Source organism: Macrotis lagotis, chromosome X, assembly GCF_037893015.1.
Source record: "Macrotis lagotis isolate mMagLag1 chromosome X, bilby.v1.9.chrom.fasta, whole genome shotgun sequence".
Taxonomy (NCBI): Eukaryota; Metazoa; Chordata; class Mammalia; order Peramelemorphia; family Peramelidae; genus Macrotis; species Macrotis lagotis.
The window spans coordinates 700336577-700408156 of NC_133666.1; the positions used below are offsets into that span (position 1 = coordinate 700336577).

Here is a 71580-nt window from a genome sequence, read left to right on the forward strand (position 1 = left end):
GTGAACACCCTTGGTGGGTACTCCAAGCGTACAGATGTCACATTTCCTTTGAGTTGTTTCAATTCTGCCTTACTTATAGAATGCAGCAACCTCCCAGATGAAGGGACACCGTGCTGGACAGTCCTGTGCCAGTGTCTTCCAAACTATACAGTTAGATGGGGCAGGGCCTCCCCCTCCACCAGTCATGTCCCAAAACCTGAAGGCTCAGCTGGAGCTCTCCCTGGTGGGAGACTCCTCAGAAGCCCCATAGAAAGGGGGAGATATGCTGGTCAGGGGACATAGGAACTGGGGTCCCAGGCCATTCTGTCACTCTGTTTGTCCTCAAGCTCATCAAGTAATTTTATGTGCAGAGACAGACAGACAGACTCAGTGAAGAAACAGAGTCAGGGAGATGAGGATAGAGACAGAAACCGAGAAAGACTTGACCCAGGGCTGGCGGCCTGGGAAGGGTGGTGTCAGGAGCCTGGGCCCAGATGGGAAGCTGGGGTTGGGCTGGCAAGGGAGGCTTTTGTGCAGCTTCCCCATTGAACGCATGACTATGCTAAGCATAGACACTGCCACTGCTAGATGTTTGACAGTAGGAACTGGCTTCATCCTCGCTGGATGTTGCTGATGGACAAGCAGCGATCAGTCCCAGAGCTGGAGCCAGAGAAGCGAGCAGGGGTCCCATCGGGCTTGTCTACGCTTCCATCACTACTAACCCACATGGCATACCGAGGGTGCTATCCAGGGCTCTGCTGGTACCAACGAATGTGATAACTGCTGTGCTGACTGCTGAGGGTGCAGGTGAGTCTGGCGGTGGCTCCCAGGGACACAGACAAGGATGGAGACTGAGGCAGCACAGACTGAAAAAGGCACCTAGAAACACAGACACACATTAACGTCCTGGAATGAGAAGAGAAGGAAGTGGTGCTTGGAGATCCTCACCGGAGTAGAGAGGGATGGAGGAAGAGGGACCAGGAGGGGTCTGAGGCAACCCTGACCTGATAGTGAGGAGGAGGAGGCAGACAAGAGGCCAGGCCATGGTGCGGGGCCCAAGATCTCTGCTCCCCAAAGAGCACACAGCTGGGCCTGGTCTCTTCCAGGTCTCTCTTACCCTCTCTTGAAGCCCCTTGATGTGGGTGGAGGATGAATGCAAATCTGTCTGATCCTGGGTTTTCCTAACTATACCTAGGTTATATCCCCAGCATTTTCAATTAATCATGAAGAAATCAGCACTGTGCTAGGTTGGCCAGGTTTACTTCTCCCTTTCCTCATGTTCCTACAGAGTTGTTTGACTTGATGTCATCAGCAAAGGCACAGAGATCCTCTCTCCATCATTCTGTGAAGTTGAGTGTCCTCTAAGTGACTCAGGGAGTATGTGTTAAAAAAAAAAAAAGGAAAATTCAGTTGGCCATATTCTGGGTATTTTTTTGTAATAGAAATTTTGTACTTTTTAACAAATTATTTATTATTTTGAATTTTATAATTTTCCCCCAAATCTCCCATTCCTTGCCCCACCCCCTACAGAAGGCAGTCTCTTAGTCTTTCCATTGGTTCCATGGTATATAGTGATCTCACTGGAATGTGATGACAGAGAAATCCTATCCTTCAGGAAGAAACATAAACTATAAGAGAGAGCAAAGGTACATAAAAAGGTAACGATTTTTTTAGTTTTACAAAGCAAATGGGGTTCAGTGACTTGCCCAAGGCCACAAAGCTATGTAATTATTAAGTGTCTGAGGCCAGATTTGAACTCAGAGACTCCTGGCTCCAGGGCTGGTGCTCTATTCACTGCAACACCCAGCCACAGCAATATCAATTTTTTTAAAAAAAAATTAAAGGCAATAGTCTTTGGTCTTTGTTTAAACTCTCAAATTCTTTCTCTGGATTCAGATAGTATTCTCCATTGCAGATAGCCCAGAATTGTGCCTGACTACTGCACTGATGGATTGAGTCACTTTGAAGACACCCATCACCTGCGAAGTTTGATGGAGAGAGGATCTCTGTGTCTTTGCTGATGATGTCATGTCATTAAAAAAAAAACTCTGTAGGAACCAGAGGAAAGATAGAAGTGACCCTGGCACACCCACATCCAAAGACCCTTTCAGACCTGAGGACGGCTCCAATTGCTTCACCAATCATTCAAAGTGCTGAGGATATAGCCAAACCAGCAGATATCGTCAGTGGAGCATAAGTGCTGAAAGAGGAATGAGACAGAGGAACAAAAAGCCAAGTCATTGCATAACTATTGGAATCAAAGACAAAATCAAGCTTTGAAGACTTGGGCCCTTTTACATACGTGCACTAAGCCTGTCCTCTCTGGAGTCAGTACCTCCTTTTGTCCCATGGGTAGATGCCAGCCTGGACGACTGGTGGGCAGTAAGCAGGAGCCTTCTTCTAGCTGTGGGATGGCCGAGGGTTGTTTATAAGGCTTGGGGGAGGGGGGAGAATCAGGAACCTAGGGCCAGGTGGGAAGCTGGGCCTGGGCTGGCAGGGATGTTTCTGTCTCACTTCCCCACTGAATCTGTCGCTGTGCTGAGCATAGCCACTACCACTGAGGTAAGATGATTGATAATAGCAATTGGCTTCATCCTCAGTCTGGATGTTGCTGATGGACAAATAGCGATCGGCCCCAGAGAAGCGAGCTGGGATCCCATCACCCTCACTGCCACCTCCACTTCTGTGGACATACAGCAGATACTGTGGGGCCTTTCCTGGGCTCTGCTGGTGCCAACCAGCATCATAACCAGTGTGCTGACTGCTGAGGGAGCAGGTGAGTCTGGCTGTGGCTCCCAGGGACACAGACATGTCGGGAGACTGACTGAGCACAGGCTGGGAGAAGGAACCTAGGAACAAAGACACTCATGCATGTCCTGGGATAAGAAGACATAGAGAAAGTGCTTGGAGATCCTCCCCACAGAAGGTTTGGGCAGGAATGGAGGAGGAGGAGGGAGGAGAAGGGGCCTGCGGCAGCCCTGACCTGAGCAGACAGTGAGCAGGAGGAGGCAGACAAGAGGCCAGGCCATGGTGCAGGGGCCCAAGAGCTCTGCTCCCCGAAAAGCACACAGCACCGCCTGGGCTCTGCCAAGACCCTCTTATGCTCTCCGTGAAGCCCCTTGCTGTGGGTGGGGGCTGAATGCAAATTTGTGTTTGAACCTGGGTTTTCTTAACCACACCTTGCTCCTCCCTCGGGGGTCAGAGGTCCCATGGAGAAGGTCCATATTTCATAATACTAAGGTGGGATGTTGGTACACAAACCCAGGTGAGATGCCCCCATGAGTGATCACAGGGTTCAGAGCAACCACGGACAGAGCTGTGCTGAGCCCCCTGAGAACAACAGGCTATCCATACCTTTAGTGCCTGCTCTCGACCAGTCCTACACCACAACCTACCGACCAAAGGCCTCACATAAATCCCAGGCTTGTCAGCAACCCTCAGCTGACCCAAAGTCAGACAAGACCCCTGTATACTGCCCACCAGTCCCACAGGCTGGCATCTGTGCATGGGACAAAAGAATGGATTGTCTCCTGAGGGCACAGTCTTAGTGCATGTGTGTAAAGGGTCCAAGCCCTGAAAGTTTCTTTGAGTCTCATCACCCAATAGTTATCCACAGACTTGGGTTATTTTCAGCCAAAGGTCAGATTTTCTTCTGCTGCTTCATTACTCTGTACTCACGTATGCTCATAGTGACTCGACTGTCATCCCCCGAGGGGAGGGGAGTAGGAAGGGAGGGGGAAGAAAATCATGTAAATAAGTAATATGTATGTGGATGAATGGGGGACACCCTCCTGTTACCATATAACCCAACCCTTCAGTCAGCTTTTGTTTGAGCAGGGGACCCCCTGCCTTATAAATCTCAGTTGTCAGAATGCCTGACTTCCTCTTACCCAAAACAGTATTTTATGGGGAACTCGCACAGGACAAATGCTCAAAGTGGGTCAGAAGCTGCGATAGCAGGGCACCCTGAGAAATTTAGGACTGACTGTATAGCATGGGAGACACTAGCACAGGATGGCCCAATGCATTATGCCCTTCAGTGAAGGCACTACACTCTATTTTTTATATATTTTATTTATTTTCCAATTATATAAAATTGTAGTTTCTACCTTTCATTTTTTGTAAAGTTTTGAATTTTACACTTTTCCCCCTCCCCTCTCTTTTTTTAAAAAAAAATTGAACGCAATAGACTTTGGTCTTTGTTTAAACTCCCCAGTTCATTCTTTGTATACAGCTGGTATTCTCCATCACAGGCACCCTAACATTGTCCCTGATTGTGGCACTGATGGAATGAGCAAGTCCATCAAGGTTGATCATTGCCCCCCTGTTGCTGTTAGGGTGTCCAGTGTTGTTCTGGTTCTGCTCATCTCACTCACTATCAGTTCATTCGAGTCTTTCTAGGCTTCTCTGAAATCCCATCCCTCTTGGATTCTAATAGAACAATAGAGTTCCATCACATACAGAAACCAATTTGTTTAGCCATTCTCCAATTGAAGGTCATTCTCTCTATTTCCAATTCTTTGCCACCACAAACAGGACTGCTATGAATGTTTTTGTTTTTACTGCTTTATACAATTTCTTTGGGTATAGACCCAGTAGTGGTATTGCTGGATCAAAGGGTTTGCACATTTTTCTTCCCCTTTGGCCATAATTCCAAATTGCTCTGCAGAAAGGCTGGATCAGTTCACAGGGGAGCGCACTTCATGAGTCAGGCAGAACTGAAGCATCTCAAAAGAAATGTGACACAGAACGTATCCCAGGTGTTCACATGGGCTTTTTGTGCCTGACCTGTGGTAGAGCATTCCAAGCTCGTGTTGGTCTGAGCTGACCCTGTGGTGCTGACACTGAAGACACTGAGTTGAAGAACCTTGAATGCCAAGGCATCTGGGCCTGGGGGTGCTGTGTTGTCTCTCTGCCTGGTTGGCAAGGCCTGGCACAGATCTGGTCTCCTTTTCAATCTGTGGGTTAGTGGTTCCATCTGTGAGGTTCAGGCTGACCTAAGGAGACACTAATCAGGGCTAGTGGAGGAGCCTGCCCTGTACAAGGAGGGTCTGCATCTTCTTGGTTCACACTTCCTTCCTAATGTCTCTGTTTCTGCTTTAGAGTGTTTCTGGTCCTGCCCTCATGAGCCCTGGCCAGTGTCCGCAGGGTCGCCTTAGGCCAACATGACTGATTCTCATGAGAAGCAGCAGAATCTCCACCTGGGCAGCCAGATGGGAGCAGGGTCTCCTTCTCCACCAGGCACGTCCCAAAGTGTGAAGGCTCAGCTGAAGCTCTCCCTGATGGGAGTCTCCTCACAAGCCCCTTGGGAAGGGGGAGATGTGCTGGGTCAGGGGGCATAAGAACTGGGATCCTGGACCATTCACTCTAAGTATGAGCTGAAGCTCATCAAGGAATTTTCTGTACAGAGACAGACAGACAGACAGACACAGAGAAGAAACAGAGTCAGGCTGAAGACAGAGACAGAAACAGAGAAAGCCTTGACACTGCCCTGGAAGCTTGGGGAGGGCAGGAGCCCGGGGCCAGATTGGGAGCTAGGCTTGGGTTGGCAAGGGAGGTTTTTGTCCAACTTCCTCACTGAATGCATCACTGTGCTACCAGTACTGCTACCACCTGCCTCACAGTAATAATCGGCTTCATCCTCAGGCTGGACGTTGCTGATGGACAAGTAGCGACTGGCACCAGAGCCGGAGCCAGAGAAGCGGTCAGGGATCCCATCGCCCTTGCCTACACCTCCACTGCTGGTGACATACATGATATACCGAGGGGCCTTTCCTGGGCTCTGCTGGTACCAACCAACATCATAACCACTGTGCTGACTGCTGAGGGTGCACGAGAGTTTGGCTGTGGCTCCCAGGGACACAGACATGTCAGGAGACTGAGTCAGCACAAGTTGGGAGAAGGAACCTAGAAACACAGACACTCATGAATGTCCTGGAATGAGAAGAGAAGGAGAAGGTGCTTGGAGAGAGGAGAGGGGGCAGGGAGGTAGCAGGAGGAGTGATGAGGAGGGGTCTGAGCAGCCCTGACCTGAGCAGACAGCGAGCAGGAGGAGGCAGACAAGAGGCCAGGCCATGGTGCAGGGGCCCAAGAACTCTGCTCCCCAAAGAGCATACAGCTGGGCCTGGGCTCTGCCAGGTCCCTCTTATCCTGTCCCTGAAACCCCTTGCTGTGGGAGGGGGCTGAATGCAAATCTGTGTCTGAACCTGGGTTTTCTTAACCACACCTTGCTCCTCCCTCTGGGGTCAGAGGTCCCATGGAGAAGGGACATATTTCATGGTAGGAAGGTGGGATGTTGTATATCAACATCTGTGTCTGTCTGTGTGTCTGTCTCTAAACAGAAAATTGCTTCATGAACTTGAGGTCAAACTTAGAGTGACAGAATGGCCCGGGATCCCAGTTCTTATGCCCCCTGACCCAGCACATCTCCCCCTTCCCAAGGGGCTTCTGAAGAGACTCCCATCAGGGAGAGCTTCAGCTGAGCCTTCAGACTTCCGGATGGGACTGATGCAGGAGACCCTGCTCCCATCTGCCTGCCCCAGGGGGGCTATGTTGGTTCTCATGAGGAGCAGTCATGTTGGCCTAAGGAGACCCTGTGGACACTGGCCAGGGCTCATGAGGCCAGGACCAGGAACAGGGGAGATGTCCCCCATGAGTGATCACAGGGCTCAGAGCCTCTATGGACACAGCTGTGCTGAGCCCCCCTGAGACCAACAGGCTGCCCATACCCTCTCTGCCTCCTCTCCACCAGTCCTACACCTCCCCGTACTGACCAAAGGCCTCACGTACACTCCAGCTTTGTAAGCAACCCTCAGCTGACCCAAAGTCAGACAAGACCCCTGCTTGCTGCCCACCCGTCCTCCAGGCTGGCATCTGCCCATGGGACAAAGGGAGATACTGACTCTAGAGAGGACAGACTTAGTGCACGTATGTAAAAGGGATCAAGTCATCTAAGCTTGATTTTGTCTTTCCTCCCAATAGTTTATCCAAAGCCTTGACTTTTTTGTTCCTCTGTCTCATTCCTCCTTAATCACTTATGCCCCCCTGAGGACATCTGCTGGTTTGGTTATGTCCCCAGCACGTTGAATAATTCGTGAAGAAACTGGAGCTGTCTTCTGTTCTGAAGGGGTCTTTGGATACAGCCATCCCAGAGGTACTTCTATGTTTCCTCTGGTTCCTTCAGAGTTTTTCAAATGACATGATATCATCAGTGCAGAAATAGAGGTCATGTCTCCATCAGTGTTTTTTCGGGGTTTTTTAGTTTTTGCAAGGCAATGGGGTCCAGTGACTTGTCCAAGGCCACACAGCTAGGCAATTATTAAGTGTTTGAGGCCAGATTTGAACTCAGGAACTCCTGACTCCAGGGTCGGTGCTCTATCCACTGCACCACCTGGTCGACCCTCCATCAGTCTTTGCAGGTAAGGGGGCCTTCAAAGTGACTGAAGGAATATGTGTAATGAAAAGAGAATTCGGCTGTCAGATTCTGATAAAGACGTCTTTGCCTTTCCCACCTCTGTCACTGCAAAATGGATCAAGCACAGGAAATGAATGCACAAATTTCCATTTCCAAGGGATCTCTCTGGTAGAACTAGGGTGAGGACTGGCCATCCAGATGAAAAGCTGGCCTCTGTTCTCAAGGAGCTCCTATTCTGGAAGCTCTCAGTTCCGGGTCAAAGGGAAAGGTCCTGTGTACCTCAGGCAGCAAAGGAGTTGCTCATTCTTCTTCTTCACCAAAAGATGTGCTCATGAAATTATATCACTTTGGGGTGAGAGTCATTTAACAGAGCTAAAGACTCTTGGAACAAGACTTTTCTTTTCTGGGTTTTCCAAAGTACCGAGTGCAGGCCTTGTAGTTGCCAAGCTTCATCTCCAAAAAGTGATCGCTCAGTTCCATGACTAGGGACACTGGCCTGGGAGCATCAGGATCCCTCTACGTTTCCGGTTCAAGATGTTGGACCATGGTCCTCTTCATCTGAGGGAAGAGGGTGGTGCAGGTGGTGTTAATGACCTTGTTAAGGTCCAAGAAAAATCCCCAACTATGGAACAGAGGCACTTGACACGATGGAGATGCAATAGCAAGGGTTTGTTAAACTAGCTCGAGATAGGGTTCTGTCCAAGGACAGGGCTAGGATCCTGGAACCCTAAGTGAAGTGGGGAGACCTTATATATGGTTTGATAGGGGAGTTTCAAGCATCTGCCTGCCGACTGTCTTGAGATGATGTAGCATATTCGTATTGGATGCAGGTACTCGGAGAAGCCCCCCTGCTGCATGGTACAAGAGCTGCCCAGGCAGATTCTCCAGAAGCTGATCAGACAGAAACTAAGCAAGCTGCCCAAGCAGAGACTAAGGGGCATAAATTAGGCAAAAGTTCATAGGTTTCGACATTCAGGGTCTTACAGGCATTCAGGCAAAAGTTCCAAGGTTTCAAAACTCAGGGTCTTAGAATCTGACTGGGGTGGCACCTGCTGCCTCCTCTTTCCCCCCAGGGTCGTCAGCATCTTCAAATAGGTTGTCTCATCTGAGCAGCGGATGGCAGTTCCTGAGGATGGTTAACCCTCCTTCCCGAGAGTGACTTCCAGGGATGATGGCTGTGAGGACTGAGGCAGATCCAGGACTCCTGGTGTGGGAGAGGCTGTTGCTCCTTGGGGCTGTCTTCTGGTGATAGTTGGTAACTGGCTCCTGCTGTTGTGCTGGGGAAGCTGAGTCATTTCTCCAAAAATATCTCTCCCCTTAAGAATGTTTGTGGGGTCTTTTGCAGTGGCAAAGTATTGGAAATTGAGGGAATGGGGTGGCTAGGTGGTGCAGTGGATAGAGGACTGGCCTTGGAGTCAGGAGTAGCTGAGTTCAAATCTGGCCTCAGACACTTAATAATGACCTAGCTGTGTGGACTTGGGCAAGTCACGTTACCCCATTGCCTTTAAAAATCTAAAAAATACCCCAGGAAATTGTGGGAATGCCTGTCAACTGAGGAGTGACTGAGCTCGTTATGGTATCTGAATGTTCTGGAGCCTTTGTGAGATGATCAGCTGTGATGGATGCAGGTCCTATTAGAAGTTCAATGATCCTGGAAACTCATGAGAGTGTTGTCAAGGAAGATACCATTCTCATTCAGGGAAATGACTGGATCCTGAGTAGAGGGAGTGAGATGCGGATCTAGGCCTAGGTTTTGCCATACTAGTTTTCCGTTTTTCCCAACAATTTTGGTCAAATTGTGAGTACTTACCCCAGAGGCTGATGGCTTTGGGTTTTTCAGATAGAACATTGCTGTAGGCATTTCCCGCAGGTAATTTTGATCCTATTTTGATCCACTGTTTCATGACTCTATTTCTTAATGAGGACCAGGCAGTTTTGGTGTCCCCGGCTTTTTGGTACATTTTGAGATCTGGTAGAGCTGGGCCACCTTCCTTTATATTTTTTTCCCATCAGTTTCCCTTGCTGTTCTTGCCCTTTTCCTGCTCCAGATGAATTTTGTGACTATTTTCCTACCTCAGTAAGAGTGGCGTCATCTTGTACATTTTATGTGTATATGTGTGTTTGTGTTTCTTCAGAATCATTCTTTGCCATGGTTAGCAGGCCAGGCTTAGGGTGGTGAAGCAGACCATTAATAGAGCATCTTTTCGAGCCCCTTCCTCATGCCCAGTGATGACCAGGGTAGTCCATCCAAACAACTGCTCAGGTGTCTTAGAGGCTCCTGAATCCACTGCTGTTTCATTCTAGTGACCAGATGACCTTGTAGTGTGGTTGGCTGACCTGTAGGGATCTCAGAGGCCAAAAAGGCTCAACCCCACAATTTCAGGGCAGAGAATTGTTTTCCAGAGAGGAACCCAAGGTCAGGCAGGGAGTGAGTGTGGATAAGGATGATGATTTCATGTCCGCAGTCAGGGAGGTGATCTGAAATTCACCTCTAGAATGTGGATAGACTGATGACTGGAGCACAGAGGAGGAGAGGTTACTGAGTAAGGGAGGCAGAGAGAGGGCCTGGGGGTACCAATGGGGCCAAGGAGGATCCCCCCTTCCCCACCAGCATCAGAGAGTGAAGAAGTGAGAGGGCCAATGCAGCTGATGCTGAAAAGGGTGGAGCGAGGCTGGGTCACAAGAGGTACAAATTGGGAGAGAATGGTCCAGAGGGGATTGAGGTGGGACAGGCCTAGAGAGCTTGGGGGGATGGCCTGGCAGAGAGCCTGCTCCCACTATACTCTCCATCTCCTTCCTCGGAGCATGTCCAGGACTCTCCTCATTCCTTCCCTTCTGCCTCCCTCTGGAAGGAGCAGATGTGCTGGGGCGGGGAACAGAAGAACTGGGTGATGGTCCGTTTCTCTTCCTCTAACTTTGACCTGAAGCTCATCATGTAGTTCTCTGTACAGAGACAGACAGACACAAAGAAACTGAGGTAGAAACAGAACCAGGGAGATGAAGGCAGAGAAAGAACCTAAGACTCGCCCAGCTTTGGTGACGTCAGAATCCTAAGGCCAGGACGGACGCTTGGCCTGGCCTGACAGGGGAGGTTTTTGTGCAGCTTCCTCTATGAATGGATCACTGTTCTAAGCTTCGACACCAATATTAGTATAATAGCACCCACAGGAATAATCGGCTTCACCCTCAGACTAGATGTTGTGGATGGACAAGTATCGATCGGCCCCAGATGAGTAGCCAGAGAAGTAAGCAGGGATCCCATTGACGTCACTACCACCTCGACTGCTGTTGACACACAGCAAATACCAAGGGACTTTTCCTGGGTCCCACTGGTGCCAACCAGCAGTGTGCCAGCTTTGCTGACTCCTGAGCGTGTAGTTGTGTCTGGTTGTGACTCCAGGGACACAGACATGGAGGGAGACTGAGTCAGCACAGGCTGGGAGAAGGAACCTAGAAATATAGACACTCATCAATGTCCTGGAATGAGAAGACAAGGAGAACGTGCTTGGAGATCCTCCCTAGAGAAGAGAGGACAGGAGGGAAGAGGAGGTTCAAGGAGGGGTCTGAGGCAGTCCTGACCTGAGCAGACAGTGAGCAGGAGGAGGCAGACAAGAGACCAGGCCATGGTGCAGGGGCCCAAGAGCTCTGCTCCCCAAAGAACACGCAGCTGCTCTGGCTCTGCCAAGGCCCTATTATCTTCTACCTGAAATTCGATGATTGAGTTGGGGGCTGAATGCCAATCTTTATATGTGCCTGATCTTCTATAACCATCCCTGGGTCCTCCGTCTGGGGTCACATGTCCCATGAGGAGGGAGCATATATCAGGGCATGTCAGTGGGATGTTGGTTTACCGAAGCATCTGAGATGTCCCTCATGAGTGATTACAGGGCTTAGAGTAGCTACATTCACAGCCACCGGGACTGATGCCCACCTGAGACCACCAGGCTCTGCCCATCACTGTCTGCCTTGGGTTAGTGCTTCACTGCCACCTACCAAGCAGGAGCCTCCTATACTCCCAAGCCTTGTCAGCAGCCCTCAGTGGTCCCAGAACCAGAACTAGAACCCTGTTTGCTGCCCAACTGTTCTCAAGGCTAGCATCTACCCAAGGAACAAATGGAAGTACTTACTTGTTGAGTCCGGAGGAGGGAACTCAGGCCCACATCAATATGATTCCTAAGCTGGTTCGTTTATTGATCACAGGATACATACTTTTATACTCTATATTTAAGTAACCAATTGCATAAGAGTTTTAGCAAGCATTTTTTCACATGTATATCTTTGTGTATGTCTTAGGTGATTGTTTTGAGAACCAAACAGTGTTTTGATAAACAGAATGCAGATTGTTTTGAGAACCAAACAGTGATTTGTTAAACAAAGTGCAGAAGGTAATTATCTCAGAATGCGCTATCTGTGTGAGCCTGGGAATACACCTTGTTAGCTCAGACATGCAGCTACTCCCTTATCTAAGCTCTGAAGTACATCTTGCTTGTTAAAGCACATCACTATTTCTGTGTTAACCCTTCATAGCTCTTAGCCTGGAATATATATGACACAACACTTACTACCGACTGGACTGACTTCGTAAAAGAGATCAAGTCCTCATAGCTTGATTTTTGTCTTTCCTCTCAATAGTTTACGCAAACACTTGACTTTTTTCCTTTTTTTCTTACACTTTCATCATGCATGCTCCACTGAGAACATCTTTTGTTTTGGTTATATCCCCAGCACTTTAAATGAATGGCAAAGAAATTGTCCTCAGTTCTGAAAGGGTCTTGTTTCCAGGTGTGTCAGGGGTACTTCTATCTTTCCTCATGTTCCTACAGAGGTTTTTCAAATGCCCTGATGTCATCAGCATAGACATGGTGGTCATGTCTCCATCAGGCTTTGAAGGTGATGGTGGCCTTCAGGGTGACTCTGGAACTGTGTGTAAATAGAATCCAGTTGGACAGATTCTGACAAAGAAGTCTGTCCCTTCACCCTCACTCCTGCCATTGGAGTCTGGCAATAGCCTCAAGGCACAAAAATCTTTATAAGTGCTTCCTGCAGTAGAGCCATGCTAAGGACTGGCCTTCCAAATGGAAACTGAAGCCAGCCTCTGTTTTCAAGCACTTCACCTTCTGGAAGGTTTCAGCTGGGATCAAAGGGAAAGGTCCCATGGAGATCAGGGGGCAACAGCAAAGCAGGCGGTCTTTCCTCTTCTTTATTCGAAGTCAACCCGATAAAATTATGTAATTTGTGACCGGAACCATTTTCAGAGCTAAAGACACTTGGTGGTTAGAACTTTCTTTTCTGGGTCTTCCAAAATTTTGACTTCAGGACTTGTAGTTTCCAGGCTGGATCTCCACAAAATTATATCTCAGGCTTATGACTATGGACACTGGGTTGGGAGCATCAGGATCCATAAAAACTTGGTGTTCAAGATACTGGACAGTAGTCCACCTGACTGAGATAAAAGGTTGGTCAAGGTGCTGGTGGTAACCTGACTTGGTTGGAATCTGCTGTCTCCTGTCTTTCCCCCAGGGGAGTCAGCAGCTTCCACCAGGTTGTCTCATGTGAACTGTGGGTGGCAGGGGGCAGACTTTGCTGAGGATGGCTAGTGCGCCTCCAGGAGAGTGACTTCTAGGGATGATGCCTGTGAGGACTGAGGGAGAACCGGGACTCCTGCTGTGGGGGAGGCTGCTGTTCCTTGGGGTTGTTTCTCTTTTGGTGGTAGTTATTAAGTAGTTGTTGCTGGTAGTGCTGGGGGAAACTGGGTCATTTCTTCAAAGTGATCTTTCCCCTTAAGCATGGTTGTGAGGTCTCTATGCAGTGTCAAAGTATGGGAATCTGAGGGAATGCCCATCAACTGAGGATTGACTGAACACGTTATGGTTTGTGGATGTTATGGAGCCTTGTTGTTCTATAAGAAAATATGAATATTTGAACCCTTGAGAAGCCCAGAAAAAATTACAGGAAAGAATGATGAGTGAAGTGAACAGAGTCAGGGGAACATTGTCCGCATTAACAGCAACATTGTGAGAAGATCAGCTGTGATGGACGCTGTTCCTCTCCTTAAGTCAGTGATCAAGGACAGTCCTGAGAGAGCTGTTAAGGTAAATGTCGTCCGTGTCAGAGAAAAAACTCGATTCTGAATGCAAGATGAAGGAGAATACACTCACTTTTTAAAAATACCAACTTCTGCTACATTTTCACTTTCCCATGGAACCCCCCCCCTTTAATTGTAATTCCTCTTTTGTACATGTTCAGTGAGGAATGATGTTCAACACATGTAGCATCAGGGACAAGAAAGAAAGCCATGAGATAGGAAGGGAAACCATGAGAGAGTTTTATAACAAGTGAACCAAGGGTTCATTCAGATTGTGTTGTTTTTTTTCTTTGGTTTTGTTGGATATGCTTTGTTTTGTATTTCGTAGCCCAGATGGGGTTAGCATTGTCCATAGTCAGTCTCCTTGGGTGCCCCAGCTCTCTGAACTGCCGAGAGGACCTGCATCAATCAAAGTTGATTAAGCCTGGCACAGTTCTGACCTCCTTTTCAATATCTTGGTGAGGGTTTCCATGTGTGGGGATCAGGCTGACATCAGCAGGCCCTAGTTAGGGTCTCATGTAGGTGCTCACCCTGCACAAGGAGGGTCTGCATCTGGCTCCAACGTCTCTGTTCACACTTCCTTCCTGATTTCTCTGCTTCCCCTTTAAAGTGATTCTGATCATGGGCTTGTGAGCCCTGGCCAGTCTCCAAGGGGTCACCTTAGGCCAATAATTCTGCTATTTGTGAGAGACAAGAGTCTCTGCTGGGGCAGCCAGATGGGGGCAGGGGCTCCCTCTCCACCAGTCACATTCCAAAACCTGGAGGTTCAGCTGAACTTCTCCCTTAGTATGAGTCTTCTCAGAGGACCCCATGGGAAGGGGTACTTGCGCTGCGTCAGGTGTCAGATGCACTGCGTTCCTGATCCATTGATGTCACCCTAAGTTTGACATCCAACTCCCCATGCAATTTTCTCTATACAGACACTCAGAGAGATAGAGAGAAAGAAAGAAATAGAAGTCAGGGAGATGAACATAGAAACTGAGAAAGACTCGCCTGAGCCCTGGATGGCTGGGGGGGGGGTATCATGAAGCTGGGTCTGGGGGGAAGCTGGGCCTGGGCTGGCACAGGAGGTTTTTGTCCAACTTCCTCATTGAATCTACCACTGTGCTGAGTATAGCCACTGCTATATGCTTGACAGTAGTAATCGGCTTCATCCTCAGGCTGGACGTTGCTGATGGACAAGTAGCGACTGGTGCCAGAGCCGGAGCCAGAGAAGCGGTCAGGGATCCCATCGCCCTTGCCTACGCTTCCACTGCTGGTGACATACATGATAAACCGAGGAGCCTTTCCTGGGCTCTGCTGGTGCCAAGCAATAGTATAACCACTGTGCTGACTGCTGAGGGTGCAGGTGAGTTTGGCTGTGGCTCCCAGGGACACAGACATGTCAGGAGACTGAGTCACTGCAGATTGGGAGAAGGAACCTAGAAACACAGACACTCATGAATGTCCTGGAATGAGAAGAGGAGAAAGGTGCTTGGAGAGAGGGAAGGGGGCAGGTAGGGAGGAGGAGTGATGAGGAGGGGTCCGAGGCAGCCCTGACCTGAGCAGACAGAGAGCAGGAGGAGGCAGACAAGAGGCCAGGCCATGGTGCAGGGGCCCAAGAACTCTGCTCCCCAAAGACCATACAGCTGGGCCTGGGCTCTGCCAGGTCCCTCTTATCCTGTCCCTGAAGCCCCTTGCTGTGGGTGGGGGCTGAATGCAAATCTTTCTCTGAACCTGGGTTTTCTTAATCACACCTTGCTCCTCCCTCCGGGGTCAGAGGTCCCATGGAGAAGGGACATATTACATGGTAGTAAGGTGGGATGTTGGTATACAAACCCAGGTGGGATGTCCCCGTGAGTGATCACAGGGCTCAGAGCTCCTAAGGACACCGCTGTGCTGAGCCCCCTGAGCCAACAAGATCCCCGCACCCTCCCTGCCTGCTCTCCACCAGTCCTGCACCTCCCCCTACTGACCAAAGGCCTCACATTAGCTCCAGGTTTGTAAGCAATCCTCAGCTGACCCAAAGTCAGACAAGACCCCTGCTTGCTGCCCACCAGTCCTCCAGGCTGGCATCTGCCCATGGGACAAAAGGAGGTCCTGACTCCAGGGAGGACAGAACTAGTGTATATATCTAAATGGGATCAAGTCCTCACAGCTTGATTCTGTCTTTCCTCCCAATTGTTTGTCTAAAGACTTGGCTTTTTGGTGTTCTTTCTCATTCCTCCTGATTCACTTATGCCCCACTGAGGACATCTGCTGGTTTGGTTATATCCCCAGGACTTTGAATTATTCGTGAAGAAATTGGAGCTGTCCTCCATTCTGAAGGGCTCTTTGGATACAGCCGTGTCAGCGGCACTTCTACCGTTGCTCTGGTTCCTTCAGAAATTTTTCAAATGCCATAATGTCAGCAGCAGACATAGAGGTCATATCTCCATCATTGTTTTCTTTTTTAGTTTTTAAAAGGCAATGGGGTTCAGTGACTTGTCCAAGGCCACACAGCTAGATAATTATTAAGTGCCTAAGGCCGGGTATGATATCAGGTCCTCCTGACTCCAAGGCTAGTGTTCTATCCACTGCACCCCCTGGCCGGCCCTCCATCAGTCCTTGCAGGTGATGGGCCCTTCAAAGTGATTCAGGGAATCTGTGTAAAAAGAGAGAATTCAGCTGTCAGATTCTGATAGACAAATCTTCACCTTTCCCATCTCTGTCATTGCAAAATAGATTGGCCACAGAAAATGACTGCACAGATTTCTGTTTCGAAGTGCTCTCTGTAGTAGGACCAGGCTAAGGCCCAGCCATCCAAATGAAAACCCGCCCTCTGTTCTCAAGGAGTTCCCATTCTGGAAGGTTTCAGCTTTGGGTCAAAGGGACAGGTCCAATGTCGCTCAGGGGGTAGCAGCAAAGCACATGCTCATTCTTCTTATTCACCATAAGCTGTGCTGAAGAAATTAGGTCAGTTTGGGGTGAGAGTCATTTTACTGAGCTAAAGACCCTTGGGGCAACAATTTTCTTTTTTGGGGTCTTCCAAAGTAGTGCGTACAGGCCTTGTAGTTGCCAAAGTTCATCTTCACCAAGTGATCGCTCAGCTTCATGACTATGGACACTGGCCTGGGAGCATCAGGATCCCTCTAGGTTTCCGGATCAAAATGCTGGACCATGGTCTCTTGACCTGAGGGAAGGGGGTCCAGGTGGTGATGGGGATCAGACTTGGCACCTGCTGCCTCCTCCTTTTCCCCACAGTTGTCAGCAACTTCAACTAGTTTGTCTCATCTTAGCTGTGGGTGGCCGTTGCTGAGGATGGCTAATAGTGCTTCCAGTGAATTCCAGGGATGATGATTGTGAAGGCTGAGGTAGAACCAGGACTCCTGGTGTGGGAGAGGCTGTAGCTCCTTGGGGTTGTCTTTTGCTGGTAGTTGGTAAGTGGCTCCTGCTGCTGTACTGGTGAAGGTATGCCATTTCTCCAAAACGATCTCTCTCCGCTCTAGAATGTTTGTGGGTTCTTTATGTCGTGGCAAAGTATTGGAAATTGAGGGAATTCCCATGAACTGAGGAGTGACTGAGCACATTATGGTATCTGAATATTCTGGAGCCTTTGTGAGATGATCAGCTGTGATGGATGCAGGTCCTATTGGCAGTTCAATGATCTTGGAAACTCTTGAGAGTGTTGTCAAAGAAAATCTCATCCTCATTCAGGGAAATGACTGCATCCTGAATGCATGGCAAAGGACACCATGTTCACTTAAAAAAACCACCTTCTATTACATTTTCCCTTTCTTTCTCATGGTTTTTTCCCCCTTTATCCTAATTTCTCTTTTATATCATACTTAATAAGGAATTATATCAGACACCATTAGAGTAGGAGAAAAGGTGAAAAACACCTATGAGACTGGAAGGGAAGGTACAAGAGAAATTTTTAAAGAGTGAAAATATTGTTTATTGAGATCCTGGCCTTTTGGCTTGTTTTCTTTTGGTTTCTTTGTTTCTTCTGCCAGTTTCCACTTATCCTCTCCCTGAAGCCCCTTGTTGTGGGTGGGGGCTGAATGCAGATCTGTGTCTGAACCACACCATGCCCCTCACTCTGGGGTCACAGGTCCCATGAGGAGGGGTCCTACTTCAGGAAATGGAGGTGGGGCATCGCTATGCAAGTCCAGCTGAGATGTCCCCCATGAGTGACCACATGACACAGAGCTGCCACAGACACAGCTGTGCCAAGCCCCCTCTGCAAACCCCAGGCTGCCCATGCCATCACTGTCTGCTCTGGGCCATTCCTGCATCACCACCTTCCAACATCCAGCCTCGCATACACTGCAGCCTCTGAGAAAACATCAGGACCCTATAGTAAGAGCAGGACTCCATTGCCTATGGGACTTCCTTCCTTAACACTTTTAAAGAAAATTTTTTTTTTATATTTTTCCAAATGCACATGTATAATTTTAAGTTACAAAATTTCCTTCCTCCTTCCATTTCCCCCCATTTCCCTCAGTGGCAAACACTGTACATGCACATTTCGATAAAAATGTTTAAAGGTTGTTATTGTACAAAAAAGACAAATTAGGATTAAGGGAAAGAGATGTATAACATGTAATTTTTACAAGGTCTTCATCACATTCTGAAGGGTTGTTTGTGTTTGTTTGTTTCTGTGTTTGTGTGTGTGTGTTTCTTTTGTTTTGTGTTGTTTTCTTTTTCTTCCTCTGGATAGGGATGATATAGTCCATGGTCTAGTCAGTTTAATTCCTTTGTCCTAGCTCTCTGGACTGCTGGGAGGAGCTGCGTCCATCAACATTGCTCGTCTCACATTCTTCTTGTTGGTGTGCACATTGCTCTCTTGGTTCTACTCCCTTCTCTCAGCATCAGATCCTGCCAGTCATTCTCTACTGCGACCATTTATGATTTCTTATAGAGCTATAGTATTTCATAGCAGTCCATAACCTGTTTAGCCATTCCCCAATGAATGGGCAACCCCTCATTTTCCAATTTTTTGCCACTACAACAGGGGCTGCTATGAATGTTTTGGAACATGTATTTTTTAACAGTTTTTTTTTTTGCTATAGACCTGGAATTGGAATTGCTGGATCAAAGGATATCACCAGTTTTATGGCTCTTTGGACAAGGTTCTGTATGGCTCTCCAGAAAGGTTGGGCCAATTCACAACTCCACCAGCAATGCATCAGTGTCCCAATCTTCCCACAGACTCTGCAACATTGATCATCCTCCCTTTTTCTCTTCTTGGGTAATCTAATAGGTGAGAGGCGATATCTCACTGTGGAAATTTGCATTCATGTGATCCATAGTGATGTGGAGCATTTTTCCTATGATTGTATATAAATTTAATTTCTTCATTTGAAACTGTTCATATCCTTTGATCATTTATCAAGGGGGGAATGACTTGTGACTCATAAATTTGATGCAGTTCTCTCTATATTTAGAAATGAGACCTTTATCTGAACTCCTGTTTGTCAGGACTGTTTCCCAGCTTTCTTCTTTACTTCTAATGTTGGCAGCACTGATTTTATTAGTGCAAAAACTTTTGCATTTAATATAGTTGAAATCATTCATTTTGTGGTTTATAATATGATCCAATTTTTGTTTGGTTATAAATTCATCCCCTTTCTATAGATGTGATAGAGTATTTCTTTGTCGATTGATGCATCTATAGTGTCAGTCTTAATTTCTAAACGCTGTTCCATTTTAACCGTATTTTTAGTACAGGGCGTGAGATGAGGATCTAGGCCCAGCTTTTGCCCCGCTAGTTTCCCTTTTTTCCCCACAATTTTGGTCAAATAGTTAGTTCTTACCCCAGAGGCTGATGTCTTTGGGTTTGTCAGATAGAACATTGCTGGGGTCCTTCCCTGCATGTAATTTTGAACCTTTCCTGATCCAGTTATCCATGAACTATTTCTTAACCAGGACCAGGCAGTTTTGGTGACCCCAGCTTTTTAGTATAGTTTGAGATCTGGTAGAGCTGGGCCACCTTCCTTTACATTTCTTTCCATCAGTTTCCCTTTTTATTCTTGCACTTTTCTTGCACCAGATGAATTTTGTGACTATTTTTCAAGGTTAGTAAGAGAGGCATCATCTTGTTCATTGTCTGTGTATGTGTGTGTGTTTGTGTTTCTTCAGAATCACTCTTTGCCATGGTTAGCAGGCCAGGCTTAGGGTGGTGAAGAAGATCATTATTAGGGCTGTTAAGGAAATGTCGTCCATGTCAGAGAAAAAACTCGATTCTGACTACACGATGAAGGATAATACACTCACTTTAAAAAAAAAAAACAACTTCTGCTACATTTTACCTTTCCCATGGTTCCCCCCCTTCAATTGTAATTCCTTTTTTATACATGCTCAATGAGGAATGATGTTCAACACATGTAGCATCAGGGACAAGAAAGAAAGCCATGAGATAGGAAGGGATACCATGAGAGAGATTTATAAACAGTGAACCAAGGGTTCATTCAGATTGTGCTGTTTTGTTTTCTTTGGTTTTGTTGGGATTTGCTTTGTTTTGTTTTTCGTAGCCTGGATGGGGTTAGCCTTGTCCATAGTCAGTCTCCTTGGGTGTCCCAGCTCTCTGAACTGCCGAGAGGAGCTGCATCCATCTAAGTTGGTTAAGCTTGGCACAGTTCTGAGGTCCTTTTCAATATGTGGGGGAGGGTTTCCATGTGTGGGGTTCAGGCTGACATCAGGAGGCCCTAGTTAGGGTCTCATGTAGGTGCTCACCCTGCACAAGGAGGGTCTGCTTCTGGCTCCAATGTCTCTATTCACACTTCCTTCCTGATTTCTCTGCTTCCCCTTTAAAGTGATTCTGATCATGGGCTTATGAGCCCTGGCCAGTCTCCAAGGGGTCACCTTAGGCCAATAATGCTGCTATTTGTGGGAGAAAAGAGTGTCACCTGGGGCAGCCAGATGGGGGCAGGGGCTCCCTCTCCACCAGTCACATCCCAAAAGCTGGAGGTTCAGCTGAACTTCTCCCCTAGAATGAGTCTTCTCAGAGGACCCCATTGGAAGGGGGACTTGCGCTGCGTCAGGTGTCAGATGCACTGCGTTCCCGATCCATTTATGTCACCCTACGTTTGACATCCAACTCCCCATGTAATTTTCTTTATAAAGACACTCAGAGAGACAGAGAGAAAGAAAGAAACAGAAGTCAGGGAGATGAAGACAGAAACTGAGAAAGACTCGACTGAGCCCTGGCTGCCTGTGGGGGGGGGTATCAAGAACCAGGGTCCGGGGGGAAGCTGGGCCTGGGCTGGCACAGGAGGTTTTTGTCCAACTTCCTCATTAAATCTACCACTGTGCTGAGCATAGCCACTGGCATATGTTTGACAGTAGTAATCGGCTTCATCCTCAGGCTGGACGTTGCTGATGGACAAGTAGCGACTGGTGCCAGAGCCAGAGCCAGAGAAGCGGTCAGGGATCCCATCGCCCTTGCCTACGCTTCCACCGCTGGTGACATACATGATATACCGAGGGGCCTTTCCTGGGCTCTGCTGGTGCCAAGCAGCATAATAACCACTGTGCTGACTGCTGAGGGTGCAGGTGAGTTTGGCTGTGGCTCCCAGGGACACAGACATGTCAGGAGACTGAGTCACTCCAGATTGGGAGAAGGAACCTAGAAACACAGACACTCATGAATATCCTGGAATGAGAAGAGGAGAAGGTGCTTGGAGAGAGGAGAGGGGGCAGGGAGGGAGGAGGAGGAGAGATGAGGAGGGGTCCGAGGCAGCCCTGACCTGAACAGATAGTGAGGAGGAGGAGGCAGACAAGAGACCAGGCCATGGTGCAGGGGTCCAAGATCTCTGCTCCCCAAAGTGCATACAGCTGGGCCTGGGCTCTGCCAGGTCCCTCTTATCCTGTCTCTGCAGCCCCTTGCTGTGGGTGGGGGCTGAATGCAAATCTGTGTCTGAACCTGGGTTTTCTTAATCACACCTTGCTCCTCCCTCCGGGGTCAGAGGTCCTATGGAGAAGGGACATATTTCATGGTACTAAGGTGGGATGTTGGTATACAAACCCAGGTGGGATGTCCCCATGAGTGAGCACAGGGCTCAGAGCTCCTAAGGACACAGCTGTGCTGAGCCCCCTGAACCAACAAGATCCCCGCACCCTCCCTGCCTGCTCTCCACCAGTCCTGCACCTCCCCCTACTGACCAAAGGCCTCACATTTGCTCCAGCTTTGTAAGCAACCCTCAGCTGACCCAAAGTCAGACAAGACCCCTGCTTGCTGCCCCCCAGTCCTCCAGGCTGGCATCTGCCCATGGGACAAAAGGAGGTACAGACTCCAGGGAGGACAGAACTAGTGTATATATCTAAATGGGATCAAGTCCTCACAGCTTGATTCTGTCTTTCCTCCCAATTGTTTATCCAAAGACTTGGCTTTTTGTTGTTCTTTCTCATTCCTCCTGATTCACTTATGCCCCACTGAGGACATCTGCTGGTTTGGTTATATCCCCAGGACTTTGAATTATTCGTGAAGAAATCGGAGCTCTCCTCCATTCTGAAGGGGTCTTTGGATACAGCCGTGTCAGGGGCACTTCTGTCTTTGCTCTGGTTCCTTCAAAATTTTTTCAAATGCCATAATGTCAGCAGCAAAGACATAGAGGTCATGTCTCCATCATTGTTTTTTTTAGTTTTTGCAAGGCAAGGGGTTCAGTGACTTGTCCAAGACCACACAGCTAGGTAATTATTAAGTGCCTAAGGCCCAGTTTGTTCTCAGATTCTCCTGACTCCAAGGCTAATGTTCTATGCACTGGACCACCTGGCCGCCCCTCCATCAGTCCTTGCAGGTGATGGGGGCCTTCAAAGTGATTCAGGGAATATGTTTAAAAACAGAGAATTCAGCTGTCAGATTCTGATAGAGAATTCTTCACCTTTCCCATCTCTGTCACTGCAAAATAGATCAGCCACTGGAAATGACTGCACAGAATTCTGTTTCGAAGTGCTCTCTGTGGTAGGACCGGGCTAAGGCCCAGCCATCCAAATGAAAACCCGCCCTCTGTTCTCAAGGAGCTCGCATTCTACAAGGTTTCAGCTTTGGGTCAAAGGGAGAGGTCCAATGTGGCTCAGGGGGTAGCAGCAAAGCACATGCTCATTCTTCTTATTCACCATTAGCTGTGCTGATGAAATTAGGTCACTTTAGGGTGAGAGTCATTTTACTGAGCTAAAGACCCTTGGGGCAAGAATTTTCTTTTTTGGGTCTTCCAGAGTAGCGCATACAGGCCTTGTAGTTGCCAAGCTTCATCTCCACAAAGTGATCGATCAGCTTCATGACTATGGACATTGACCTGGGAGCATCAGGATCCCTCTAGGTTTCTGGATCGAGAAGCTGGACCACGGTCCTCTTGACCTGAGGGAAGGGGGTCCAGGTGGTGATGGGGATCAGACTTGGCACCTGCTGCCTCCTCTTTTCCCCCACGGTTGTCAGCAACTTCAACTAGTTTGTCTCATCTGAGCTGTGGGTGGCCGTTGCTGAGGATGGCTAATAGTGCTTCCAGTGAATTCCAGGGATGATGATTGTGAAGACTGAGGTAGAACCAGGACTCCTGGTGTGGGAGAGGCTGTAGCTCCTTGGGGTTGTCTTTTGCTGGTAGTTGGTAAGTGGCTCCTGCTGTTGTACTGGTGAAGGTATGCCATTTCTCCAAAACGATCTCTCCCCTCTAGAATGTTTGTGGGTTCTTTATGTAGTGGCAAAGTATTGGAAATTGAGGGAATTCCCATCAGCTGAGGAGTGACTGAGCACATTATGGTATCTGAATATTCTGGAGCCTTTGTGAGATGATCAGCTGTGATGGATGCAGGTCCTATTGGCAGTTCAATGATCCTGGAAACTCTTGAAAGTGTTGTCAAAGAAAATACCATCCTCATTCAGGGAAATGACTGGATCCTGAAAGCACGGCAAAGGACACCATGTTCACTTTAAAAAACCACCTTCTATCACATTTTCCCTTTCTTTCTCATGGTTTTTTCCCTCTTTATCCTAATTCCTCTTTTATATCCTACTTAATAAGGAATTATGTCAGACACAATTAGGATAGGAGAAACAGGGGAAAAAACCCATGAGACTGGAAGGGAAGCTAAAAGAGAAATTTTTAGAGTGAAAATATTATTCATTGAGATCCTGGCCTTTTGTTTTGTTTTCTTTTGATTTCTTTATTGGTTCTGCCAGGTCCCTCTTATCCTCTCCCTGAAGCCCCTTGTTGTGGGTGGGGGCTGAATGCAAATGTGTGTCTGAACCACACCATGCCCCTCACTCTGGGGTCACAGGTCCCATGAGGAGGGGTCCTATTTCAGGAGATGGAGGTGGGGCATCGGTATACAAGACTAGCATAGATGTCCCCCATGAGTGACCACAGGACACAGAGCTGCCACAGACACAGCTGGGCTGTGCCCCCTCTCTGAACACCTGGCTGCCCATGCCAACACTGCCTACTCTGGGCCCGTGCTACATCTCCTCCTTCAGACATCAAGGCTCACATACACTGCAGCCTCTAAGAAAGCATCATGGACCCTATAGTCAGAGCAGGACCCCATCGCCTATGGGGCTTCTTAAGAAGATTTAATTTCCTTCCTAATCACTTTTTTTTTTACGAATTACTGCTAAGTTTATTGTATTGTGTGAACCATTTACTAAGGGAGAAAAAACTAAATACTTGAAAGTAAAACAAAATCAATTCCTGGTTGACAAGTTCAAAAGTCAATACAATAAAACACTGCTTTATACACAACATAAATGGCTTTAGAAAGCAAATATGCCAACCCACATAGCCCTTGTCCTTTTGTAACATTTAGGAAGACAATAATGATAAAAATGTACATGTAATATAAATACAGTACACATATGACTAGTAAACCAGTAGGCCATTAAGACCAAACAGAGAATTATTCACATTACACCATTTAATACTGTCTGTGGGTCAAGCTTAAAATTTTCAGGAATGGTCAGTTAATGTAAGAATATCTCTGCATTTTCATAATTTTTAAAAATCTTATATTTTTCTCTTATCTCCAGTGCCAGTGCTCTATCTACTGTACCACCTAGCTGCTCCCCAATCTTATCTTTTTCAAAAGAATTATTGGTACAACCTAACAACTTTTATCAGATCATTTTTCATATTAAATTTAAAGCATTTAAAACTTTTGGAGTTTTCCCGGTTTTTATTTTAAGTTGAAATACAGAAAATGTCTTCATTTTTATAAAGTTCAACAGTCATTCAGTAAAATAAAATGAATTATCCCAAAATCCGTAAATAATTTTGCCTTGAGTGACTGATTCAACCCTTGACTAATTTGAACTTTACGTTTTTAAGTTTCCAAACTTTACTGGTATTCAACGGGCATGATTGGTCACCAAACCCCCACCACAGGGATAGAGCTGAAGCGCTGCCAAAAAGAGGTGCCTGGAATGTTGTCTATGGTTTATGAAGAAATATGAAGGATGGGGTGGGTGGGGGAGGATAAAGCAAAGTAATCGAGACTGATTACACACCTGGCCTCTTAAAGCACTAGTCTGTGAAATGCAATGACTTATTTCTTACACTGCCTACTTTCAAAAGTCTCCATAAGGAGACAAGAAAGCATCAGCTGGCTCTGTTTGTATGATTTACAACGATGTGATCACTGGTCACTGGAAGGAATAGCAGATGTGGGACAGTGTCAGGAATACTGTATTGAGAGAGCGCTAGGACACCTGGTTCTGGTTCCAACACACTTACCGACTAGCTGCCAGATGATGGACAAGTCACTTAACTTTGGGGGACTTCAGTTTCTGTGCTTCTCAAATGAGAGTATTTGACAGGATAATCTCCAAGACCCTTCTGATATCAGATGCTATGAATCGACACAGAAATACTCTCTTTTTTTATCTGGTTACACTACACTTAGTTCTGCTTGCAGAATTTATTAAGTGTCTCTTTCCTTACAGTTTCCCTTCTGCCCCAACCTCTTCATTTTTAATGGATTCTAATAAGAATTATGCCATAAGTCTTTCAGCTGGTTACATTTTGTTTCTAATCACATTTTGTGGGTGTAGGAAGATGGAATGAAAGGTAACCATACAAGGACATCTTACTTGAAAAGTGAGTTCTCCATGTTTCTCTGAAGGCCAAGTGATCTGAACCCTACTGAACTACGAGAAAAAGTTTTTAAAAAGTGCCTCTTGTTTGCCTACCTTAACATAAGGAAAGCAGAGAATGAACAAAATGAAGGACCCACTATGGAAATAAACTTCCACGGCACATAAAAGCTGGCTTATTTGGTTTAATATTGATACGTGACACTGTAGAACTTGGCTTCAAAAAATGACTCAGGTTTCTCCAACAAATCAGAGTTTGGGGAATGAGGTTTTAAAGTATTTGGCAAACTTAGCCTTTTACAAGGATTTGGATCAATATTTTCACTATGTCACTTAGTCTACATTAATTCTATTTACTGCTTGCCTCTTTAATCAGTCCCTTCCACCATGTATAGGAGATTTTAGGGAGCACACTTTCCCCTACTCTTCCCTCCCCCGATCTCTTATCTCTGTAGACTCCAATTGTGTAACTTGAAGTGAATAAATAGGCTCAGAGATTGCTGTTGGGAAGAGAATAAATTGAACTGTTTCTGACTAATGATTTCAATTCACTTTAAGGTTTAATGAGAAAGACAGTGAAAAGTCTTCAACTGAGTGTTAAGTAAAGCAACAATTTCCCTCCCATCTTCTCCTGAATAGTCTGCATGGCCAAATTCCTCTGGCCTGGTTCAGTATGCAAACATGGAAAAACTTTTAAACAAAATAAAACTTTACACACATTTAAAGTTCTTAGAAAAGCAAAAGGCGAGCAGTGAGAATAGAGGAAAAAGTAAGGTTTGTCAGAGAAAAGTGCTTCCAATGGTCTCACTAAGTTTAGCTAACTTTTTTGGGGGGCGGGGGGAGACAAAAACCAAAAAACCTGAGCTCATCATTCCTTCAAATGCTATTCTACATTTAATGGAATTCAGTATTTCTACTAAGGCAGCCCAAAGACTTGTTTAAAAGTAAAACAAAAAATATTCTACTTTCAAACATGAAAAATGTAAGGAAATAATACAAAGTATTTCAAGAGTGGAGTTGAAGTACATAAAAGAATTAAAAGTATTCACATTACACTTCTGAAAAACAGTGGAGTGCATTTTAACAATAGTGTTTTTAAAAAGTTCCCAAGAGCATCTTCAGCTTCTGATTACCATCCCAGGGTAAAATAGTAATTAAAAAAATGAGGGGTACTGAGTAGAAGACATGTAAAAGGAAAAAAATGGGGTTTTTTTTGAAACTATCTTTGTAATGACATAGAGATACAGTTAGAAAATGAATGAGAGGCAAAAAATTATGCAAGGAAATCTTTTAACAGTAAAAGATAAGTTCAAAGCTCTAGTCAGTTTTTTCAGCACAGCTCCCTGGGATAATAGGCCTGGAAGGAGAAGGCAACAGTACCATGAAGTAGGGGTAATTTCAGACTAGATCCACCCTCAGATTGTTGTCTTAATCCTCACGTGGGATTTGGTGTATTTTTCTTCCAGGTATGATTTTTAAAAAGCAAGAAAATTTTAAAGAAAAAATAAAATTAAACTATTTATAAGTTTAAGGCTTTATGAGGTCTAGAGACAAACATTTAAGGCACATAAGTATTTTCAAGTCACTATTAAAATCAAATATGTAAAAATGAGTTCCTTCCTCATCTTTATTCCCGTTGAAAATATGGCTAGTTTGTAATGATATTACGTACAAAAGGGAAAAACTCAAAAATGAAAAATTTCATGAACACCTGGTACAATTTTGCACAGAAATCCCCTTTTCTGCATTAAGCACCACTGGTCAGCCAGGAGACCCTTTTGAGCTTTCCTTTCTATCTCCCCACCTCTCAATGCCTCAGTCTTAAATAGGATTTTCTTCTTCTTTAGGGTATTCTTGGAGTTCTTGCTGGGCTGACTCCTCATTCTTATTGGTTTCTTTTCCCCTCTCAATATTATCTATGTTGGTTTTTTTTCTCTTTCTTCCTATTTTTAATTCCTCCTTTGCTTTCTGTTCTTTTCCCAAAACACAATAACCACAGTGCTGACTGCTGGGGGTGCAGATGAGTCTGGCTGTGGCTCCCAGGAACACAGTCATGTCAGAAGATTGAGTCCTCCTCACAAGTGTTTTAATTTGCTTTTCTCTCATCAGTAATGATTTGGAGTATTTTTTCCACATGATTATATAGTGTTTTAATTTCTTCATTTCTTCATGTCTGTTGATATCCTTTGACCATTTATTCATTGGAGAATCACTTCTATCTTTAAAATTTGATGCAGTTCTCTATATATTTTAGAAATGAGGGGGATGGCTAGGTGGCATAGTGGATAAAGCACTGGCCTTGGAGTCAGGAGTACCAGGGTTCAAATCCGGTCTCAGACCCTTAATAATTACCTAGCCTTGTGGCCTTGGGCAAGCCGATAAACTCATTGCCTTGCAAAATCTGAAAAACAAAAAGGAATTAAAAAAAGAAATGAGATGTTTATCAGATCATCTAGTGTGAAAATTGTTTCCCAACATTGTTTTCCTTCTAATCTTGCTAGTATTTGTTTTATTACTACAAAACTTTCAAATTTAATATTATTAAAATCATCCATTTTGAAATTTATAATGTACTCTATTTCTTGTTTGGTCATCAGTTTCTCCCCTTTGCATAGATCTCACTGAGTATTTCTTGATTTGTTAATTGGTCCATGGTATCCTCTATGTGTCTAAGTCCTATACCCATTTTGAGCATATTTTAGTAAAGGGTGTGAGATGTGCATTTCTTACTAATTTTGCCATATTTTTTCACATTTTCCCAAGAATTTTTGTAGAATGAGGAATTCTTATCCCAGTACCCAATGTCTTAAGTTTGTCAAATAATAGATTACTATCATCGTTTACCACCATCTCTTACTCTGTACTGTAATCCATTGGGCCATTACTCTATCTCTACCCAATACCAGGCAGTTTTGATCACTGACCCTTTATAGCGTAGTTTTAGATCTGATAGAGCAAGAGCACTTCTCTTTTCATTTTTTTTCAGCAATTCCATTGATATTCTTGGCCTTTTGGTCCCCCAGAAGAATTTTGTTCCTATTTTTTTTCTAGCTCAGGAAAACAGTTGTTTGTAGGTTTGTAGGTACAGCCCCAATTTAGTACTTTAATGTTGGTAGAATTACAGTTTTTAGTATATTAGCTTGCTCTAACCATTAGCGATTGACAGCTTTCCAATTGTTTAGATCTGCCTTTATTTGTGTGAAATGTTTTGTAATTGTGTCCATGCCATTTGGGGTCTTGTCTTTGGAGGTAGAATCTCAGGTATTTGATGTTTTTTGCAATTACTTTAAATGGAATTTCACTTTCTATCTCTTTCCCTTGGACTTGTTGTTCATATATAGAAATGCTGATGATTCATGTGGGTTTCTTTTATATCCCACTACTTTGCTGTTTCTTAATAGTTCCAAGAAGATTTTTAGATGAATTTCGAGGTTTCCCATCCAATCATCTGCAAAGAATAAAAGTTTTGCTTCCTCCTTCCCATTTCTACTTCCTTCAGTTATATTTTCTTCTCTTATTGATAAAGGTAATATATATATATATATGTATATCTAGTACTATATTGAATTCTAATGATAATACTGGACATCTTTGCTTCACACCTCATCTTAATGAAAATGCTTCCAGTTTATCCCCATTATATACAGTATTTCTTGATGGTTTAGATAGATCCTGCTTTTTAATTAAGGAAAACTCCATTTATTCTTACTTTTCCTAGAGTTTCTAATAGGAATGGATGTAGTATTTTGTGAAAGAATTCTTCAGCATTTATTGAGGAAATCATATGATTTCTGTTGGTTTTTATTATCGATATATCTTCCTAATTCAATTCAGCCTCTATTCTGCTCGTGATATTTGGTTTGGAATTGTCAGAAAGCAAGTGTTCTTTCAACTGTTCCTTCTTTTCTGCGGCTACACTGGCTCTTGGCCACCATCTTTAGGTAGAGGGTCAGCCTATTTATTGCTCGGGCAAAAGTCTTGCCAGCCATGGCTAAAATGGAGACAGCTTCTCTCCCCCTCCCCGATGGTCACAGGATAAGCTATTTTTTTCTTTTATGGGAATGGACATTGGAGGCACCCTTGAACTCCTGGGGAACAACCTCCTCTTGCCATAGATCCCAGAACATTTTAGTCAGCTTTTGTTTGAGCAGTGAACCCCTGCCTTGTAAATCTTAGAATAGAATCATCAGCAGGTTCTTCGCCACACAATAGCAGTATAATGTCATTCAAAATCACCTCTTTCTTTAGAAGTTTCATGAGAAAGGGATTGAGTTCAACCTGAGGCCAACCATCTGTGACATCAGCATTCATTGTTGATATTCTCTTAATTTAACCAAGAAAAGTATAGGTGGCCACCATTAAGGAAATGACCACGCTGAGTAAAGGGAAGCAAGAATATTTATGCATCAACAAAGATAAGAATATCATTAAACTTCCTTTGAGGTCAGTCCATTAAGTTACAAGTGAAACCAGGTGGTACAGTGGGCAGACAGGGTGATGCGTCAGGACAGGAGTTTGAATTCATCCTCAACCACTTGACCCTTATTATCTCTGTGACCTTGGGTAAGTCACCTATTTCTGACTGTCTTACATCCAGGGCTATCTCCGGTCAATCTGAATCCTATTAGGCCATGGGACGGAGTTTGCTCTGGAGAAGTATGACTGGTTATAGTGCACAACCTCCTCTCAGTCAAAGCCTGTTCATGTGCTTGTCATGGCATCACCTCCATGTTGTCATGGTCTTTTTGTGAATGCAGGACAAACATCCTGTTTAGGTTTCACTATTGCCAAATGATCCTCATATAATCCTATGTCATCTAAAGGAGGATGCAGAGATATCTCTTTCCTGTATTACAATATAACAAAGGCAGGATAAGTTTCTGACTTTCCAGTCATTTGTTTTCCTTGTATTGTCATTAATATATGGAGAGAAATGAGTTCATTTCCCCCAATAACAAGAGACCAGACTTTTTAACAGAAAGATTGATGGGAAATCCTTGTGAACTTTGACTCTGTATGGCTGAGAAGAGCTAAGGCTCTCATAGTCGACCATCACACATTGTTGCTGATCATGTGGACAATGTTCTTCTGGTCTAACCAATACTAAGTGCTTCCCAGGCTCAGCTTCAGCCTCCTTGACTGTTGGAACAAACTGTTTCCATCTGCTGATTCTCCCAGTGTAAGTCTTCATGTGCAAGTGCACACCCCAAGGGGAGAGAGTCAGCTGAGTCTACAGGAAACTGGGGCTGAGGGATGGGGAGAACACTAAGCAGAACCCTGGTCAGGCATTTCCTATCATTCCCTGGAAGCAGTCAGAACCAGGGGCAGCCTGGCCTGGGGGAGCTTCCTAATGGACCTAGTCTTGGAAGAGATAAGCTGGTCAATCTGTCAGGAAATCCCAGAAGAAATTCATGTTTGTGTCCTGCTGAAAGGGCACTGATGATCATGATCCTGACAGAGGCCAGAGAGGGAACCTGAACTAAGCAGTCGTGGTCTGCCAGTTTGGCAGGATCTCAGAGGCCATGGATGCTGACTCTCACAATTCCACTGCACAGAGCTAGTACCAAGAGATCACCCCAAGGTGATCTGGGGAGCGAGTGAGGGACCCAGGCTGGATTCACTGTCCGCAGACCAGGAGGTCAATATGAAGTAGCCAGCAGAGAGGGGACTGAATAATCAATAGAGTTCAGAGGAGGAGAGGATACTGAGTGGTGGTGGCAGAAGGAGGTCCTGACAGTGCCAATGCAGCCAAGGAGATACTGCTTGCCCCAATACTGTCAGTGAATAAGAAGTGAGAGGGATAACGCAGCCAGGGATGAAAAGGGTGGCCGGAGAGTCTGTGTCACAAGAGGAGCAAGAAGATGGAGAAGTGAGTATGGTCCAGAGAGGAATGAAGTTGGGGAGAGGGACCAGAGAGTTTGGGGCCAGGATTGCCCAACAGAGAGGCTGCTCCCTCAGTAGACTCTCCAATCTCCTTCCTCAGAGCATTTCCAGGGATTCCTCCATTCTGGAATGCTCATTCCTACCCCTTCTGCCTCCTTGGTTTCTTTCAATTCCCATCTGTAATCTCTGTCTACAAGCAGGCATTCCCTAAACCTTCTTGGGCCTAGTGCCTTCCCTCCATGGATCATCTCCACTGGTCCTGTCCTCAGTGTGTCCACACATGGGTGTTTGTATGTTGTCTCTCCATTAGAGTGTAAACTTCTGAAATTGGGGGTTGTCATTTCCCTTTCTTTGTATCCCCAGAGCTCAGCCCAGGCCCCCTCACACAGTAGGAGCTTTCTGAAGGCTTGGAGCCTGACTGGATGACAGTGACCAGTGCTGGGGGAGGAGACGATCCCTGCGATTCTGCACTGTCCCAGGAAAAGGTTGTCTGGGTCAGTGAGGTCCTTCCTATGGCTCTGTGTGGGGGTATTGCCAATGTGTACCCATTCTTCTCTTGGGCTCAACATACTTGTGGAAGAGGTCTCCCCAGTACTTGGTCATTGTTGTGCCACAGATTTGCTGCTTCAATAAATATCCATTTTGAGCTGCTTGTCATATTTGATTGTTAAAGGGACTTAGGGACTCATTGTTCATGGTGTGTGGACCCACCCAGACCCGTGCCCTAGTGGCTGTATGCTACAATGGAGCCACCCTGTGAGCAGGAGCTGGGGGTGGACTGGGTAATGATCTTCTTATAGAACTTTCTTCATGAACACTGTTCAATTTCTCCTCAGAACACCTGGAGGAAGGAGCCATGGTGATGCTTCTTTAACAGAGGAGGAAACTGAGGCTGACAAAGGTGCGCCAATGCAGCCAGTGCTGAAAAGGGTGGAGCGAGGCTGGGTCACATGAGGTACAAAATGGGGGAGAATGGTCCAGAGGGGAGTGAGCAGGGACAGGCCTAGAGAGCTTGGGGGATGGCCTGGCAGAGTTCTTGCTCCCCACTACACTCTCCATCTCGTTCCTCAGAGCATATCCTGTACTCTAATCAATCCTTCCCTTCTGCCTCCCTCTGGAAGGAGAAGATGTGCTGAGGCAGGAAACAGAAGAACTGGGTGATGGTCCATTTCTCTTTGTCTAACTTTGACCTGAAGCTCATCATTTAGTTTTCTGTACAGAGACAGACAGACAGACACAAAGAAACAGAGGTAGAAACAGAATCAGGGTGATGAAGGCAGAGAAAGAACCAAAGACTCGCCCAGGTGTGGTGACGTCAGAATCCTGAGGCCAGGTCGGATGTTTGGCCTGGCCTGATGGGAGGATTTTGGGCTGCTTCCGCTATGAATGGATACCTGTGCTAAAATTCGACACCAACACTATTATAATAGCACCCACAGAAGTAATCACTTTCACCCTCAGACTAGATGTTGCCGATGGACAAGTAGCGATAGGCCCCCAAGGTCGAGCCAGAGAAGTGAGCAGGGATCCCATTGCCCTCACTGCCACCTCGACTGCTGTTGACACACAGGAAATACCAAGGAGCTTTTCCTGGGCTCTGCTGGGGCCAACCAACAGTGTGCCAGCTTTGCTGACTCCTGAGCGTGTAGTTGTGTCTGGTTGTGACTCCAGGGACACAGACATGGAGGGAGACTGAGTCAGCACAGGCTGGGAGAAGGAACCTAGAAATACAGACACTCATCAATGTCCTGGAATGAGAAGACAAGGAGAACGTGCTTGGAGATCCTCCCTAGAGAAGAGAGGACAGGAGGGAGGAGGAGGTACAAGGAGGGGTCTGAGGCAGTCCTGACTTAAGCAGACAGTGAGCAGGAGGAGGCAGACAAGATACCAAGTCATGGTGCAGTGGTCCAAGAGCTCTGCTCCCCAAAGGACACACAGCTGGCCTGGGCTCTGCCAAGGCCCTCTTATCTTCTCCCTGAAATTCGATGATTGAGTTGGGGGCTGAATGCCAATCTTTATATGTGCCTGAGCTTCCATAACCATCCCTGGGTCCTCCCTCTGGGGTCACATGTCCTATGAGGAGGGAGCATATTTCAGGGTATGTCAGTGGGATGTTGGTTTACAAAATCATCTGAGATGTTCCCCATGAGTGACCACAGGTCTCAGAGTAGCTACATTCACAGCCACCTGGACGGAACCCCACCTGAGACCACCAGGCTCTGCCCATCACTGCCTGCCTTGGATTAGTGTTTGTCTGCCACCTACCAAGCAGAAGCCACCTATACTCCCAAGCCTTGTCAGCAGCCCTCTGTGGTCCCACAACCAGAACTAGAGCCCTATTTGCTGCCCACCTCTTCTCAAGGCTAGCGTGTACCCATGGAACAAATGAAAGTACTTACTACCGATTGGACTGACTTAGTAAAAGAGATCAAGGCTTCATAGCTTGATTTTTATCTTTCCTCCCAATAGTTTATCTAAAGACTTGACTTTTTTGCTTTTTTTGTTATTCTTTGAAGGTGATGGCAGACTTCAGGGTGACTCTGGAACTGTGAGTAAACAGAGAGAATCCAGTTGGTCAGATTCTGATAAAGAAGTCTGTCCCTTCACAACCCCATCCTGCCATTGGAGTCTGGCAATAGCCTCAAGGCACAAAAACCTTTATAAGTGCTTCCTGCAGTAGAGCCATGCTAAGGACTGGCCTTCCAAATGAAAACTGAAGCCGGCCTTGGTTCTTAAGGAGCATCCCTTCTGGAAGGTTTCAGCTGCGGATCAAAGGGAAAGGTCCCATGGAGCTCAGGGGGAAACAGGAAAGCAGACGGTCCTTCCTCTTCTTTAACCGAAGTCCACCTGATAAAATTATGTAATTTGTGGCCAGAACCATTTTCAGAGTTAAAGACGCTTGGTGGTTAGAACTTTGTTTTCTGGGTCTTCCAAAGTTTTGACTTCAGGAATTGTATTTACAAGGCTGGATCTCCACAAAGTTATATCTCAGCCTTATGACTATGGACACTGGGTTGGGAGTATCAGGCTCCATAAAAACTTGGTGATCAAGATAGTGGACCATGGACCACCTGACTGAGGAAAAAGGTTGGTCAAGGTGCTGGTGGTAACCTGACTTGGTTGGAATCTGCTGTCTCCTTTCTTTCCCCCAGGGGAGTCAGCAGCTTCCACCAGGTTGTCTCATCAGAACTGTGGGTGGCAGGGGGCAGACTTTGCTGAGGATGGCTAGTGCGCCTCCAGGAGAGTGACTTCTAGGGATGATGGCAGTGAGGACTGAGGGGGAACCGGGACTCCTGCTGTGGGGGAGGCTGCTGTTCCTTGGGGTTGTTTCTCTTTTGGTGGTAGTTATTAAGTAGTTGTTGCTGGTAGTGCTGGGGGAAACTGGGTCATTTCTTCAAAGTGATCTTTCCCCTTAAGCATGGTTGTGAGGTCTCTATGCAGTGTCAAAGTATTGGAAGCTGAGGGAATGCCCATCAACTGAGGACTGACTGAACACGTTATGGTTTGTGGATGTTATGGAGCCTTGTTGTTCTGTAAGAAAATATGAATATTTGAACCCTTGAGAAGCCCAGAAAAAATTACAGGAAAGAATGATGAGTGAAGTGAACAGAGTCAGGGGAACATTGTCCGCATTAACAGCAACATTGTGAGAAGATCAGCTGTGATAGACGCAGTTCCTCTCCTCAAGTCAGTGATCAAGGACAGTCCTGAGAGAGCTGTTAAGGAAAGTGTCGTCCGTGTCAGAGAAAATACTCGATTCTGAATGCAAGATGAAGGATAATACACTCACTTTTTTAAAAAACCAACTTCTGTTACATTTTCCCTTTCCCACGGAACCCCCCCCCCCCATTAATTGTAATTCCTCTTTTGTACATGTTCAGTGAGGAATGATGTTCAACACATGTAGCATCAGGGACAAGAAAGAAAGCCATGAGATAGGAAGGGAAACCATGAGAGAGCTTTATAAAAAGTGAACCAAGCGTTCATTCAGATTGTGTTGTTTTGTTTTCTTTGGTTTTGTTGGGATTTGCTTTGTTTTGTTTTTCGTAGTCCGGATGGGGTTAGCCTTGTCCATAGTCAGTCTCCTTGGGTGTCCCAGCTCTCTGAACTGCCGAGAGGAGCTGCATCCATAAAAGTTGATTAAGCCTGGCACAGTTCTGACCTCCTTTTGAAGATTTGGGGGAGGGTTTCCATGTGTGGGGTTCAGGCTGACATCAGGAGGCCCTAGTTAGGGTCTCATGTAGGTGCTCACCCTGCACAAGGAGGGTCTGCATCTGGCTCCAACGTCTCTATTCACACTTCCTTCCTGATTTCTCTGCTTCCCCTTTAAAGTGATTCTGATCATGGCCTTATGAGCCCTGGCCAGTCTCCAAGGGGTCACCTTAGGCCAATAATTCTGCTATTTGTGGGAGACAAGAGTGTCAGGTGGGGCAGCCAGATGGGGGCAGGGGCTCCCTCTCCACCAGTCCCATCCCAAAACCTGGAGGTTCAGCTGAAATTCTCCCTAGTATGAGTCTTCTCAGAGGACCCCATGGGAAGGGGGACTTGCGCTGCGTCAGGTGTCAGATGCACTGCGTTCCCGATCCATTTATGTCACCCTAAGTTTGACATCCAACTCCCCATGTAATTTTCTCTATAGAAACACTCAGAGAGATAGAGAGAAAGAAAGAAATAGAAGTCAGGGAGATGAAGACAGAAACTGAGAAAGACTCGACTGAGCCCTGGCTGGCTGTGGGGAGGGGGGTAGCAAGAAGCTGGGTCCGGGGGGAAGCTGGGCCTGGGCTGGCACAGGAGGTTTTTGTCCAACTTCCTCATTGAATCTACCACTGTGCTGAGCATAGCCACTGCTATATGCTAGACAGTAGTAATCGGCTTCATCCTCAGGCTGGACGTTGCTGATGGACAAGTAGCAACTGGTGGCAGAGCCGGAGCCAGAGAAGCGGTCAGGAATCCCATTGCCCTTGCCTACGCTTCCACTGCTGCTGACATACATGATATACCGAGGGGCCTTTCCTGGGCTCTGCTGGTGCCAAGCAATAGCATTACTACTGTACTGACTGCTGAGGGTGCAGGTGAGTTTGGCTGTGGCTCCCAGGGACACAGACATGTCAGGAGACTGAGTAACTGCAGATTGGGAGAAGGAACCTAGAAACACAGACACTCATGAATGTCCTGGAATGAGAAGAGGAGAAGGTGCTTGGAGAGAGGAGAGGGGGCAGGGAGGGAGTAGGATTGATGAGGAGGGGTCCGAGGCAGCCCTGACCTGAGCAGACAGCGAGCAGGAGGAGGCAGACAAGAGACCAGGCCATGGTGAGGGGTCCAAGAACTCTGCTCCCCAAAGTGCATACAGCTGGGCCTGGGCTCTGCCAGGTCCCTCTTATCCTGACCCTGAAACCCCTTGCTGTGGCTGGGGGCTGAATGCAAATCTGTCCTGAAACACATCATGCCCCTCACTCTGGAGTCACAGGTCCCATGAGGAGGGGTCCTACTTCAGGAGATGGAGGTGGGGCATTGGTAGACAAGACCAGCTGAGATGTCCCCCATGAGTGACCACATGAAACAGAGCTGCCACAGACTCAGCTGGGCTGTGCCCCCTCTGCGAACACCTGGCTACCCATGCCATCACTGCCTGCTCTCGCCCAGTCCTACGTCACCACCTTCCAACAGCAAACCTTGGGTACACTGGCAGACTCTAAGAAAGCATCAGGGACCCTATAGTTAGAGCAGGACCCCATTGCCTATGGGACTTCTTAAGAAGATTTAATTCCTTCATAATCACTTTTAAAAAAATAATTTTATTTATTTTCATCCATATGCACATGTATATTTTTAAATTACAAAATTTCCCTTCCACCCTCCATTCCCACCCCACCTTCCCCTCAGTGACAAGCATTTTACATACACTTTTTGATAAAAAATACTTACAGATTGGTATTTTTCGAAAAAGAGAAATTAGGATTAAGTGAGATACATAAGTTATTTTTATAAAGTGTTCCTCAGATTCAGAAGGGTTTTTTGTGTCTCTCTGCGGGTGATCATGTGTTTCTTTTGTTCTGTTTTGTTTTTCTTCCCCTGAACAGGGATGATATAGTCTATCATCAGTTTAATACAGCTGTCCTAGCTCTCTGCACTGCTAAGAGGATCTGCTCGCATCGAGGTTGTTCATCTCACCATCTCCTTGTTGATGTGCACATTGCTCTCTTGGTTCGGCTCCCTTCTCTCAGCATCAGATCCCACAGGTCATTCTTTAATGTGACCATTTATGGTTTCTTATAGAACACTAGTGTTCCATAGTATTTATGTATTGTAACTTGTTTAGCCATTCCCCCAATGGATGGGCATCCCCTCAAAATCCAATTCTTTGACACTTCCAAAAGGCTGCTATGAATATTTCAGAACAAATATTATTCTTTTTTAAAATTATTTTTGGCTCTAGACGTGCAATTGGAATTGTTTAGTCAAAGGATATCTCCAGTTTTATTGCTCTTTGGACATAGTTCCATATGGCTCTGCAGAAAGGTTTGGTCTGTTCACAACTCCACCAGCAATGCATCAATCTCCCAAACATCCCACAACCTCTCCAAAATTGATCATCCTCCCTTTTTCTCATTTGGGCTAATCTAATAGGTGGGAGATGATATTTCACTGTTGCAATTTGCATTTCTCTGATCCATAGTGATGTGGAACATTTCTCCTATGATTCTATATAGCTTTGATTTTTTCATTTGACACTGTTCATATCCTTTGATCATTTATCATCTGGGGAATGACTTGTGACTCATAAATATGATGCAATTTTCTCTATATTTACAGACCTTTATCAGAACTCCTGTTTGTGAGGACTGTTTCCCAGATTTCTTCTTTCCTTCTAATTTTGGCAACATTGATTTTACTAGGGCAAAAGCTTTTCCATTTAATATATTCAAAATCATTCATTTTGTAGTTTATCAAATGCTCCAATTCTTTTCTGGTCATAAATTCATCCCCTTTCCATAGATGTGATCAAGTGTTCCTTGGTCTATTGATGCATCTATAGTGTCAGTCTTAATTTCTAAACCATGTTCCATGTTGACCTTATTTTAGTAGACGGAGTGAGATGCGGATCTAGGCCTAGGTTTTGCCATACTAGTTTTCCGTTTTTCCCAACAATTTTGGTCAAATTGTGAGTACTTACCCCAGAAGCTGATGGCTTTGGGTTTTTCACATAGAACATTGCTGTAGAAATTTCCTGCAGGTAATTTTGAGTCTATTTTCATCCACTGTTTCATGACTCTATTTCTTAATGAGGACCATGCAGTTTTGGTGACCCTGGCTTTTTGGTACATTTTGAGATCTGGTAGAGCTGGGCCACCTTCCTTTGTATTTTTTCCCATCAGTTTCCCTTGCCGTTCTTGCCCTTTTCCTGCTCCAGATGAATTCTGTGACCATTTTCCTACCTCAGTAAGAGTGGCGTCATCTTGTACATTTTATGTATTTATGTGTGTTTGTGTTTCTTCAGAATCATTCCTTGCCATGGTTAGCAGGCCAGGCTTAGGGTGGTGAAGCAGACCATTAATAGAGCATCTTTTCAAGCCCCTTCCTCATGCCCAGAGATGACCAGGGTAGTCCATCCAAACAGCTGCTCAGGCCCCTTAGAGGCTCCTGAATCCACTGCTGTTTCATTCTAGTGACCAGATGACCTTGTAGTGTGGTTGGCTGACCTGTAGGGATCTCAGAGGCCAAAAAGGCTCAACCCCACACTTTCAGGGCAGAGAATTGGTTTCCAGAGAGCAACCCAAGGTCAGGCAGGGAGTGAGTGTGGATCAGGATGACGATTTCATGTCCGCAGTCAGGGCGGTGATCTGAAATTCACCTCTAGAATGCAGAAAGACTGATGACTGGAGTGCAGAGGAGGAGAGGTTACTGAGGAAGGGAAGCAGAGGGAGGGACTGGGGGTGCCACTGGGGCCAAGGAGGATCCCCCCTTCCCCACCAGCATCCATGAGTACAGATGTGAGTGGGCCAATGCAGCCGATGCTGAAAAGGGTGGAGTTAGGCTGGGTCACAAGAGGTACAAATTGGGGGAGAATGGTCCAGAGGGGAGTGAGGCAGGACAGGCCTAGAGAGCTTGGGGGGATGGCCTGGCAGAGAGCCTGCTCCCCACTACACTCTCCATCTCCCTCCTCAGAGCATGTCCAGGACTCTCCGTATTCCTTCCCTTCTGCCTCCCTCTGGAAGGAGCAGATGTGCTGGGGCAGGAAACAGAAGAACTGGGTGATGGTCCGTTTCTCTTCCTCTAACTTTGACCTGAAGCTCATCATGTAGTTCTCTGTACAGAGACAGACAGACACAAAGAAACTGAGGTAGAAACAGAATCAGGGAGATGAAGGCAGAGAAAGAACCTAAGACTCGCCCAGCTTTGGTGACTTCAGAATCCTAAGGCCAGGACGGACGCTTGGCCTGGCCTGACAGGGGAGGTTTTCGTGCAGCTTCCTCTATGAATGGATCACTGTGCTAAGCTTCGACACCAATATTAGTATAATAGCACCCACAGGAATAATCGGCTTCATCCTCAGACTAGATGTTGTGGATGGACAAGTATCGATCGGCCCCAGATGTGTAGCCAGAGAAGTAAGCAGGGATCCCATTGACCTCAGTGCCACCTCGACTGCTGTTGACACGCAGAAAATACCAAGGAACTTTTCCGGTCCCCACTGGTGCCAACCAACAGTGTGCCAGCTTTGCTGACTCCTGAGCCTGTAGTTTTGTCTGGTTGTGACTCCAGGGACACAGACATGGAGGGAGACTGAGTCAGCACAGGTTGGGAGAAGGAACATAGAAATACAGACACTCATCAATGTCCTGGAATGAGAAGACAAGGAGAACGTCCTTGGAGATCCTCCCTAGAGAAGAGAGGACAGGAGGGAAGAGGAGGTTCAAGGAGGGGTCTGATGCAGTCCTGACTTGAGCAGACAGTGAGCAGGAGGAGGCAGATGAGAGACCAGGCCATGGTGCAGGGGTCCAAGAGCTCTGCTCCCCAAAGAACACGCAGCTGCTCTGGCTCTGCCAAGGCCCTCTTATCTTCTCCCTGAAATTCGATGATTGAGTTGGGGGCTGAATGCCAATCTTTATATGTGCCTGAGCTTCCATAACCATCCCTGGGTTCTCCCTCTGGGGTCACATGTCCTATGAGGAGGGAGCATATTTCAGGGCATGTCAGTGGGATGTTGGTTTACCGAACCATCTGAGATGTTCCCCATGAGTGACCACAGGGCTCAGAGTAGCTACATTCACAGCCGCCGGGACTGATTCCCACCTGAGACCACCAGGCTCTGCCCATCACTGCCTGCCTTGGGTTAGTGCTTCACTGCCACCTACCAAGCAGGAGCCTCTTATACTCCCAAGCCTTGTCAGCAGTCCTCAGTGGTCCCACAACCAGACCTAGAACCCTGTTTGCTTCCCACCTGTTCTCAAGGCTAGCATCTACCCATGGAACAAATGGAAGTACTTACTTGTTGAGTCCCGAGGAGGGAACTCAGGCCGACATCAATATGATTCCTAAGCTGGTTCGTTTATTGATCACAGGATACATACTTTTATACTCTATATTTACGTAACCAATTATATAAGCGTTTTAGCAAGCATTTTTTTCACATGCATATCCTTGTGTATGTCTTTGGTGATTGTGTTGAGAACCAAACAGTGTTTTGATAAACAGAATGCAGATTGTTTTGAGAACCAAACAGTGATTTGATAAACAGAGTGTAGAAGGTAATTATCTCAGAATGCGCTATCTATCTGAGCCTGGGAATACACCTTGTTAGCTCAGACATGCAGCTACTCCCTTATCTAAGCTCTGAAGTACATCTTGCTTGTTAAAGCACATGACTATTTCTCTGTTAACCCTTTATATCTCTTAGCCTGGAATACATATGACAAAACACTTACTAACGATTGGACTGACTTAGTAAAAGAGATCAAGTCCTCATAGCTTGATTTTTGTCTTTCCTCCCAATAGTTTATGCAAACACTTGACTTTTTTTCCTTTTTTTCTTACACTTTCATCATGCATGCTCCACTGAGAACATCTGCTGGTTTGGTTATATCCCCAGCACTTTAAATGAATGGCAAAGGAATTGTCCTCAGTTCTGAAAGGGTCTTTTTTCCAGGTGTGTCAGGGGTACTTCTATCTTTCCTCATGTTCCTACAGAGGTTTTTCAAATGCCCTGATGTCATCAGCATAGACATGGTGGTCATGTCTCCATCAGGCTTTGAAGGTGATGGTGGCCTTCAGGGTGACTCTGGAACTGTGTGTAAATAGAATTCAGTTGGACAGATTCTGACAAAGAAGTCTGTCCCTTCACCCTCCCTCCTGCCATTGGAGTCTGGCAATAGCCTCAAGGCACAAAAACCTTTATAAGTGCTTCCTGCAGTAGAGCCATGCTAAGGACTGGCCTTCCGAATGGAAACTGAAGCCAGCCTCTGTTTTCAAGCAGTTCCCCTTCTGGAAGGTTTCAGCTGTGGATCTTAGGATAAGGTCCCATGCAGCTCAGGGGGCAACAGCAAAACAGACGGTCTTTCTTCTTCTTTAATCGAAGTTCACCCGATAAAATTATGTAATTTGTGACCGGAACCATTTTCAGAGCTAAAGACCCTGGTGGTTAGAACTTTCTTTTCTGGGTCTTCCAAAGTTTTGACTTCAGGAATTGTAGTTACGAGACTGGATCTCCACAAAGTTATATCTCAGCCTTATGACTATGGACACTGGGTTGGGAGCATCAGGATCCATAAAGACTTGGTGTTCAAGATACTGGACAGTAGTCCACCTGACTGAGATAAAAGGTTGGTCAAGGTGCTGGTGGTAACCTGACTTGGTTGGAATCTGCTGTCTCCTGTCTTTCCCCCAGGGGAGTCAGCAGCTTCCACCAGGTTGTCTCATGTGAACTGGGGGTGGCAGGGGGCAGACTTTGCTGAGGATGGCTAGTGCGCCTCCAGGAGAGTGACGTCCAGGGATGATGGCTGTGAGGACTGAGGGAGAACCGGGACTCCTGCTGTGGGGGAGGCTGCTGTTCCTTGGGGTTGTTTCTCTTTTGGTGGTAGTCATTAAGTAGTTGTTGCTGGTAGTGCTGGGGAAACTGGGTCATTTCTTCAAAGTGATCTTTCCCCTTAAGCATGGTTGTGAGGTCTCTATGAAGTGTCAAAGTATTGGAAGCTGAGGGAATGCCCATCAACTGAGGAGTGACTGAACACGTTATGGTTTGTGGATGTTATGGAGCCCTGTTGTTCTGTAAGAAAATATGAATATTTGAACCCTTGAGAAGCCCAGAAAAAATTAGAGGAAGGGATGCTGAGTGAAGTGAACAGAGTCAGGGGAACATTGTCCGCATTAACAGCAACATTGTGAGAAGATCAGCTGTGATGGACGCTGTTCCTCTCCTCAAGTCAGTGATCAAGGACAGTCCTGAGAGAGCTGTTAAGGAAAATGTCGTCCATGTCAGAGAAAAAACTCGATTCTGAATGCAAGATGAAGGAGAATACACTCACTTTTTAAGAAAAACCAACTTCTGCTACACTTTCCCTTTCCCATGGAACCCCCCCCCCCCTTTACTTGTAATTCCTCTTTTGTACATGTTCAGTGAGGAATGATGTTCAACACATGTAGCATCAGGGACAAGAAAGAAAGTCATGAGATAGGAAGGGAAACCATGAGAGAGTTTTATAACAAGTGAACCAAGGGTTCATTCAGATTGTGCTGTTTTTTTTTTTCTTTGGTTTTGTTGGATTTGCTTTGTTTTGTATTTCATAGCCCGGATGGGGTTAGCATTGTCCATAGTCAGTCTCCTTGGGTGCCCCAGCTCTCTGAACTGCCGAGAGGACCTGCATCGATCAAAGTTGATTAAGCCTGGCACAGTTCTGATCTCCTTTTGAAGATTTGGGGGAGGGTTTCCATGTGTGGGGTTCAGGCTGACATCAGGAGGCCCTAGTTAGGGTCTCATGTAGGTGCTCACCCTGCACAAGGAGGGTCTGCATCTGGCTGCAACGTCTCTATTCACACTTCCTTCCTGATTTCTCTGCTTCACCTTTAAAGTGATTCTGATCATGGGCTTCTGAGCCCTGGCCAGTCTCCAAGGGGTCACCTTAGGCCAATAATTTTACTATTTGTGGGAGACAAGAGTCTCTGCTGGGGCAGTCAGATGGGGGCAGGGGCTCCCTCTCCACCAGTCACATCCCAAAACCTGGAGGTTCAGCTGAACTTCTCCCCTAGTATGAGTCTTCTCAGAGGACCCCATGGGAAGGGGTACTTGCGCTGCGTCAGGTGTCAGATGCACTGCGTTCCTGATCCATTGATGTCACCCTAAGTTTGACATCCAACTCCCCATGCAATTTTCTCTATACAGACACTCAGAGAGATAGAGAGAAAGAAAGAAATAGAAGTCAGGGAGATGAAGACAGAAACTGAGAAAGACTCGCCTGAGCCCTGGCTGGCTGTGGGGAGGGGGGTATCAAGAAGCTGGGTCCGGGGGGAAGCTGGGCCTGGGCTGGCACAGGAGGTTTTTGTCCAACTTCCTCATTGAATCTACCATTGTGCTGAGCATAGCCACTGCGATATGCTAGACAGTAGTAATCGGCTTCATCCTCAGGCTGGACGTTGCTGATGGACAAGTAGCGACTGGTGGCAGAGCCGGAGCCAGAGAAGCGGTCAGGGATCCCATCGCCCTTGCCTACACCTCCACTGCTGGTGACATACATGATATACCGAGGGGCCTTTCCTGGGCTCTGCTGGTGCCAAGCAATAGCATAACCACTGTGCTGACTGCTGAGGGTGCAGGTGAGTTTGGCTGTGGCTCCCAGGGACACAAACATGTCAGGAGACTGAGTCACTCCAGTTTGGGAGAAGGAACCTAGAAACACAGACACTCATGAATATCCTGGAATGAGAAGAGGAGAAAGGTGCTTGGAGAGAGGAGAGGGGGCAGGGAGGGAGGAGGAGTGATGAGGAGGGGTCCGAGACAGCCCTGACCTGAGCAGACAGTGAGCAGGAGGAGGCAGACAAGAGACCAGGCCATGGTGCACGGGTCCAAGAATTTTGCTCCCCAAAGACCATACAGCTGGGCCTGGGCTCTGCCAGGTCCCTCTTATCCTGTCCCTGAAGCCCCTTGCTGTGGGTGGGGGCTGAATGCAAATCTGTGTCTGAACCTGGGTTTTCTTAATCACACCTTGCTCCTCCCTCCGGGGTCAGAGGTCCTATGGAGAAGGGACATATTACATGGTAGTAAGGTGGGATGTTGGTATACAGACCCAGGTGGGATGTCCCCATGAGTGACCACAGGGCTCAGAGCTCCTAAGGACAGAGCTGTGCTGAGCCCCCTGAACCAACAAGATCCCCGCACCCTCCCTGCCTGCTCTCCACCAGTCCTGCACCTCCCCCTACTGACCAAAGGCCTCACATTCGCTCCAGCTTTGTAAGCACCCCTCAGGTGCCCCAAAGTCAGACAAGTCCCCTGCTTGCTGCCCCCCAGTCCTCCAGGCTGGCATCTGCCCATGGGACAAAAGGAGGTACAGACTCCAAGGAGGACAGAACTAGTGTATATATCTAAATGGGATCAAGTCCTCACAGCTGGATTCTGTCTTTCCTCCCAATTGTTTGTCCAAAGACTTGGCTTTTTGTTGTTCTTTCTCATTCCTCCTGATTCACTTATGCCCCACTGAGGACATCTGCTGGTTTGGTTATATCCCCAGGACTTTGAATTATTCGTGAAGAAATCGAAGCTCTCCTCCATTCTGAAGGGCTCTTTGGATACAGCCGTGTCAGGGGCACTTCTACCTTTGCTCTGGTTCCTTCAGAAATTTTTCAAATGCCATAATGTCAGCAGCAAAGACATAGAGGTCATGTCTCCATCATTGTTTTCTTTTTTAGTTTTTAAAAGGCAATGGGGTTCAGTGACTTGTCCAAGGCCACACAGCTAGGTAATTATTAAGTGCCTAAGGCCGGGTTTGATCTCAGGTTCTCCTGACTCCAAGGCTAGTGTTCTATCCACTGCACCCCCTGGCCGGCCCTCCATCAGTCCTTGCAGGGGATGGGGGCCTACAAAGTGATTCAGGGAATATGTGTAAAAAGAGAGAATTCAGCTGTCAGATTCTGATAGAGAAGTCTTCACCTTTCCCATCTCTGTCACTGCAAAATAGATCAGCCACAGGAAATGACTGCACAGAATTCCGTTTCGAAGTGCTCTCTGTGGTAGGACCAGGCTAAGGCCCAGCCATCCAAATGAAAACCCGCCCTCTGTTCTCAAGGAGCTCCCATTCTGGAAGGTTTCAGCTTTGGGTCAAAGGGAGAGGTCCAATGTGGCTCAGGGGGTAGCAGCAAAGCACATGCTCATTCTTCTTATTCACCATAAGCTGTGCTGAAGAAATTAGGTCACTTTGGGGTGAGAGTCATTTTACTCAGCTAAAGACCCTTGGGGCAAGAATTTTCTTTTTTGGGGTCTTCCAAAGTAGTGCGTACAAGCCTTGTAGTTGCCAAAGTTCATCTTCACCAAGTGATGGCTCAGCTTCATGACTATGGACACTGGCCTGGGAGCATCAGGATCCCTCTAGGTTTCTGGATCAAGATGCTGGACCACGGTCCTCTTGACCTGAGGGAAGGGGGTCCATGTGGTGATGGGGGTCAGACTTGGCACCTGCTGCCTCCTCCTTTCCCCCACGGTTGTCAGCAACTTCAACTAGTTTGTCTCATCTGAGCTGTCGGTGGCCGTTGCTAAGGATGGCTAATAGTGCTTCCAGTGTATTCCAGGGATGATGATTGTGAAGACTGAGGTAGAACCAGGACTCCTGGTGTGGGAGAGGCTGTAGCTCCTTGGGGTTGTCTTTTGCTGGTAGTTGGTAAGTGGCTCCTGTTGTTCTACTGGTGAAGGTATGCCATTTCTCCAAAACGATCTCTCTCCTCTACAATGTTTGTGGGTTCTTTATGTAGTGGCAAAGTATTGGAAATTGAGGGAATGCCCATCATCTGAGGAGTGACTGAGCACATTATGGTATCTGAATGTTCTGGAGTCTTTGTGAGATGATCAGCTGTGATGGATGCAGCTCCTATTGGCAGTTCAATGATCCTGGAAACTCTTGAGAGTGGTGTCCAAGAAAATACCATCCTGATTCAGGGAAATGACTGGATCCTGAATGCACGGCAAAGGACACCATGTTCACTTTCAAAAACCACCTTCTCTTACATTTTCCCTTTTCTTCTCATAGTTTTTCCCCCTTTATCCTAATTTCTCTTTTATATTGTACTTAATAAGGAATTATGTCAGACACAGTTAGGATAGGAGAAAAGGGGAAAAACACCCATGAGACTGGAAGGGAAGGTAGAACAGAAATTTTTAAAGAGTTAAAATATTGTTTATTGAGATCCTGGCCTTTTGCTTTGTTTTCTTTTGGTTTCTTTGTTTGTTCTGCCAGTTTCCTCTTATCCTCTCCCTGAAGCCCCTTGTTGTGGGTCAGGGCTGAATGCAAATCTGTGTCTAAACCACATCATGCCCCTCACTCAGGGGTCACAGGTCCCATGAGGAGGGGTCCTACTTCAGGAAATGGAGGTGGGGCATTGGTATGCAAGACCAGCTGAGATGTCCCCCATGAGTGACCACAGGACACAGAGCTGCCACAGACACAGCTGGGCCAAGCCCCCTCTGCAAACCCCTGGCTGCCCATGCCATCACTGCCTGCTCTGGGCCATTCCTGCATCACCACCTTTCACATCCAGCCTCACATACACTGCAGCCTCTGAGAAAACATCAGGACCCTATAGTCAGAGCAGGACTCCATTGCCTATGGGACTTCCTTCCTTAACACTTTTAAAGAATATTTTTATTTATTTTTTTCCAAATGCACATGTATAATTTTAAGTTACAACATTTCCTTCCACCTTCCATTTCCCCCCATTTCCCTCAGTGGCAAACACTGTACATGCACATTTCGATAAAAATGTTTAAAGGTTGTTATTGTACAAAAAACACAAATTAGGATTAAGGGAAAGAGATGTATAACATGTAATTTTTACAAGGTGTTCATCACATTCTGAAGGGTTGTTTGTGTTTGTTTGTGTGTTTGTGTGTGTGTGTGTGTTTCTTTTGTTTTGTTTTGTTTTCTTTTTCTTCCTCTGGATAGGGATGATATAGTCCATGGTCTAGTCAGTTTAATTCCTTTGTCCTAGCTCTCTGGACTGCTGGGAGGAGCTGCGTCCATCAAGATTGCTTGTCTCACATTCTTCTTGTTGATGTGCACATTGCTCTCTTGGTTCTACTCTCTTCCCTCAGCATCAGATCCTGCAAGTCATTCTCTAGTGCCACCATTTATGATTTCTTATAGAGCTATAGTATTTCATAGCAGTCCATAACCTGCTTAGCCATTCCCCAATGGATGGGCAACCCCTCAATTTCCAATTCTTTGCCACTACAAAAGGGGCTGCTATGAATATTTTGGAACATGTATTTTTAACAGTTTTTTTTTTTTTGCTATAGACCTGGAATTGGAATTGCTGGATCAAAGAATATCACCAGTTTTATGGCTCTTTGGACATGGTTCTGTATGGCTCTCCAGAAAGGTTGGGCCAATTCACAACTCCACCAGCAATGCATCAGTGTCCCAATCTTCCCACAGACTCTGCAACATTGATCACCCTCACTTTTTCTCATCAGAGGTGTGAGGTGATATCTCACTGCGGACCAGATTGTGAAAGAGTCGAAGAAGCGGCCAGCTTCTCTGTAGCAGATTTTGGGAGTGGAGACTGTCCTCTTGCCTCTAGTGTTCGAAACACTGTTCGCTGCTTTGACCGGGCTGCACTTGACCCTCGTGTTACCGTCTGTGACATGGCCCAGGTGCCCCTTAAGGATGAGTCTGTGGAACTTGCTGTTTTCTGCCTTTCACTGATGGGAACAAACCCGAGTGACTTCTTGAAGGAGTCCAATCGAGTACTGAAACCAGGAGGCCTGTTGAAAGTAGCGGAGGTAGCCAGCCGGATATGAAGGCTTTCTTGGGAGCCTCAGCCCAGTTGGACTTCCAGCTTGTCTCCAACGATCTGACCAACAGCGACTTCTACCTGTGAAACTTCAACAAGATAGGACCTCCCAAGGCTCAGGGTTCCCTTCGAGGGCTGACTTTGAGGTGTCTGTATCAACGCCGATGACTCAGTCCTACTCCTTTCTGCCTCCACCCTGCCTGAGGCATCAGAACAGCCCAGCAATGAGGGTCCCTTGAGAGAACCAGCTGTACCAGGTCACAGATGAAGACTCAGGCTGAATTCAGAGGCTGCCTGGGTGAGATAAGAGGTCCCATTCTGGCCTAAGTGGGCAGGAAGGTCCCTAACCTGGACCTTGGAGAATACTGGCATTAGGTCCATTCAGAGGTGTACTGAAAGTTGTATATCAAAAGATATTGTATTAGTAGGAGAGACAGAATCTAAGAATGCTGCAGATGCTGTAAAAAGAAGCTTACCGACTCCTGCTTTTATATCAGTCTTTTCTGAATGTATCTCCCGTCCTAGCAAAGGAATAATTGAGCAAAACCCTTTCTTTGTATTTAGTGCTTCAGATAGTCTACTAGCATTCATATCCTTGTATCCCCTTTCTAAGGAAAAGAGTGCATAGCTATTACATTCATGTACCACAAAAAAGAAGACTCAAGGCAGTCACACTGCCTAATGGAACAACATTTCCTTCTTCAATATATACGGGGATTTCATGCATACCAATGTTTCTAGGTTTATTATTGATTACGATATTTACTCACCCTAACACTGGAATGACTATAAAGGAAGGATTTCAGAAAAATTCCTTGAATAAAACAGATTGTAAACTCTGTCTAAATTTAACAGGACTGCCTCTCCCTGAGGCACACAAAAGGCTTCAACATTATGAAATCTCTGGAAAACTCTGCACTGGGAATTCCAAGGAGATGCCAGAATATATACGGGTAAAACAGATACAAGATGGGTCAGATAGAATTCCAGGGAAATGAATAGTTTCTGCCTTTACCATATACAGGAATATATGAAAAAGATGGTGAGAAAACAGTTAGTACAGCTGAGCGATATGTGAACTCCAGCAACCTTAGTTGCAGGGGAAAGAATAAAATAATCACAGAAACTGTGGCTTCTACCAAGAAGGCCAGAAAGAAAAATTGTTTATTGTAAGAGTTAACGGATGGGTGCGCACGCATTAAAGACCCTCACTACAGACTGTTAAGGAAGTGTATCTAAAAATATTACTTACACAAAAAATAAAAAACACTTTCCATTAAAGAATTGCTTAATGAATAACTTTAAATGAATTCTCCATTATACTATGTAGTAATAAATAAGGTAACAGACAGGTTGAGGTCATTGTGGTCCAAGTGGGGATGGGGAATCAATTAACTATATGATTATTACTTAAACTTGTAATCACATGATTAAAACTTGTTACCATATGAACTATATGATTGTTGATGAAAATTGTCCACTCTTGTAACCAAGGAAATGATCTCAGCTTGCCTGAAACATACATGATTCTGAAACTATAAAAATAAATCCAAGCAGCTGACAGTCAGTCAACCTGCTCCTCCCTTTGCCCCCTTGTGGACTCAATTCATTTCTCCGACTCTATCCCTCCTGTCAGGCTCTGAGGACCCTGCGGAGGCTGGACCCCCACACAGAGGGAGGGCCTGAAAGTGCCACTGGGGCCAAGGAGGATCCCCCCTTCCCCACCAGCATCCGTGAGTACAGATGTGAGAGGGCCAATGCAGCCGGTGCTGAAAAGGGTGGAGCGAGGCTGGGTCACAACAGGTAGAAGTTGGGGGAGAATGGTCCAGAGGGGAGTGAGGCGGGACAGGCCTAGAGAGCTTGGGGGGATGGCCTGGCAGAGAGCCTGCTCCCCACTACACTCTCCATCTCCTTCGTCAGAGCATGTCCAGGACTCTCCTCATTCCTTCCCTTCTGCCTCCCTCTGGAAGGAGCAGATGTGCCGGGGCAGGAAACAGAAGGACTGGGTGATGGTCCATTTCTCTTCCTCTGACTATGACCTGAAGCTCATCATGTAGTTTTCTGTATAGAGACAGTCAGACACAACGAAACAGAGGTAGAAACAGAGTCAGGGAGATGAAGTCAGAGAGAGGACCTAAGACTCGACCCAGCCCCGCCAGCTTGGGGCGGGGTGGACAGTGTCAGGAACCGGGGACCAGTTGGGGGGAAAGTGGGCCTGGGCTGACAGGGGAGGCTGTTGTCCAACTTCCTCATTGAATCTATCTCAGCACTGAGCATAGACACCACCACTGCTATAATATGTTTGACAGCAGTAATCAGCTTCATCCTCAGGCTGGACGCTACTGATGGACATGTAGACATCGGCCTCAGACCTGGAGCCAGAGAAGCGAGCACGGATCCCATAGCCCTTGCGTACACCTCCACTCCTGGTAACATACATAAATCGAGGGGCCTTCCCTGGGCTCTGCTGGTGCCAACCAACATCATAACCACAGTGCTGACTGCTGGGGGTGCAGGTGAGTCTGGCTGTGGCTCCCAGGAACACAGTCATGTCAGGAGATTGAGTCAGCAGAGGTTGGGAGAAGGAACCTAGAAACACAGACACTCATGAATGTCCTGGAATGAGAAGAGAAGGAGAAGGTGCTTGAAGGTGGTTCCCAGAGAAGAGGTCAGGGAGGAAGGAGGAGGGATGAGGAGGGGTCTGAAGCAGCCCTGACCTGAGCTGAGAGTGACAAGGAGGAGGCCGACAAGAGGCCAGGCCATGGTGCAGGACCCCAAGAGCTCGGGTCCCCAAAGAGCACACAGCTTGGTGTGGGCTCTACCAGGTCCCCCTTATCTTCTCCCTCAAGCCCCTTTATGTGGTTGGGTGCAGAATGCAAAAGTGTCTGAATTTGGGCTTTCTTAACTACATCCTGGTCCTCACTCTGGAGTCACATGTCACATGGGGAGGGAGCACATTTCAGGGGATGTGGGGGGGATCTTGGTTTGCCAAACCTGCTGCGATGGCCCCCATGGTTGAGCAGATGTTCAGAACTCTTCTTTAACACAAGTTACTCTCATAAAATTATGTCACTTTGGGTCAGGAACCATTTTCAGAGCTAAAGACTGGGGGTAAAAAAACCTTCTTTTCTGAATCTTCCAACATTGCTCGTGCAGGACTTGTAGTTGCCAGGCTACATCTCCACACAGTTGTAGCTCAGCTATGGACACAGGGCTGGCAGCATCACTATCCCTAAGGGTTTGGGGTTCAACATCCTGGACCATTGTCCCCCTGATCTGAGGGGAGCGGGTGGTCTAGGTGGTGACACTGTGACCTGACTTAGTTGACACCTGCTGCCTCCTCTGTTTCCCTGAAGGGAGTCGGCAGCTTCCCCCAGGTTGCCCCATCTGAGCGCTGGGTGGCAGGTGGCTGACTGTTGCTGAGGATGGCGAGCTCTGCTCCAGGAGAGTGACGCTGAGTGCGTGATGGTTGTGAGGACTGAAACAGTACCACGACTCCTGGCGTGGGGGAGGCTGCTCTCCTTGGGGCTGTCTCTGTCCTTTGGTGTTATTTGGGACGTTTCTGTTGCTGGTTGTGCAGGGGAAGCTGGGACGTTTCTCCAAAATGGTTTTGTTGTAGTGATAAAGAATTGGACATTGGGGGAATGCCCATCGAGTCAGGAGTGGCTGGACACGTGATGGTTTATGAATATGCTGGACTATTATTGCTCTGCAAGAAGTCATAATCAATTGGATTTCATAAAAAGCGTGGAAAGACTTGTATGAGCTGATGCTGAAGATGTGAGCAGAAGGGGAAAACGGCCACATTGACAGCCACATTGTGAGTGACCAACCGTGATGGACGCAGCTCCTCTGAGCAGTTCACTGATCAAGGACACTCCTGAGAGAACTGCTATGGACAAGGCTGTCCACATCCAGAGAAAAAACTGCATCCTGAATGCACAGCCAAGCCTGCATGCCATGTTCAGGTTTTTTAAAATCTATTATGTTTTTTCTTTCTCGTGGTTTCCCCCAGCCCTTAATCCTAATTACTTTTTTGAAACATGACTACTATGGAATTATGTTAAGCACAAGTAGGGCTATGGGAAAAGAAAGAAAAACCAGGAGAGAGTGTTCATTCAGATTCTGCAGTTTTTGTTCAGTCTTTTTTTACTTTGTTCTTCTTACTTTGGATGTGGATAACATTGTCTGTAGCCAGATTCCTTGCATTGTCCTACTCTGTGGACTGCTGAGAGGAGCTGCCTTCATCAAAGTTGATCAGGTCACAATAGGGTTGTTCCTGTGGACCATGTTCCCGTGGTTCTGCTCCCTTTGTTCACTTTTGGGTCGCATCAGTTATCCTATGCTTCTCTAGACTCCAACCATTCATGGTTTCTTATAGAACAGTAGCACTCCACAGTATTCATATGCTATAACTTATTCAGCCGTTACTCAGTGGATGGACATTCCCTTAATTTCCAGTTCTTTGCCACTACAAAAAGAGCTGTTAGGAATATTTTGGAACATGTGGAACTTTTCCCATTTTTTATGATTTCTTCTGTATATAGGCCTAGTGTGGTATTGTTGGAATTGCTGGGTCAGAAGGCATGATCAATTTTATTGCTCTTTTGCATAGTTCCTTATTGCTCTGCAGAATGGTTGGATCAGTTCACAGAATCAGGGAGATGAAGGCAGAGAAAGAACCTAAGACTCACCCAGGGGTGATATCAGAATACTGAGGCCAGGTCGGACGCTTGGCCTGGCCTGACAGGGGAGGTTTTTGTGCAGCTTCTGCTATGAATGGATCACTGTGCTAAGCTTCGACACCAACACTACTATAATAGCACCCACAGCAGTAATCGGCTTCACCCTCAGACTAGATGTTGCGGATGGACAAGTATCGATCGGCCCCAGATGTGTAGCCAGAGAAGTAAGCAGGGATCCCATTGACCTCAGTGCCACCTCGACAGCTGTTGACACACAGGAAATACCAAGGAGCTTTTCCTGGATCCCACTGGTGCCAACCAACAGTGTGCCAGCTTTGCTGATTGCTGAGCGTGCAGGTGTGTCTGGCTGTGGCTCCAGGGACACAGACATGGAAGGAGACTGAGTCAGCACAGGTTGGGAGAAGGAACCTAGAAACACAGACACTCATCAGTGTCCTGGAATGAAAAGAGGAGAAGGTGCTTGGAGAGAGGAGAGGGGGCAGGGAGGGAGGAAGACTGATGAGTAGGGGTCCGAGGCAGCCCTGACCTGAGCAGACAGTGAGCAGGAGGAGGCAGACAACAGACCAGGCCATGATGCAGGGGCCCAAGAACTCTGCTCCCCAAAGAGCATACAGATGGGCCTGGGCTCTGCCAGGTCCCTCTTATGCTGTCCCTGAAACCCCTTGCTGTGGGTGGGGGATGAATGCAAATCTGTGTCTGAAACTGGGTTTTCTTAACTATACTTTTGTCCTCCCTCTAGGGTGAGAGTTCCTATGGAGAAGGGACACATTTCATGATAGGAAGCGGGATTGTTGGTAGACAAATCCAGGTGGGACGTCCCCATGAGTGATCACAGGGCTCAGAGCAGCTACGGACACAGCTGTGCTGAGCCCCCCTGAGACCAACAGGCCATCCACACCCTCATGCCTACTCTCCAACTGAGATCTACAAGGTGGGAGGGGGGTCCACTGCTCATCCAAAAACGGACCGAAATTATTCTGTATTTTCTGTCAATTTCATTTCGGCTTGCATGCTTGGGTCCTGGATCGTGGACGATACTCTCGAGATTGTCCGACCAACAGGGGAGTACAGCAAGGATGTGTCCTTGCTCCTACACGTTAGCCTGTTGGTTTCAGTCATGTTATTAAAATGCCTTCAAGGAGGATGATCATGGCCTCGAGGTCAGCTACTGCACTAAGGGCAAATTCCTCAACTTGAAAAGGTTCCAAGCCATGACCAAAGTGGAGGGTGTTGGAGCATGATCTTCTGTTTGCAGCCTCCGAAGATGAGGTACAACAAAGGATGGACCAATTCTCTGCTTCTTGTCTCACTTTGGTCTAACAATTAACATCAAGAAAATCCAGGTGCTCCATGAGCCAGCACCACACAAGCCACATGTGGAACCCTTGATTACAGCATACAGAGAAGTTTTGAATCCTGTTGACAAGTTACCTGGGTAGTGTCCTTTCCAAGGAGGTACATGTTGACCACGAGGTTGAAATTGCCAAAGCTAGCTCAATATTTGGTACGCTCCAAATGAAAATATAGGAGAGAAGAAGTATTAGACTGATTACCAAAGTGAGGTCTATACAGTTGTCCTGACCTCATTGCTATATGCCGGCAAAACGTGAACAGTCCACCAGCACCATGTCAGGAAACTGAATTGCTTCCATTTAAATTGTCCTAGGAAGATTTTGAAAATGATCTGGCAGAAGAAGATATCAGAGGTCCTTTCTTGAGTTTAATTGCCTAGCATTCCAACATTAATTCAGAATGTGAAACGATGATGGACTGGAAATGTCTTTATTATGCCAGACATACGCTTCAGAAAAAATCTACTTCATGGAAAATACACTGTGCAAGTGCTTACAGAGGTGATCAGAAGAAGAGATACTGAGATGCCCTGAAGGTCTCATTGAGGAACTTTGAAATTGACTGTACAGCTTGAGAGTCACTGGCACAGGAGCGCCCAGCATGGCATGCCCTCATCAATGAAGGTGCTGCACCCTATGAGGAAGGCAGAATGGAGGCAGCTCAAAGGAGACCTGTCCTCCATCAGTTTAGAGTCCCCACCCCAGGGGTTCCCATGGACTATTTGAGCCTAATCTGTGGTAGAGAGTTCTGAGCTCAGGTTGATCTGATCAGCCACAATGGGATATTTTGTAATTTATCTCAAACATAGTGATGTCATTTTGATCTTTGACAATGAAGGACAAGAACCAACCAAGTGATTTGAATTTTTCTAATCACTAATGATTTGGAGCATTTTTTCCTCATATGATTCTTCTTAGATTTAATTTCTTCACTTGAAAACTGCCTCTTCACATTCGTATTTTCTTTGGGGTTTTTTTTTTGCAAGACAATGGGGTTAAGTGACTTGCCCAAAGTCACACAGTTAGGTCATTATTGAGTGTCTGAGGCTGGATTTGAAATCAGGGCCTCCTGACTCCAGGGCAGGTGTTCTATCAACGGGGCCACCTAGCTCCTCTTCAGATTCTTTGACCATTTATCAATTGAGGAATGACTTGTAACCTTATAAATTTAATACAATTCTCTGCATAATTTAGAAATGAGATCTTTATCAGGTCCCCTGCCTGTGAAAATTGTTTCCTAGCTCTATTTTCCTTCTGATCTTGTCAGTATTGATTTTATTACAGCAAACCTTTTTAATTTAATGGTATCAGGATCATCTATTTTGCAATTTGTACCATACTCCATTTCTTGTTTGGGCATAAATATCTTCCGTTCACATTGACGTGACAGAGTATTTCTTGTTTTGTTAATTGGTCTACAGTATCCCCTATGTGTCTAAATCCTGCATCCATTTTGACCTTATTTTGGTACAAGGTGTGAGATGTGGATCTCTTACTAAGTTTTGTCATTTTAGTTTTTAGTTTTATGAACAATTTTTATCGAATAAGGAATCCTTATCCCAGTAACTAATGTCTTTAGAGTTGTCAAATAATAGATTACTGTCATTATTTACTTCCATCTCTTTTGTACGTACTCTAATTCACTGTTCCATTGCTCTGTTTCTCAGCCAATACCAGGCAGTTTTGATGACTGCCTCTTGGTAGTATTGTTTAGATTTGGTACAGCAGGACCACCTTCCCATCAGTTCCCTTGATATTCATGACATTTTGGTGTTCCAGATGAAATTGGTTCCTTTGTTTTTTAACAGTGAAATAGTTATTTAGAGGTTTGTTTGCTATGGCACCAATTAAATACTTTAATTTGGGTAAAATTATAATTTTTATAATATTTGCTTAACCTAAACCATAGCAATGGACAATTTACCAGTTGTTTAGATTTCCCTTTATTTCTGTGAAATGTTTTGTAATTTCTGGATTTGTCTCAGAGTTAGATTCCCAGGTACTTTTGGTTATCTGAAATTAATTCAAATGGAATTCCACTTACTAGTTATTGCCCTTGGACTTATCATATATAGAAATGCTGATGATTTATGTGAGTTTGTTTTATATCCTGCTACTCTAACGAACTTTTTAATTGGTTCAAGTAGATTTTTAGATGAATTTCTTGGATTCTCTAAGTATAACATGATATCATCTGCAAAGGGTAAACGTTTTGCTTCCTCATTGCCAATTCTAATTCTCAAAATTTCCTTTCTTTCTCTTATTGATTAAGCTAAAATGTCTAATTCTATATTTACTTATGATGGTAATGATGGGCATCCTTGTTTCACCTCTCATCGTATTGAAAATGCTGCTAATTTATTGCCATTTCGGATGATATTTGTTGATGATGGTAGCTAGATCCTGATTTTTATTTTAAGGAAAACTCCATTTTTTCCTATTTTCCCTAGATTTTTAATAGGATGGATGTGGTTTTGTCAAAGAAAACTCAGAATTTTTTGAGAAATCATATGATTTCTGTTAGTTTTGTTATTGATATGTTATATTATGATGAGTATGTTCCTAATGTTGAACCATCCCTGTTTACCTAGTATAAATCCTACCAGATCATATGTGTATTTGCCTAGTCAGAATTTGTTGTAATCTCTTGGCTGGAATCGTACTTAAGATTTTTTGCATCAGTGTTCTTTAGGGAAATAAATATATAATTTTCTTTGTCTATTTTTGAATCTTTCGCTTTAGGTATCAGCACCATATTCATGTCATTAAAAGAATTTGACAGATTGCCTCTTAGTTTTTAAAATAGTTTATGTAGAATTGAAATTAATATTTGGTAGAATTCACTTGTAAATCTCTCTGGACCTGGAGACGTTTTCTTAGGGACTTTATTAATGCTTTCTTCAATCTCTTTTTTTGAAATGGGATGATTTAAGTATTTTACTTCCTCTTCTATTTTTCTGGGTAATTTTTATTTTTGTCAATTTTCATCCATTTCACTCAGGTTATCCAATTTATTGGCATGCAGTTGGGCAAAATAACTCCAAGTTTTTCTTTCATTACCTGCTTGTGATGAATTCAACCTTTTTATTCTTGAAACTGGTAATTTGGATTTGTTCTTTTTTTATTTAGGTTAAGCAAAGGTTTATCTATTTTATTGTTTATTTCATAAAACCAACTCATAGTTTTATTAATTAGGTCAATAATTTTCTTGTTTTCAATTTTATTAAGCTCTCATTGATTTGCAGAATTTCCAATTTGATATTTAATTAGTAATTAAATTTGGTATAATTAATTTTATATTTAATTAGTTAATTTAATTCATTCTTTTTCTAGCTTTTTGCTTGCATACCCTGTTCACTGATCCCCCTTTTCTCTATCTTTTTCATATAAACATTCAGAAATGCAAACTCTCCCCTAAAAGCCTCTTTGGCTCTAGCCCATACATTTGGAATGATGTCCAATTGTTATTCTCTTGGATGAAATTACTGATTATTTCAATGATTTGTTGTTTGAGTCAATCACTTTAAAATTATTTTTTAGTTTTTGTTCAGTTTCTGGTTTATCTTTTTGAGTACCTTCCATGGACACACAACCCTCATGAGTCAAAGCATCATGCAAAGCCAAATCATTTCACAAGCCAATTGTATCCATTATCCAGTATTGGTTCATTCCTTGTTATGAAAGAAGACCAAAATGACCTCACATTGTTTGAGACAAAATAAAGGGTGCCCTAGGGTGACTGATCACACCAATACGAGCACAGAATTCTCCACCACAAGTTGGGGCACAAATAGTCCATGTGAACACCCTTGGTGGGTACTCCAAGCTTACAGATGTCACATTTCCTTTGAGTTGTTTCAATTCTGCCTTACTTATAGAATGCAGCAACCTCCCAGATGAAGGGACACCGTGCTGGACAGTCCTGTGCCAGGGTCTTCCAAACTATACAGTTAGATGGGGCAGGGCCTCCCCCTCCACCAGTCATGTCCCAAACCCTGAAGGGTCAGCTGGAGTTCTAACTGGTGGGAGACCCCTCAGAAGCCCCATAGAAAGGGGGAGACATGCTGGTCAGGGGACATAGGAACTGGGGTCCCAGGCCATTCTGTCACTCTGTTTGTCCTCAAGCTCATCAAGCAATTTTACGCGCAGAGACAGAGAGACAGACTCAGCGAAGAAACAGAGTCAGGGAGATGAGGATAGAGACAGAAACCGAGAAAGACTTGACCCAGGGCTGGCGGCCTGGGAAGGGTGGTGTCAGGAGCCTGGGCCCAGATGGGAAGCTGGGGTTGGGCTGGCAAGGGAGGCTTTTGTGCAGCTTCCCCATTGAACGGATGACTATGCTAAGCATAGACACTGCCACTGCTAGATGTTTGACAGTAGGAACTGGCTTCATCCTCGCTGGATGTTGCTGATGGACAAGCAGCGATCAGTCCCAGAGCTGGAGCCAGAGAAGCGAGCAGGGGTCCCATCGGGCTTGTCTACGCTTCCATCACTACTAACCCCCATGGCATACCGAGGGTGCTATCCAGGGCTCTGCTGGTACCAACGAATATGATAACTGCTGTGCTGACTGCTGAGGGTGCAGGTGAGTCTGGCGGTGGCTCCCAGGGACACAGACAAGGACGGAGACTGAGGCAGCACAGACTGAAAAAGGCACCTAGAAACACAGACACACATTAACGTCCTGGAATGAGAAGAGAAGGAAGTGGTGCTTGGAGATCCTCACCGGAGTAGAGAGGGATGGAGGAAGAGGGACCAGGAGGGGTCTGAGGCAACCCTGCCCTGATAGTGAGGAGGAGGAGGCAGAGAAGAGGCCAGGCCATGGTGCGGGGCCCAAGATCTCTGCTCCCCAAAGAGCACACAGCTGGGCCTGGTCTCTTCCAGGTCTCTCTTATCCTCTCTTGAAGCCCCTTGATGTGGGTGGAGGATGAATGCAAATCTGTCTGATCCTGGGTTTTCCTAACTATACCTAGGTCCTGCCTCTGGGGTCACAGGTCCCATGAGAATTTTCCATATTTCAGGGGAGGGAGGAGTGGCGTTGGCATACAAAACCAACTGAGATGTCCCCCATGAGTGATCATAGCATAAAGAACAGCCACTGCACAGCTGAGCTGAGCACCCCCTGAGACCACCTAGCTCCCCATCTCATCACTGCCTGCTCTGGACCAGTCCTACACCACCATCTACTGAATGAAGGCCTAACATAAGTCCCAAGCTCTTCAGCAACTCTCAGTGGTGCCACTGCTAGAACAAGACCCCTGTTTGCTGCCCACCAGTCCTCCAGGCTGGCATCTGCCCACAGGACAAAAGGTGAGGCCTGCAGAGAGGACAGACTTAGCACATGTGTCTAAAGGGGATAAAGTTTTCAAAACTTGATTTTCTCTTCCCTTCCAATAGTTATGGTTCATTCGTTCTTCTGTCTCATTCCTCTTTCATCACTTATGCCCCACTGATGACATCTGCTGGTTTGATTATATCCCCAGCACTTTCAATTATTCTTGAAGAAATTGGCACTGTGCCAGGTGTGCCAGGGTTACTTCTCTCTTTCCTCATGTTCCTACGGACTTTTTTGACATGATGTCATCAGCAAAGGCACAGAGATCCTCTCTCCATCATTCTGTGAAGTTGATGAGTGTCTTCAAAGTGACTCAGGGAATATGTGTTAAAAAAAAAAAGAAAATTCATTTGGACAGATTCTGGGTATTTTTTGTAATAGAAATTTTGTATGTTTTAACAAATTATTTATTTATTTTGAATTTTATAATTTTCCCCCTAATCTCCCATTCCTCTCCCCACCCCCTACAGAAGGCAGTCTCTTAGTCTTTCCATTCTTTCCATGGTATACAGTGAAATCCTATCCTTCAGGAAGAAACATAAAGTATAAGAGACAGCAAAGTTACATAAAAAGGTCACGATTTTTTAAGTTTTTGCAAGGCAAATGTGGTTCAGTGACTTGCCCAATGCCACACAACTAGGTAATTATTGTCTGAGGGCAGATTTGAACTGAGAGAATCCTGACTCCAGGGCTGGTGCTCTATTCACTGCAATAGCCAGCCACAGCAATATCAATTTTTCTTAAAAAAATTAACGGCAATAGTCTTTGGTCTCTGTTTAAACTCTAAAATGCTTTCTCTGGATTCAGATAGTATTCTCCATTGCAGATAGCCCAAAATTGTGCCTGACTACTGCACTGATGGATTGAGTCACTTTGAAGACACCCATCACCTGCGAAGTTTGATGGAGAGAGATCTCTGTGTCTTTGCTGATGATGTCATGTCATTAAAGAAAAAAAGCTCTATAGAAACCAGAGGAAAGATAGAAGTGACCCTGGCACACCCACATCCAAAGACCCTTTCAGACCTGAGGACAGCTCCAATTGCTTCACCATTCATTCAAAGTGCTGGGGATATAACCAAGCCAGCAGATATCGTCAGTGGGGCATAAGTGATGAAAGAGGAATGAGACAGAGGAACAAAAAGCCAAGTCACTGCATAACTATTGCAATGAAAGACAAAATCAAGCTTTGAAGACTTGATCCCTTTTACATACGTGCACTAGGCCTGTCCTCTCTGGAGTCAGTACCTCCTTTTGTCCCATGGGTAGATGCCAGCCTGGACGAATGGTGGGCAGTAAGCAGGAGCCTTCTTCTAGCTGTGGGATGGCCGAGGGTTGTTTATAAGGCTTGGGGGAGGGGGAGAATCAGGAACCTAGGGCTAGGTGGGAAGCTGGGCCTGGGCTGGCAGGGATGTTTCTGTCTCACTTCCCCACTGAATCTATCGCTGTGCTGAGCATAGCCACTACCACTGAGGTAAGATGATTGACAATAGTCATTGGCTTCATCCTCAGACTGGACATTGCTGATGGACAAATAGCGATCGGCCCCAGAGAAGCGAGCTGGGGTCCCATCACCCTCACTGCCACCTCCACTTCTGTGGACATACAGCAGAGGCTGAGGGGCCTTTCCTGGGCTCTGCTGGTGCCAACCTGCATCATAACCAGTGGGCTGACTGCTGAGGGAGCAGGTGAGTCTGGCTGTGGCTCCCAGGGACACAGACATGTCGGGAGACTGACTGAGCACAGGCTGGGAGAAGGAACCTAGGAACAAAGACACTCATGAATGTCCTGGGATAAGAAGACATAGAGAAAGTGCTTGGAGATCCTCCCCACAGAAGGTTTGGGCAGGAATGGAGGAGGAGGGAGGAGAAGGGGCCTGCGGCAGCCCTGACCTGAGCAGACAGTGAGCAGGAGGAGGCAGACAAGAGGCCAGGCCATGGTGCAGGGGCCCAAGAGCTCTGCTCCCCAAAAAGCACACAGCACCACCTGGGCCCTGCCAAGACCCTCTTATGCTCTCCGGGAAGCCCCTTGCTGTGGGTGGGGGCTGAATGCAAGTTTGTGTATGAACCTGGGTTTTCTTAACCACACCTTGCTCCTCCCTCGTGGGTCAGAGGTCCCATGGAGAAGGTCCATATTTCATAATACTAAGGTGGGATGTTGGTACACAAACCCAGGTGAGATGCCCCCATGAGTGATCACAGGGTTCAGAGCAACCACGGACAGAGCTGTGCTGAGCCCCCCTGAGAACAACAGGCTATCCATACCCTTAGTGCTTGCTCTCGACCCTTCCTACACCACAACCTGCTGACCAAAGGCCTCACATAAATCCCAGGCTTGTCAGCAACCCTCAGCTGACCCAAAGTCAGACAAGACCCCTGTTTACTGCCCACCAGTCCCACAGGCTGGCATCTGTGCATGGAACAAAAGAATGGATTGTCTCCTGAGGGCACAGGCTTAGTGCATGTGTGTAAAGGGTCCAAGCCCTGAAAGTTTCTTTGAGTCTCATCACCCAATAGTTATCCACAGACTTGGGTTATTTTCAGCCAAAGGTCAGATTTTCTTCTGCTGCTTCATTACTCTGTACTCACGTATGCTCATAGTGACTCGACTGTCATCCCCCGAGGGGAGGGGAGTAGGAAGGGAGGGGCAAGAAAATAATGCAAATAACTAATATGTATGTGGACGAATGAGGGACACCCTCCTCTTTCCATATAACCCAATCCTTCAGTCAGCTTTTGTTTGAGCAGGGGACCCCCTGCCTTATAAATCTCAGTTGTCAGAATGCCTGACATCCTCTTACCCAAAACAGTATTTTATGGGGAACTCGCACAGGACAAATGCTCAAAGGGGGTCAGAAGCTGTGATAGCAGGGCACCCTGAAGGTCTCACTGCAGAAATTTAGGACTGATTGCATAGCATGAGAGACACTAGCACAGGATGGCCCAATGCATCATGCCCTTCAGTGAGTGCACTGCACTCTATTTTTTTATATATTTTCTTTTCCAGTTATATACAATAGTAGTTTCTACCTTTCATTTTTGTAAAGTTTTAATTTTACACTTTTCCCCCTCCCCTCTCTTTTTTTTAAAAAAAATTGAAGGCAAAGACTTTTGTGTTTGTTTACACTCCGCAGTTCATTCTTTGTATACAGCGGGTATTCTCCATCACAGGCACCCTAACCTCGTCCCTGATTGTGGCATGGATGGAATGAGCAAGTCCAGCACGGTTGATCATTGCCGCCCTGTTGCTGTTAGGGTGTCCAGTGTTGTTCTGGTTCTGCTCATCTCACTCACAATCAGTTCATTCGAGTCTTTCTAGGCTTCTCTGAAATCCCATCCCTCTTGGATTCTAATAGAACAATAGAGTTCCATCACATACATAAACCAATTTGTTTAGCCATTCTCCAATTGAAGGTCATTCTCTCTGTTTCTAATTCTTTGCCACCACAAACACGGCTGCTATGAATATTTCTGTTTTTACCTTTTACATGATTTCGTCAGGGCATAAACCAGGTACAGGTATTGCTGGATCAAAGGGTTTGCACATTTTTCTTACCCTTTGGCCAAAACTCCAAATTGTTCTCCAGAAAGGCTGGATCAGTTCACAGGGGAGCGCACTTCATGAGTCAGGCAGAACTGAAAAATCTGAAATGTGACACACAACGTATCCCAGGTGTTCACGTGGGCTTTTTGTGCCTGACCTGTGGTAGAGCATTCCAAGTTCATGTTGGTCTGATCAGCCACAGTCGGACTCATGTCAGCAGGAGGAAGGGGCCATGATGATGCCTGATTAACAGAGGAAGAGACAAATCCTGACAAAGGCTACCTGACTTGCCAAGTCTCAAATAACTCCTAGTTTGTTTTAGTATAACTTTGCACTCAGGCCTTGGTGACTCCACTTCTTTCCAAAGCACCACATTTGTGTCTCAATAGGGAAGACTTTACCTGTAGTGCCTTGAGTTTTTAGTACTGAGTTGACCCCGTGGTGCTGATACTGAAGAGACTGAGTTCAAGACATTTGAATGCCAAGGCAGTTGTGCCTGGGGGTGTCCCTCTGCCTGGTTGGTGAGGCCTGGCACAGATCTGGTCTCCTTTTCAATCTGTGGGTTAATGGGCAGCTAGGTGGCATAGTGGATAAAGCACCAGCCCCGGAGTCAGCAGTACCTGGGTTCAAATCCAGTCTCAGACATTTAATAAGTACCTAGCCGTGTGGCCTTGGGGAAGCCACTTAACCCGGTTTGCCTTGCAAAAACCTAAAAAAAATCTCTCTCAATCTGTGGGTTAGTGGTTCCATCTGTGAGGTTCAGGCTGACCTAAGGAGACCCTAATCAGGGCTAGTGGAGGAGCCTGCCCTGTACAAGGAGGGTCTGCATCTTCTTGGTTCACACTTCCTTCCTAATGTCTCTACTTCCCCTTGAGACTGTTTCTGGTCCTGGCCTCATGAGCCCTGGCCAGTGTCCACAGGGTCTCCTTAGGCCAACCTGACTGTTTCTCATGAGAAGCAGCAGAATCTCCCCCTGATCAGCCAGTTGGGAGCAGGGTCTCCTTCTCCACCAGGCACCTCTAAAAGTCTGAAGGCTCAGCTGAAGCTCTCCCTGATGGGAGTCTCCTCACAAGCCCCTTGGCAAGGGGGAGATGTGCTGGGTCAGGGGGCATAAGGACTGGGATCCAGGGCCATTCTGTCACTCTGAACATGAGCTGAAGCTCATCAAGGAAATTTCTGTACAGAGACAAACTGACAGACAGACACAGAGGAGAAACAGAGTCAGGGTGAAGATAGAGACAGAAACAGAGAAAGCCTTGACCCCACTCTGGCAGATTGGGGTTGGGGAAGTCAGGAGCCCGGGGCCAGATTGGGAGCTAGGCCTGGGCTGGCAGTGGAGGTTTTTGTTCAACTTCCTCACTGAATGCATCACTGTGTTACCACTACTGTCACCTGTTCCACAGTAGTAATCGGCTTCATCCTCAGGCTGGACGTTGCTGATGGACAAGTAGCGATTGGCACCAGAGGCTGAGCCAGAGAAGCGGTCAGGGATCCCATCGCCCTTGGTGCCACCTCCACTGCTGGTGACATACATGATATACCGAGGGGCCTTTCCTGGGATCTGCTGGTGCCAAGCAATAGTATAACTACTGTGCTGACTGCTGAGGGTGCAGGTGAGTTTGGCTGTGGCTCCCAGGGACACAGACATGTCAGGAGACTGAGTCAGCACAAGTTGGGAGAAGGAACCTAGAAACACAGACACTCATGAATGTCCTGGAATAAGAAGAGGAGAAGGTGGTTGGAGAGAGGAGAGGGGGCAAGGAGGGAGGAGGAGTGATGAGGAAGGGTCTGAGCAGCCCTGACCTGAGCAGACAGCGAGCAGGAGGAGGCAGACAAGAGGCCAGGCCATGGTGCAGGAGCTCAAGAACTCTGCTCCCCAAAGAGCATACAGCTGGGGCTGGGTTCTGCCAGGTTCTTCTTATTCTGTCCCTGAAAACCCCTTGCTGTGGGTGGGGGCTGAATGCAAATCTGTGTCTGAACCTGGGTTTTCTTAACTATACCTTTCTCCTCCCTCTGGGGTCAGAGTTCCTATGGAGAAGGGACACATTTCATGATATGAAGTTGGGTTGTTGGTAGACAAACCCAGGTGGGATGTCCACATGAGTGATCACAGGGCTCAGAGCAGCGACGGACACAGCTGTGCTGAGCCCCCCTGAGACCATCAGGCTACCCACACCCTCATGCCTACTCTCCACCAGTCCTACACCTCCCCCTACTGACCAAATGCCTCGCATTAGCTCCAGCTTTGTAAGCAACCCTCAGCTGACCCATAGTCAGACAAGACCCCTGCTTGCTGCCCCCCAGTCCTCCAGGCTGGCATCTGCCCATGGGACAAAAGGAGGTACTGACTCCAGGGAGGGCACAATTAGTGTATATATGTGAAATGGATCAAGAACTCCAAGCTTGATTTTGTCTTTCCTCCCAATAGTTTGTCCACAGACTTAGTTTTTTGTTCCTCTGTCTCATTCCTCTTTAATCACTTATGCCCCACTGAGGACATCTGCTGGTTTGGTTATGTCCCCAGCACTTTAAAGGAATGGTGAAGAAATTGGAATCTTCCTCAGTTCTGAAAGTGTCTTTGCATACAGGTCTGCCTGCCTCACTTCTCTCTTTCCTCTTGCTCCTTCAGAGTTTTTTTCAAATGCCACGATGTCATCAGCATAGACACAGCCGTCATCTCTCCATCAATCTTTGAAGGTGGTGGACTTCAAAGTGAATCAGGAATATGTTTAATAAGAAGAGAATTCAGCTGTCAGATTCTGTTGCAGACATCTTTGCCTTTCCCACTTCTGTCACTGCAAAATGGATTGGCCACAAGAAACGAATACACAAAATTCTGTTTCCAGGTGCTCTCTGTGGCAGAACCAGGCTAAGGACTGGCCATCCAGAAGAAAAGCCGGCCTCTGTTCCCAAGGAGCTCCCATTTTGGGAGATTTCAGCTGCGGGTCAAAGGGAAAGATCCAGTGTAGCTCATGGGGTAGCAGCAAAGCAGATGCCCATTCTTCTTATTCACCACAAACTGTGCTGGTGAAATTATGTCACTTTGGGGTGAGAGTCATTTTACATAGCTAAAGACACTTGGTGCAAGACTTTTCTTTTCTGGGTCTTCCAAATCAGTGAGGGCAGGCCTTGTAGCTGCCAAGCTTCATCTCCACAAAGTGATATCTCAGTTTCCTGACTGTGGACATGAGCCTGGGAGCATCAGGATCCCTCTGGGTTTCTGGTTCAAGATGCTGGACCATGGTCCTCTTAATCCGAGGGAAGAGGGTGGTCCAGGTGGCGATGGTAACCTGACCTGGGTTGCACCTGCTGCCTCCTCTTTTCACCCAGGGTAGTCAGCACCTTCAGCTAGGTTGTCTCATCTGAACTGTGGGTGGCACTTGCTGAGGATGGCAGTTCCTTCTCCCACGATGTACTGACTCACTGTCTTTCCAGGGAGGGACTTCCAGGGATGATGGCTGTGAGGACTGAGGTAGAACCAGGACTCCTGGTGTCGGGGAGCCTGATGCTCCTTGGGGTTGTTTGTTTTTTGGTGGTAGTTGTTACGTAGCTGTTGCTGGTAAGGCTGGGGAAGCTGGGTCATTTCTCCAAATGATCTGCCCCCTTAAGAATGATTGTCAGGCGTTTTTATAGTGGCAATGAATTTGAAATTGCAGGAACATCCATGAATTGTGACGTGCCTATATAAATTATGGTATATGAATGTTATTGAATGTTGTTGTTCAGAAAGAAACCCCAAGTTGCTGTACTGTGGAAGAGCCTGGAAAGACCTGTATGTGCTGATGCTGAGTGAAGGGAGCAGAGGAAGGGAACATTGTACACAGTAACAACAACATTGTAAGATGATCCACTATGATGGATGCAGCTCCGCTCTGCCATTCAGTGATCAATGCCACTCCTGAGAGAGCTGTTAAAGTGGAAAATGCCATACACATGCAGAGAAAAAGCTGGGTTCTGAATGGATTCAGCAGTCTATTCCATGTTCACTTTTTAAAAGTCTTCCATTGTATTTTTCTCTTCTTTCTCATGGTATCCCCTCCCCCTTACGTCTAACTTCTTTTTCAAAACACAACCAATGTGGAATCATGTGAACCTCAGTGAGGACTGTGGGGAAAGTAGGAAAACTAAGGGATAAGAAGGAAAACCATAAGAGAAATGTTCAAAAGTGACCATAGCGCTCATTCCGATGCTTTAGTTTTGTTTTGCTTTGTTTTGCCTTGTCTTTCTTATTCTGACTGTTGACAATGATATCCGCAGCCAGAATCAGAATAGTTCTCTAAACTGCTGAGAGGAGCTGCCTTCATCAAAGCTGATCAAGTCACAATGCAGTTACTAATGTGCACAATGTTCTCTTGGTTCTGCTCCCTTTGTTTACTTTTGGGTCCCATAATTCATCCCATGCTTCTCTAGACTCAAACTCTTCATGCTTTCTTAAAGAAGAGCAGTACTTCACAACATTCATATACCATAATTTGTCCAGTCATTCCTCAGTGGTTGTGCATCCCCTCAAATTCCCTTATTTGTCTTAGAAAAAGAGGTGCTTGGAATATTTTTGGAATATGTGGAACTTTACACATTTTTCTGATCTCTTCTGCCTATAGGCCCAGTATTATTGGTATTTCTGTATCTAAGGGTAGGACCAGTTTTTGTTGCATTTTGGGCATAGTTCCTTATTGGTCTCCAGAATGGTTGAATCAGTGCACAGCTCCATGAACAGGGCATTAATGTCTCAGTCCTCCCACAGCCCTTCCAAACTTGAGGTTTTCCCTTTCTGTCATCTTAGCCAATCTAACAGGCGTGAGATGGTACCTCATAGCTGTTAGTGGGGCAGAAAAGGAGTGGGCAGCTTTCAGCTGGTTTACAGCACTGTATTTGCTATTCTGGGTCAGAACACTCACAAACACTTGGCAAAAATGATGGGGCAGGACATCCCCCTCCAGCAGTCATGTCCCAAAACTTGAATGCTCAGCTGTAGCTCTAACTGGTGGGAGACTCCTCAGAAGCCCAATAGAAAGGGGGAGATATGCTGGTCAGGGGACATAGGAACTGGGGTCCCAGGCCATTCTGTCACTCTGTTTGTCCTCAAGCTCATCAAGTAACTTTATGTGCAGAGACAGACAGACAGACTCAGTGAAGAAACAGAGTCAGGGAGATGAGGATAGAGACAGAAACCAAGAAAGACTTGACCCAGGGCTGGCGGCCTGGGAAGGGTGGTGTCAGGAGCCTGGGCCCAGATGGGAAGCTGGGGTTGGGCTGGCAAGGGAGGCTTTTGTGCAGCTTCCCCATTGAACGGATGACTATGCTAAGCACAGACACTGCCACTGCTAGATGTTTGACAGTAGGAACTGGCTTCATCCTCGCTGGATGTTGCTGATGGACAAGCAGCAATCAGTCCCAGAGCTGGAGCCAGAGAAGCGAGCAGGGGTCCCATCGGGCTTGTCTACGCTTCCATCACTACTAACCCCCATGGCATACCGAGGGTGCTATCCAGGTCTCTGCTGGTACCAGCGAATGTGATAACTGCTGTGCTGACTGCTGAGGGTGCAGGTGAGTCTGGCGGTGGCTCCCAGGGACTCAGACAAGGACGGAGACTGAGGCATCACAGACTGAAAAAGGCAGCTAGAAACACAGACACACATTAACGTCCTGGAATGAAAAGAGAAGGAAGTGGTGTTTGGAGATCCTCACCGGAGTAGAGAGGGATGGAGGAAGAGGGACCAGGAGGGGTCTGAGGCAACCCTGCCCTGATAGTGAGGAGGAGGAGGCAGACAAGAGGCCAGGCCATGGTGTGGGGCCCAAGATCTCTGCTCCCCAAAGAGCACACAGCTGGGCCTGGTCTCTTCCAGGTCTCTCTTATCCTCTCTTGAAGCCCCTTGATGTGGGTGGATGCTGAATGCAAATCTGTCTGATCCTGGTTTTTCCTAACTATACCTAGGTCCTGCCTCTGGGGTCACAGGTCCCATGAGAATTTTCCATATTTCAGGGGAGGGAGGAGTGGCATTGGCATACAAAACCAACTGAGATGTCCACTTGAGTGATCGTAGCCTAAAGAACAGCCACTGCACAGCTGTGCCGAGCACCCCCTGAGACCACCTAGCTCCCCATCTCATCACTGCCTGCTCTGGACCAGTCCTACACCACCATCTACTGAACGAAGGTCTAACATATGTCCCAACCTCATCAGCATCTCTCAGTGGTGCCACAGCTAGAACAAGACCCCTGTTTGCTGCCCACCAGTCCTCCAGGCTGACATCTTCCCAGAGGACAAAAGGTGAGGCCTGCAGAGAGGACAGACTTAGTGCATGTGTCTAAAGGGTATGAACTTTTCAAAACTTGATTTTCTTTTTCGTTCCAATAGTTATGGTTTATTCGTTCCTCTGTCTCATTGCTCTTTCATCACTTATGCCCCACTGAGGACATCTGCTGCTTTGGTTATATCCCCAGCACTTTCAATTATTCTTGAAGAAATTGGCACTGTGCCAGGTGTGCCAGGGTTACTTCTCTCTTTCCTCATGTTCCTACAGTCATTTTTGACATGATATCATCAGCAAAGGCACAGAGATCCTCTCTCCATCATTCTGTGAATTTTATGAGTGTCTTCAAAGTGAATCAGGGAATATGTGTTAAAAAAAAAAGAAAATTTAGGTGGACAGATTCTGGGTATTTTTTGTAATAGAAATTTTGTATGTTTTAACAAATTATTTATTTAATTTGAAATTTAAAAATTTCCCCCCCTAATCCCCCATTTCTCTCCCCACCCCCTACAGAAGGCAGTCTGTTACTCTTTCCATTGTTTCCATGGCATACAGTGATGTAACTGGAATGTGATGACAGAGAAATCCTATCCTTCAGGAAGAAACATAAAGTATAAGAGACAGCAAAGTTACATAAAAAGGTAACGATTTTTTTTTAGTTTTTGCAAGACAAATGGTGTTCAGTGACTTGCCCAAGGCCACACATCTAGGTAATTATTAAGTGTCTGAGGCCAGATTTGAACTCAGAGACTCCTGACTCCAGGGCTGGTGCTTTATCCACTGCACCACCCAGCCACAGCAATATCAATTTTTCTTAAAAAAAAATTAACGGCAATAGTCTTTGGTCTCTGTTTAAAGTCTAAAATTCTTTCTCTGGATTCAGACAGTATTCTCCATTGCAGATAGCCCAGAATTGTGCCTGACTACTGCACTGATGGATCGAGTCACTTTGAAGACACCCATCACCTGCGAAGTTTGATGGAGAGAGGATCTCTGTGTCTATGCTGATAATGTCATGTCATTAAAAAAAAAACTCTGTAGGAACCAGAGGAAAGATAGAAGTGACCCTGGCACACGCACATCCAAAGACCCTTTCAGACCTGAGCACAACACCAATTGCTTCACCGATCATTCAAAGTGCTGGGGACATAACCAAACCAGCAGATATCGTCAGTGGAGCACAAGTGCTGAAAGAGGAATGAGACAGAGGAACAAAAAGCCAAGTCATTACATAACTATTGGAATGAAAGACAAAATCAAGCTTTGAGCACTCGATCCCTTTTACATACGTGCACTAAGCCTGTCCTCTCTGGAGTCAGTACCTCCTTTTGTCCCATGGGTAGATGCCAGCCTGGACGACTGGTGGGCATTAAGCAGGAGCCTTCTTCTAGCTGTGGGATGGCCGAGGGTTGTTTATAAGGCTTGGGGGGAGGGGGAGAATCAGGAACCTAGGGCCAGGTGGGAAGCTGGGCCTGGGCTGGCAGGGATGTTTCTGTCTCACTTCCCCACTGAATCTGTCGCTGTGCTGAGCATAGCCACTACCACTGAGGTAAGAAGATTGACAATAGCAATTGGCTTCATCCTCAGACTGGACGTTGCTGATGGACAAATAGCGATCGGCCCCAGACAAGCGAGCAGGGGTCCCATCACCCTCACTGCCACCTCCACTTCTGTGGACATACAGCAGAGGCTGAGGGGCCTTTCCTGGGCTCTGCTGGTGCCAACCTGCATCATAACCAGTGGGCTGACTGCTGAGGGAGCAGGTGAGTCTGGCTGTGGCTCCCAGGGACACAGACATGTCGGGAGACTGACTGAGCACAGGCTGGGAGAAGGAACCGAGGAACAAAGACACTCATGCATGTCCTGGGATAAGAAGACATAGAGAAAGTGCTTGGAGATCCTCCCCACAGAAGGTTTGGGCAGGAATGGAGGAGGAGGGAGGAGAAGGGGCCTGAGGCAGCCCTGACCTGAGCAGACAGTGAGCAGGAGGAGGCAGAC

At 46.4% G+C, this 71580-nt stretch overlaps 1 long non-coding RNA gene and 4 gene segments (V, D, J or C); 1 reads left to right on the forward strand and 4 right to left on the reverse strand.

The window, feature by feature from the left end:
- Positions 1-5058: 5058 nt before the first annotated feature.
- On the reverse strand, positions 5059-6133 carry LOC141499642 (immunoglobulin lambda variable 4-69-like). The segment is given in 3 exon segments: positions 5059-5283; positions 5558-5886; positions 6010-6133. Coding segments are annotated over 3 exon segments (600 nt in total).
- Positions 6134-16057: 9924 nt separating this feature from the next.
- On the reverse strand, positions 16058-36739 carry LOC141499643 (immunoglobulin lambda variable 4-69-like). The segment is given in 4 exon segments: positions 16058-16101; positions 16501-16568; positions 20676-21066; positions 36668-36739. Coding segments are annotated over 4 exon segments (549 nt in total).
- Positions 29351-36543, forward strand: LOC141497237 (uncharacterized). The gene is made up of 3 exons (XR_012471257.1): positions 29351-31898; positions 32241-32359; positions 36289-36543. It is a non-coding gene; the product is annotated as an uncharacterized LOC141497237 (long non-coding RNA).
- A 13917-nt stretch (positions 36740-50656) lies between the features above and the next one.
- LOC141499644 (immunoglobulin lambda variable 4-60-like) lies at positions 50657-51657 on the reverse strand. The segment is given in 2 exon segments: positions 50657-50982; positions 51537-51657. Coding segments are annotated over 2 exon segments (447 nt in total).
- A 12777-nt stretch (positions 51658-64434) lies between these two features.
- LOC141497177 (immunoglobulin lambda variable 4-69-like) lies at positions 64435-65274 on the reverse strand. The segment is given in 2 exon segments: positions 64435-65014; positions 65132-65274. Coding segments are annotated over 2 exon segments (594 nt in total).
- Positions 65275-71580: the final 6306 nt, after the last annotated feature.